This window comes from Ipomoea nil, unplaced genomic scaffold, assembly GCF_001879475.1.
Source record: "Ipomoea nil cultivar Tokyo-kokei standard unplaced genomic scaffold, Asagao_1.1 scaffold3017, whole genome shotgun sequence".
Taxonomy (NCBI): domain Eukaryota; kingdom Viridiplantae; phylum Streptophyta; class Magnoliopsida; order Solanales; family Convolvulaceae; genus Ipomoea; species Ipomoea nil.
Genome location: NW_017619445.1, coordinates 12,095 through 84,183, shown reverse-complemented (window position 1 = coordinate 84,183; position 72,089 = coordinate 12,095). Strand labels below are relative to the sequence as shown.

At 38.3% G+C, this 72,089-nt stretch overlaps 2 protein-coding genes and 4 non-coding genes across 6 annotated transcripts; 4 read left to right on the top strand and 2 right to left on the bottom strand.

Moving 5' to 3' along the window:
• Positions 1-7,881: 7,881 nt before the first annotated feature.
• Positions 7,882-8,655, top strand: LOC109163325. The gene has a single exon (XM_019312076.1). It carries the CDS (start codon positions 7,882-7,884, stop codon positions 8,653-8,655), a length of 774 nt encoding a protein of 257 aa, XP_019167621.1.
• A 16,040-nt stretch (positions 8,656-24,695) lies between these two features.
• Positions 24,696-24,769, top strand: TRNAN-GUU. The gene has a single exon. It is a non-coding gene; the product is annotated as a tRNA-Asn (tRNA).
• Positions 24,770-32,979: 8,210 nt separating this feature from the next.
• TRNAN-AUU lies at positions 32,980-33,053 on the top strand. The gene has a single exon. It is a non-coding gene; the product is annotated as a tRNA-Asn (tRNA).
• A 16,938-nt stretch (positions 33,054-49,991) lies between these two features.
• LOC109163324 lies at positions 49,992-50,768 on the top strand. Its single transcript, XM_019312075.1, has 2 exons — positions 49,992-50,384; positions 50,451-50,768. The coding sequence occupies exons 1-2, from the start codon at positions 49,992-49,994 to the stop codon at positions 50,766-50,768; spliced, it is 711 nt and encodes a 236-aa protein (XP_019167620.1).
• A 19,609-nt stretch (positions 50,769-70,377) lies between these two features.
• TRNAK-UUU lies at positions 70,378-70,450 on the bottom strand. The gene has a single exon. It is a non-coding gene; the product is annotated as a tRNA-Lys (tRNA).
• A 1,242-nt stretch (positions 70,451-71,692) lies between these two features.
• Positions 71,693-71,765, bottom strand: TRNAK-CUU. Its single transcript has one exon. It is a non-coding gene; the product is annotated as a tRNA-Lys (tRNA).
• Between the last annotated feature and the right edge of the window lie 324 nt (positions 71,766-72,089).

Sequence of the window (72,089 nt, the reverse complement as noted above, 5' to 3'; positions counted from 1 at the left end):
CAAGCTCCATCCTACCCCCAGTAAAGCAACACGTGAAGCCACAAATCCTAATCAGGAGGCCAAAATACGTGACGTCCAGTGGTGAAAGAATGGATCCACGCATCGGCTTCAGGGACGAAGCCACTTATAAAGGGGAGGGTGTAACACCCCGTGTTAAGGCCTCTAACCCGAATTGATTATTTAATTACCTACCCTAAAAAGAGAATTAAAATCCATTAATTAATTAGGAAGGATCCACCATAGACCATGGACCCTTATCCCTAAACCAATCCCTTAGTCCTGTAAGAAATAGAATTAGCAAACCCATACCATTAAGACCCTAATTAGGAATCTTAGATATATAAATAGGGTCATAGGATACACCTAGAAGTCACACCACAATAGATATCACCACACAAGAATTCCCAAGAATTCCCCTATCACCAACGTAGGAGAAATCAAGAAGAAGAGATCTTAGAGAAAGAACCTTAATAGCCAAGGAATCTAATTAAGGCTAAGAGGTAACCCATGTCTCAACAAAACCTATTTTCTTTGCTATAATCTTCTTCTTTGGCTCCTTGTCTATGTTTGTGTCTTGATAAATCTTTTATGATGATGATGATATGATCTTGATGATTGATGAGATGATCTTATGTGTTGATCTTTATAATCTTGACGATTATAAGAGGATCTTGATAATTGTGTGATGTTCTTGATAAATCTTGATGTTCTTGATTTTAAAGATAAAACTATGATTTTGATGATTTAAATATGATTAGAGCCTTAAGTTAAAATTGAGAATTTCGTATTGTGATATTCTTGATATATTAGGGTGGGACTTCGCATGTTCGGGTGTTAATTATGTTTAGAAGTCATGTTAGGATGTGTTCAATATGATTCTTGGTTTTGATCCATTATTTAACTACGTGGTGCCGTCGTTTATGTTTAAAAGTGTCTAAACATGGTTTCGGGTTCCACGAAAGATCTTGGGACCATTATATTGAAAAAGAGTCAGTGGGGGTAGGGGAACCCGCCACCTACCCGTTGCCCCTAAGGGCGTTGCCGGCAGCGGGCAGGCGACTGCCGGCCGGGCACCCGCTGCCGGCGTGTCGCCGCTGGCGGGCAGACCACCCGCTGGAATTTCCCAATTTGGGATGGTGGTTTACCTGTTTGATATTTCCCCGACCCTCGTGGTGTCGCAACGGACTCTGTTTATCGTGCCTAAGTCTAGTTTGATGTTTCGGGTGCCGTTCTTAGGATAAAAGGGTCTTGTATATTGCATGCTAGTTGAATTGGTACCCCATTGGCCTATGTGAAAGAAGTATGAACCCCTTAGGATTATTCCTAGTATGTGGATGATCACGCATATGTTTCATTATACGTTTTCTCCCCTTTCCCAATGTGTTAATGTGGGTTGCATGTGCTTGCTATGTGTTATGTGTGCATGATACCCCAATTTGGTTGCGATCAAATTGGCTATACATGAGCTGCGGTTCATAATGTGGTTGCGATCAGAAATACACTTTTGGGCTGCGGTCCACCGTTTGGTTGCGATCAAACGTTTTACATGAGATACGGTTCATAATCTTGTTGCGATCAGAAATACACTTTTGGGCTGCGGTCAAACGTTATGATGACCTGCGGTTCATCGGTTGGCTGCGGTCAACCCCGTCATGCTGCGGTATGAGGCAGGGTGCTGCGGGGCCGTGTTAGCGCTATATGCACTGACCCTCATGTATGGGCATGCGATTGGTCCTGTGGCGCCACCAAAGTGTGCTTATATGATATGATAGTGACTGAATGATGATATGAATAATGTGAAATAAGCTTGTGACCTTAGGATACATGCTAGTGTCTTTACATGCTTGATTATAACTGTTGAATGTGCTTGTCCCTACTTGTCGAGTCTATTCCTGGTTTTAAAGGTAGAGTCTCCTAAGTATATATCTTCCTGCTTCAAAATGGTTTTCCTATATATATATATATATATATATATATATATATATATATATATATATATATATATATATATATATATATATATATATATATATATATATATATATATATATATATATACCTATATTGTATTTTAACGCGATGGAGTGGGTTACCAGCATTATTTGCTGAACAGATATATTTGGCTTTCAGGCACAGATGAGTAGACTCCGTAGCGCGCTAGAGAACCGAAGCTTAGATAGATAGTTTTCCTTTCGGCCTGCGTGCCATGATAATATCTTGACATTGCTTTGAGGATATTTTGTTAGTATATCCTGTGCATATGAGTTTTCCAGCTCAGATCTGGCATAACACCCCAAACTCTGGTGTTTAGTATGCTCTATTTTCGGTATTAATAATAGTATTACCTTTATTATATAAGTTTTAAAAGTTTCAAAAAATCTGGGGTGTTACAGTTATTCTGTGTTGCTTGTCGAAAGCGTACTGATTTATTTTCACTGCACTGCCACTCGCCAAATAACTCTTTTAAGGTAGTGTTATATAACATAGCACAAGCTCCCTTACAGTCATACACCCCTGTTTGTCCTTGATTCATAAAAGGTTGCCAGCCCCGCATTGACGTTGCTTAAATTTTCCAACACCCCCATGGCATTTTCTTTGCGACCTTGAAGGTGTCATGTTTATTGTCGCCATAAAACGAAACCTTCGCCTTCAACAAATCATTCTCTCTGGTACTTGACGTGAGTTTCAAAGGAAGAAGCGCCATGAAAATCTCCGCGTGTACAATCTACACGGTGCTCCCAAATTGTCTGTCTAGTTTTAGGGTAGAGAATAATCGACCGATAGTTGGCGAAGAGGAAGACAGGGAGGCAGTACACAAATGGATAAAAATTATTGTCCAGATGACCGTCGCGCGGTATTTGTTTCCACTGGGTTTAAAAGGTCAACAATAAAAACTAGTCAGCAAAGTTATTTTTATTTAAATTCCATGTCAGCGTTGTAGAAGGATTATGTAACACCCCGTGTTACGACCCCTAAACCCAGATTAATTACTTAATTAATTACATTAAGAATAGTTAAAGAAGGATTTAATTTGGTTAGAATTCCTTTAATTAATTAATGTGGCCCATAATGGATCGTGGACCTTTGCCTAAACTAGAGCCTTTAAGTCTGTTAGGATAAAAGAAAGTGGGCCTTTACTACTCGGATTCTAATTAGGATTTCCCTAGATTGATATATAGGGGATTAGAAATCATTTCGAACCCTTCCCACCCATATCACTCGAAATTCCCCAAGGGACCTAGCCGAGAACTTCCCCATCGCCAAGTTTAGGAAAATATCAATTGGAAGGAAATATTGAGGAATGATCCCAGGAGTTTTTATAGATTTAATTAAGGCTAAGAGGTAACCCATGTCTTACAAAACATATTTTCCTTGCTATCTTTTATGTATTGGCTCCTTTGATAATCGTATGGATGAATTTGTGATTATGCCCTGATAGAACTTGTCTTCAGGATTATGGTGTGGATTCTTGTTATTCTTGATGTTGTTGATGATCTTGTGTATTGGTTTGCATGTTCTTGTATTTACTTACAACTAGAGCTTGTCTTTAGGGTTTTACATTGTGGGTTCTTGAGGTTCTTTGTGCTCTTGAACGATTATGTGTTTGGTCTTGAGTCTTGGCATGTTTAGGGCTTGTGTCTACGGTGTAATTGTGTTGTTTCTTGGCTTATTCTTGGTGTTCAAGTCCTTGTTGTTATTGATGTGTGTTGGGATGTGTTTGGACTTGATTTTTGGTAAGTTTGATGAATTCCCGGGTTGGGAAAATAAGCCAAGAACTTTCGTACCAGCGGGTAGTCGGTGGGGGGATGAACCCCCACCTGACCACCCGCCAGGTACGACCACCGTACAGCGGGTGGATGACCACCCGCTGATGTGCCCGCTAGTATAGTGTCGCCCGCCGGCAGGCAGTCCGACGGGAGGTTGTCCTCACGCCGTACCGCCCGCTGGTACGGGCGGGGCGGTGTGTCGTTGGGTCCCGTTTGTTGTTTCCCCGTATCCCATTGTGTCCCACTTGATGTTTGAGAGTCTAGTTTGACGTCATGGATACCGAATTAGGATTCCTGAGTCTTGGGTATTGTATGTGGTTTAAGTTGGTATCCCGTTGGCCTAGGATGAGGTTTGTATGTTCCCTTAGGAGTCTTGTGGTTGTCTGGTTGTCGTTGGAAGTAGAGTTTAAAGTTGTTCCCCGTGGGTTGTGTGTTGGTATTGTGTCAACCGTTGATAAGAGTTTATGTGTTTGTTGTACCCTTCCCTTTGACTATCCCTTGTTGAAGTATTGTTGAGTGTCGTGTACTATTCTGTTGGAAAGGCACATCTGATGGGGCAGCAGTACTTTTGGATTGTGGTGCTGCGGTACCCTTGCAGTACCTTTGGAGTGTGATGCTGCAGTGCCTTTGGTACTATGGGCTGCAGTCCCTTTGGAGTGTGGTGATGCAGTACCTTGGGTATTTTGGGCTGCAGTACTTTTTGAGTGTGGTGCTGCTGTACCTTTGACATGCAGTGAGTTATAGTACTTTTAGAGTGTGGTGCTACAGTTCCTTTGATACATTATGGGCTGCAGCACTTTTGGAGTGCAGTGCTGTAGTACCCTTGGTGTGATATTGTGCATTGATTTGGCGGAACAGATCTGCGAATTGAGTTTGAGTCTTGTTGTTGTCTTGTCTTGTGGTCTTAGGATGCATGCTAGTACCTTTATGTGTTTTTATATTGTCAAGTCTGTTTGTATGTCTCGAGTCTAGATCTTGGTTTTAGAGCTAGAGTTGTTCAGGACTATATATGTATTTCCGAGTCTCAAAATGGTTTTCTTATATCTACCTATATTATACTCAACGCGTGGGAGTGGGTTACTCAACATTATTCGCTGACAGTTGTTACACCATATGTTTTTCAGGTACTGACCAGTAGCTTCGGAGCGCGCTAGACGGATTTGGACTTAGCTTTTGTTAGTTCTAGCCTTAGTTTAGATGGCATGTGCGTCTTGATTGTATTTGAATATCAATTGTGGATGGTGCTAGTTTAGTTAGTCGTGGCCTGTGTATCTAGGTTCTTAAACTTAGATGTGGCATAGCACCCCGATACTTATGTTGTTAGCTTCCGCTCTGTTGGTATTAATGATAGTTTCATCTTATTGCTTAAGTTTTAAATGTTTTAAAAATCAGGGGTGTTACTGTAACACCCCCCCCCCCCCAAAACATGCTATATAGAAAGCCTTAACACATGCAGATATCACAACAAACACTAGCACAACGGAAGATAAAAAGGTAACTGGTTAGACATAAATCCAACACATGGGGTGTTATGCCACGTTTACCAACAACGATAAACGCTACGGCCAAATCTGCATGGTATACAACTATCCCAAAACTCACAAGTGTAAAACTAAACCGGCTCACAGGCTGTAAGACAAACGAAAGGAGCTACACTATCGGGCACTAGACATCGCGCTCGTCTAGACATCACCTGAAAGAACACAAATAAACATGGGACGACGCCCGGTCAGCGAATAATGCTGGTAACCCACCAATACATGTACACAAGTAAGATATAACTTGTAAAGCCATTTTCGAAACGGAATACATAAGTATATAAGTCAAAACCAAGAGTCAAAGTCAACATAAGACTCAACACTCTCAACAAACAACACGGGAACACATCCCGAAACCACGAGAACAACACAACTCACAAAAGAGTCAAGGCATGATCTATCATCACTCAATAGATCGAAACCCGACAAGTACAACGCAAAAGAATAAGACATACACAACCGGCAACACATGCCAAGGCAACACATGCCTTTGTGACTACACACGTCACAAGAGAAGAACTCACCACAATGGTTACAATAGCCCCTCGTGACATCACCGATCACGAGTTGATATGCTTGCCTTATGCCCGGTTCCAACCTTATGGCTACCCCCAACCTTGTTTCTTCTTTCCAACCATTACATCCAGGACACCTGTACTTCTTAGTCCAACCTTTTCCCTTCGGGACCGTCGTCCCCCACCAACGACCACCGACGAGACCACCAATTTCATAGTACACAAGGTACCGTACACACACACGGCGACACACGCCTTCCCAAGAAAATACGTGAACCTGACACACAGGTCACAACTCCATAATCACGTCACGGCCACCACGAGGACCGCTGCAATACCTTGGTGACTAGTGTCTCATACCACTAATCGTGCAATCCAGGTAAAGCCACACACGCATCACACTTCAACAAGAATCAATCAACGGATTGCAACGAAGGTATGAAACATACTCAATCAAGGAATGGGTCACAGCCCACAACAACAACGATGAATAACACAAGTTATCATCAACCAATAGGAAGGTACAAACAACATACATGCTAGCATTTAGACACCAAACTAGCATGCTCATCAAACGGGTAAACCAAACGTAGTTCCGAAGAACACACAAGACTCATCACGGTTCAACGAAACACAATGTTGAACACTTAGCACGATTCAAGACACCAAAGTCCTACATGGATGCCTACCATATAGTTCTAGACATACGAAACATCAAGAAGACACTCAAATAGTTCCACAAAAGAACATCGGGAAGTCAAAAGACCAAATACCGAGTCAAAGGAATCACGGGGAACAAATCTCATCACAACACCGAAGTGTTCCCCGCGGGTGGACCCACGGGTAGGCCCCTACCCGTGGTTCCGCCGGCGGGTACACTACCCACGAGGCCAATGTACCTACGGGTGGGCGGCGGGTAGGGCTCTGCCCGTCGTTCCGCCCGCGGGTACATCCCTATGTCCAAAACAATCCCTTCGGGGATTTTCAACTCCAAGCTCAAATTCAAGTCCAAAACATGCCAAATCTCACCCAATACAACAAAATGACTTGAATCATAGGAAATACCAAGCAATGGCACACAAGAACCCTAAACACAAGCTCTAGATATGCATTTTCACAAGACAAATGCATAAAAACTCACATTTCATAGCAAAACACATGTAGAATCCAAGAAATCACATATAGGTAAGCAAAATAGGTTTTGTAGAGCATGGGTTACCTCTTGTAGACTAAAAGACTTCACTTCACACCTCAACAAGCTCCTCACAAGGCTCACTTTCCAAACCCACTTCAAGAACAAACCAAAAGATCATAAAGATCCTACCTTTAAGAAAAAGACACCTAAGATAGAACAAAAAACACAAGATAGGCTTAGATCTTACCCTCCTAGATGCCCAAATAGGTGAAAGGTTGAATCTTGGAAGCAACTCTTGAAGTCTTGGCAAGGTCTCAACTTAGCTTGGGGGAAAAGCTACTCACCTTTCTAGAGAGAAGGTAGAGCTAAATTTTAGAAAGTGTAATGGGTAGAATGAAGATGTCTACTAGGTTAGGTTACAATACTAACACTAGGTGAAAGGTCAAGAATGCCCTTACCAACATTAGAAAGTGTAAGGAACAAGGGAACTCTCTTCAAAGCTCAAGGTACAACTTGACTTTGGAGTTGACTAGTCAAATACTAGTCCTCAAGTATTAAATTTCAGGATTTTAGGAAATAATTCCTCAATTGAAATAGGATTAATTACTCAATTAATCCATGAATTGAATTTGGATTTTTGGGGTGTCACAGTTACAGTTGGTATCAGAGCCTAAGTTCGGCCCTAGGACAACGCCTTTAGGATATAACTATAAGATATTAAGCTGGAATCTCTAGGTGTTTAAGTACTTAGGATAAGAAGATTTTAGGACGCGCAGTGAGCTTTTGAGTTTATTTATCGCTTTCTGTTGAAAATTTTCCTATGCATACTCTCTGTCTAGCTTCTATTATTATAATTTAAGACATCAGGTATGTGTGCCTATTCCTAACCCACATCTATAACCGATGTAGACCCTGTAGAATCTAGTATGGCACCACTAAGAAACCGTGCAAGGACCCCTGAGACGCTGACTAACGAACAGTTGGCTCAGAACTTGCATCAGTTAACTCAAATCACCCAGGCACTGAGTGACAACCTCCTTCACAACAACACCCGCCCGCCACCGAACGAAAATCACGATGTAGCTCGCCATGTGTCAAACCACCGTCCCCCTACCTTCGCTGGGGAAGAGGATCCTACAATACTCGAAGAATGGATCCGAACGTTCAATAAGATCTCCGAGGTAGTAGGTTGCCCGGGGGAACGTCGAGTCGAGCTGGCAACGTTCTACTTCGGACATGAGGCTGACTTATGGTGGGTCCACGAAGGCCTGGACCTTAGGCAAGAACTAGGCTTCAACTGGGGAACCTTAAAGGCCCGGTTACGGGAACACTTTCACCCCGCGCATGTAAGAGCGGCTATGTATGAAGAGTTCCTTCACCTGAAAGAAGGAATCGCTACGGTAGTCGAGTACCACAAGAGATTTCTGGAACTCACCCGTTTCGCACACGTGTTGGTGCCCACGGAGGCAACTAAGGTAGAGAAGTTCGTGGCTGGACTAAACTTTAAGGCAAAGAAAGCCCTAACCGTCAGCAAACCAAGGACCCTTAACAAAGCATATGCCAGTGCCGCCGACCTCTATTGGGTCCAGTTGCTGCAAAGAGGAGTCCAAGAACAGGCAAAGAGGAGGAATTACGGGAGCGGGGGCCCCAACTTCAAGAAGACGAGGAGTGACCCCAACGTAAAAACAACTCATACGTAAACCCAAGGTCCGCCTAGGGGAACCAGTGAAAGAGAAGGAAAGCATTATCTGTGTAGGAGGTGTGACAAGGACCACATAGGGAACGATTGCCTGGGAAACCCAGTGATGTGCTTTAACTGTGGGCAGAAGGGACACATGGCTTTCGAGTGTAACCAACCCACACGCACAAGACCACCGGTCGGGGTGCAACAAGGGAACACGAACAACCGAGGAAGCTATGGGCCGCCCGGGAAAGTGTTTATCATGACCCGCACCCTAGCCGAAGGCGAGATCGGAGTCGAAGCCAATGACGACATCGAGGACATAGCCATAGGAGACGAGGACCCTACGAATCAGTCAGAAGGGAACCCGGAAGAGGAATTTTGTCTAGGCTAAGAAGGGTGACCCAGATGACCCACCCCTCGTTACCATAAAATGATCACCTTGTATGATTATTTAGAACCCCCGGATTTTAAATAAAATTAATCAGGTAATTCGATCACTTTAATTCCCGTAGTCCACCCTTCAAACAAATTAGAACGACTGTTCGCGCCCCCTATAAATTATGAGAGCCGCGAAATAATACTTAGTAAACCTAAGAATGCAATTGGAGGTTGGAACTCCACCTTAAGGCAAGTAATAGTAAGACTATCAAAACAAAAAGGACTTGCACCAAGAAACCTCAATGTAGCTTGTAAAAATCAAACCTTAGACCTCTCTTTCCCAAACCAATACCTTAACCATGAACCACAATTGTTTCTTAAAACCTAAGAGATACAAAATCCTCTTAACTCCCACCCTAAATCCCTAAAACCCCAAAAAATCCCCAAATAAAAAACCCTTCTTCTTCTCTTTACTCTCTCTCTCTCTCTCTCTCTCTCTCTCTCTCTCTCTCTCTCTCGGCCACACCACAAACCACCGTCGCCCTACCGCTTAAACCGCTGCCAAACCCCCAGCTGCCCATCGTCGACAAACCCCCGCGACCCAGGCCACCTCCAGCGACCCCCTCACACGGCTGCCACCGTCCGCCATAGCCGACCCCGACGCGATCGCCCCAGCCACTGCAACACGGCCCCCATCGACGACTCGGCCGACCGCCCGCTGTCACGAGAAGCCCTGTCGTCCGACCGCGACCGTTGAGCAACCCATCGCCGTAACCACCGGAAAACTCGCCAGAGCCCCCGCTGGAAAAAAAAAAAACTCCAAAGCACAAACCACTTCCTAATTCGTTCAACAATGCCAAGGAGACCCGCCAATGCCCGAATCCCAGAATGGAACAACGCCGATTACACAGCGTTGGGAGGTAAATCACTTGAAACCGATCAATTCTCTAAAGAATTGATTGACATGCTTAAATTTCAAGGCTTGTTGGGAATGTATTTGGAGATAAAATGCAATACGTATCCAGAGTTGGTAAAGGAGTTCTACCACCACTTGGTAGCCACCAAACATGGGGACAAATTGGAGATCACCTCCAAGGTCCGGGGTAAAGAAATAGTATTGACTGAAACCCAACTGGCCAAACTCCTGAAACTGACCACCACGGGCATGTCAGGGTATGACCGAAAGGCTTGGATTGGTGCCCGAAACCTGGGGTACAAAGACTATTTGAGTTATTTGTTGTGAAGAGGAGACAGGTTCACTTCGGCCACAAGGCCAAACAAGAAGTTGTTGACCGTCGAACAGAAACTCTTGGTCATGATTGTGACGGATAGTCTCTTGCCCAACAACAATAAGAGCAAGGATGTGGGAAGCCTTGAGTGCACATTTGCCTACTTCCTTAAGAACAAGGCTAAATTCAACCTACCCGCTCTTGTGCTATAACACATGGAGTTTTGCAAATTCAGCAATCGGCTCAGCTTACCCTATGGGATGATCCTAAGTTGGATCATGGAGAGAAAAGGAATAGACGTGGGCCAGACCAAAGCCAAACCCATATGTGGGATGATCTTCAACGCCCAAAACATCAGACGCAACGACATTTACCATGTCGGAGAGGGACAATACATCACCCTCGATGAGGTATGCCTGAAGCCCGCGACTGAACAAAGATTCCTAATAGAGCGATTGGGAATTTCAAACAAAAAGATGAAGCAAGGTGCCCAAGAGGATGAGGAACAAGAAAAATAGGATGAAGATGACGATGGACCAGACGACCTGGAACCCCCAAGGAGAGAAAGGAGGAACGAAGAAGAGCATGACGAGAGGTCAACCAATGACCGTATCCTAGAACAACTTGTGAGGAAAAATAGGATCATGGAAGAGGGACTCTCGTCATTGATTTTCATGACAAACTCCTTGGACCGAAGGGTGTCCGCAATTGAGACCATACTGGGCGTACGCGGAGCCTCGAGTTCGGCAGCGGGAAATCCAAGTAATCCTATTACAACCCATGACTACCTCTTAAAAATCACTTACGGATTTATGCCTATTGGGAGACAAAGTGTGTTGAGACTCCCATAGGTTACTTGTAAGCTTGCACCATATCTGGGAACCAAGTAAGTAAACTAACTAGCTCGGAGATGAGCGCCGGATAATTCGGCACGATATAGAAACCACGCGATCAAAAACCCACGAGTTGTTAACAGTGCTGTAATCCCTACCACACAACTCATCTCCGAAATTGCTTGTATTATCTAAGCAGGCTCGTCTAAGCTTCGAGGACGAAGCTTCTCGTTAGGGGGCGAGAGTGTAACACCCCGTGTTACGACCCCTAAACCCAGATTAATTACTTAATTAATTACGTTAAGAATAGTTAAAGAAGGATTTAATTTGGTTATAATTCCTTTAATTAATTAATGTGGCCCACAATGGATCGTGGACCTTTGCCTAAACTAGAGCCTTTAAGTCTGTTAAGATTAAAGAAAGTGGGCCTTTACTACTCAGATTCTAATTAGGATTGATCTATATATAGGGGATTAGAAAGAATTTAGAATCCTTCCCACCCATATCACTCGAAATTCCCCAAGGGAATTAGCCGAGAACTTCCCCATCGCCAAGCTTAGGAAAAGATCAATTGGAAGAAAATCTTGAGGAAGGATCCCAGGAGTTGTGAGAGATTTAATTAAGGCTAAGTGGTAACCCGTGTCTTACAAAACCTATTTTCCTTGCTATCTTTTATGTATTGGTTCCTTTGATAATCGTATAGATGAATTTGTGATTATGCCCTGATAGAGCTTGTCTTTAGGATAATGATGTGGATTCTTGTTATTCTTGATGTTCTTGATGATGTTGTGTGTTGGTTTTCATGTTCTTGTATTTACATACGATTAGAGCTTGTCTTTAGGGTTTTACATTGTAGGTTCTTGATGTTCTTTAGGTTCTTGGTGCTCTTGAACGATTATGTGTTCGGTTTTGAGTCTTGGCATGTTTAGAGCTTGTGTCTATGGGGTAATTGTGTTGTTTCTTGGCTTATCCTTGGTGTTCAAGTCCTTGTTATTATTGATGTGTGTTGGGATGTGTTTGGACTTGATTTTGGGTAAGTTTGATGAATTCCCGGGTTTGGAAAATAAACCAAGAACTTTCGTACCAGCGGGTAGTCGGTGGGGGGATGAACCCCCACCTTACCACCCGCCAGGTATGACCACCGTACCAGCGGGTGGATGACCACCCGCTGGTACAGTGCCTCCCGCCGTACCGCCCTCTTGTACAGGCAGGGCGGTTTGTCGTTGGGTCCCATTTGTTGTTTCCCCGTATCCCATTGTGTCCCATTTGATGTTTGAGAGTCTAGTTTGACGTCATCGATACCGAATTAGGATTCGTGAGTCTTGGGTATTGTATGTGGTTTAAGTTGGTATCCCGTTGGCCTAGGATGAAGTTTGTATGTTCCCTTGGGAGTCTTGTGGTTGTCTGGTTGTCGTTTGAAGTAGAGGCTAAAGTTGTTCCCCGTGGGTTGTGTGTTGGTATTGTGTCAACCGTTGATAAGAGTCTATGTATTTATTGTACCCTTCCCTTTGACTATCCCTTGTTGAAGTATTGTTGAGTGTCTTGTACTATTGTGTTGGAAAGGTAGATCTGATGGGGCTGCAGTACTTTTGGCGTGTGGTGCTGTGGTACCCTTGCAGTACCTTTTGAGTGTTAGTTTAGTTAGTCGTGGCCCGGGAACACGCACAAGACCACGGCCACTGTAACACCCCGTGTTACGGCCTTCAATCCCGGATTAATTATTTAATTAATCCCGTTAATAATAATTAAATATGATTTAAATTGGTTAGGTTTCCCTTTAAATAATTAATAAGGTCCACCATGAATCGTGGAACCTTGCCTAAACTAGAGTTTTAAGCCTATTAGGAATAAAGAAAGTAAACCTTTTACTAGTCAGATTCTAATTAGGAATCCTAGACCTATTTCTCTATTAAGAATAAAGGAAGTAGGCCTTTTACTATTCAGATTATGATTAGGATTCTCTTTAATTAATTAATACGGTCCACTATGGACCATGGACCCTCATCCCTAAAACAAGTCATTAGTCCTATAAGGAATAGGATTAGTAAACCCATACCACTTAGACCCTAATTAGGACTCTTAAATATATAAATAAGGTTATAGGAGGCACCTAGATCTTACACCACAATAATCTCTCACCACACAAGAAGTTCTAAGAATTCCCTTAGAAGAAATCAAGAAAGAAGAAAGCTTAAAGAAAGACCCTTCATAGCCAAGGAATTAATTAAGGCTAAGAGGTAACCCATGTCTCAACAAAACCTATTTTCCTTGCTATAATTATCTTCTTTGGCCTCCTCTTTATACTTGTGTCTTGATGAATCGTTTATGATATTGATGATATGTTCTTGATGATTGTGAGATGATTTTATGGGTGATCTTGATGATCTTGATGATGATAAGAGGTTCTTGATGATTATGTGATGTTCTTGATGAATCTTGATGTTTTGGTAATTAAAAGATGAACTATGGTTTCATTGATTTGAATATGATTAGAGCCCTAGGTTAAAATTGGGAATTTCGTATTGTGTTATTCTTGATATAATTGGGTGGGATTTCGCATGTTCGGGTGTTGATTATGTTTAGAAGTCATGATAGGATATGTGCTATGTGATTCTTGCTTTTGATCCGTTAATTATCTACGTGGTGTCATCAATTGCGTTTAAAAGTGTCTAAGCATGGTTTCGGGTTCCATAACGGATCCCGGGACGTTTATTTTGATAAAGAGTCAGTGGGGGGTAGGTGGGGGTAGGGGGACCCGCCACCTACCCGCTGCCCGAGAAGGGCGTCGCCGGCAGCGGGCAGCCGGCGGACAGGCGACCGCCCGCCGGGCACCTCTGCCCGGAGACTTATCGCCGGCGGGTGGTCCTCCACCCACCAGCTACCCGCTGGAAATTGTCCAACTCGGGACTCCGGCTTCCCCGTTTGATGTTTCCCCGACCCTCGTGGTGTCCCAACGGACTCCGTTTATCGTGCCTAAGTCTTGTTTGATGTTTCGGGTACCGTTCGTAGGATAAATGAGTCTTATATATTACATGCTAGTTGAATTGGTATCCCGTCGGCCTAGGCGAAAGAAGTATGAACCCCTTAGGACTATTCCTAGTTTGTGGATGACCACGCATAGGTTTCTTTATACGTTTTCTCCCCTTTCCCAATGTGCTAATATGAGGTGCATGTACTTGCTATGTGTTATGTGTGCATGATACCCCAATTTGGTTGCGATCAAATTGGTTATTCCTGAGCTGCGGTTCAGAAGCTGGCTGCGGTCCACCGTTTGGTTGCGATCAAACGTATTACATGAGCTGCGGTTCATATTCCTGGCTGTGGTCAGATGATCACTTTTGGGCTGCGGTCCACCGTTTGGTTGCGATCAAACGCTTTACATGAGCTGCGGTTCACATTCCTGGCTGCGGTCAGATGATCACTCTTGGGCTGCGGTCCACTGTTTGGTTGCGATCAAACATTATGATGAGTTGCGGTCCACTGTTTGGTTGAGATTTGACCCTTATTATATAAGCTTTATAAGTTTCGAATATCTAGGGTGTTACAGTTGCTATCAGAGCCTAAGTTTGACCCTAGGATAAGACTCTTAAGACCAGACTTTAGGATAATAGGCTTGAACTCTAGGTATTTAGGAACATTGGACTCTGGAATCCTAGGACGCGCGGTGAGATTGTGAAACATACACATAACCTCCCCTCACTTTATCCCTCACTAATTTAAAAGAACTCCCCCTACGCTTACCACACCAAGGTAAGGGTGCAGCACACTAACTCATCATTACAATAAATATTGGCCCTGAAAACCAGCAGCATGACGCTAACAAGAAGTCAGTCAAGGACCCCACACTCCTCGAAAAATGGATCCGAACCTTCAACGAAATCCTCGGTTTAGTGGAATGCCCAGAGGAACACCGCGTAGAGATAACCTCGTTCCACTTCAGACACAAGGCTGATCTTTGGTAAATCCACGAAGAACCCACTTATGGGCAACAACCGAGAGTTCAACTGGGAATGCCTAGGAGCACGGCTACGAGGGCAATTCCACCCCGCACCCGTAAGGGCAACCATGTACGAGGAAATTCTCCACCTAAAACAAGGGATGGCCACCGTCAGGGAATACCACAAACAATTCCTCCAACTGGCTCGTTTCGCACCTGAATTAGATCCTACAGAGACGACCAAGATAAAGAAGTCTGTGACAGACCACCAATTAAGAAACCCAGAAGGCCCTAATTGTAAGCAAACCCCGAACCCCTAACGAAGCCTACATCAGTGCTGTCGACCTCTATCGAATCCAACTTCTACAAACGGTAAATTCACGAACAAACCCGAAAGAAGAAGTAACAGAAGTGGGAGACCACTGGTAAAGAGGACTAGGAACGCCAATTAAATGCAAGGAAGTAAAGTAGTACATAAACAACATCTTTTCTTAATTGTTAGCACGAATTGTCGAAAAGGGCTCGATATGACAAGAAGCAATAGACGCGTGGAAAGTATCATACAACTAAAGCTTCCCTGCAATAAAGTTCTTACCTTGGAACAAAGACCTTGATGGTTTTAAGGCACCGTAAGAAGTGCATGTGACACACAAAATCGCCAAAACACCATGCGACGTCAAGGGCAGTCAATCAAATGCATTCCAAGGAAGAGAAATGCGTCATCAAGCACTTGGTCACCAAAGGATTGAACAAAGAGCGAGTGACAAGCCAAACTCCAAGAAAAACCAAGAAGTCTTATCATTAATCAAGCAAGGAAAAGACAAAGTTGGCTTATAACCAACTACCCGGTGAAGATGACGAGGTTGCTAAACTGGAAACCGGACCCGACCTACTGAGCGGAAAGAACATACGAGAGTCTTGACTCATCTAGAACTCGTGCTTAAGGATCAATAACACTGTACGATGGGTCATCCTATGTATTCAAATCCCTTTTATTGTGCACATAGGCATGGGGCTTGTCGGGACTTGAATCTGTGCATTCTTGGGATTTTTCCCGAAGGAATTCACTCTTCCTAGTCACCTTCCCGCGGGTCCCCAACGGGACCTTGATGGGACCCTAACGGGACCTTGGCGGGACCTTGACGGGGCCCTGACAGGAGCTTGGCAGGCGGACGACCGCCCACCTCGCGCCCACTGGTACAATGTGCTGATTTCTTAACTCCTCGTTTTATTGATTCATGGCGCACTTGTGTGCCTCGATTGATGAACGCGAGTCTTGGGTAAGGAACCATGGGTTGCCCAAACATGGTGTCCTCGGTAAAAGACCTTGACACGCAAGACACCGTCGGAAAAGCACAACCAATTGCATTACACGTGGAGTTGAAGTTGGACTCTACGATGCAACCGACTAGGGATGATTGGCGTGAAGGATTGTGCAAACCAAGGAGGTGAGTTGGGAACTCATGCTAAGGACTCACAAAGGCCTTAAAAGTCAAAACGCTAAGGATGGACCGGGACCCCCTCAAACCGTGGATATTGTTCAAGCAAATCAGAGGGCTCCTTACAAGTTGTATGAAATCAAGAACGACGTAGTCCGTGGTGCTAGGCAAAAAGTAAAAGAGCAAATTTGTGCCAAGGCCTCAAGGGTTATTAAGGACCCACAAGGAAATGAGATGACTCGTAAAGTCACCGAGTCATCCCACAACGAGATTAGGTAACCAACTGCGCATCAAGAAGAAAAAGAGCATGCAAGGGCACCTTCATCATTAAAAGTAACACAAAAGGGCACAACAAGCCGAACCTCGGGGAAGACATGAAGTCTTACTAAGAATTTCATTCACTAAAAAGGAGATGAAATTCAATAAGAAGAGAAAGTCAACCCAAAGTTTATCGACTCCCAAGAGACTTTGGGAAGAATTTGGGAAGTGTGCCCTAAAAGATTGGCTTGGTTGACCAAACTTAGTCAAGACCTTGGACGCATTAAATAAGTAAGTATTAAATCATCACGGTCGATTCCCTCAAGATAGAAAAGAAGGATGAAACTTAAGCTTGGGAAGCAAGGTCCTACAAGGATCTTAAAGTAAAGCAAGTGCCAACACCAAAGGAGAAGGATCATCAGTTCATCAATACGTCGTGATCAAAGCATCAAACCAGAATAGTCACTTGAATCGAGAACCCTTAACCCATCCTAGCCGAATCCCTTTCCCTCCCTTGGATAACCGAGCCCCTCCTTATTACAAAACCCTTTCTACCCTTCAAACCCCATTCTTGATTCCCTATTTTAACGATTCCATAAAAGGTAGCAACCTCACCTCCTAAAGTTGCAAACCTTGAAAACTTTGATCCTAATTCCTAAATTCACTTTGTCCTCAAGTTTGAAACCCACTCTCTTAATCCATTTAACCCAATCGTTCCCAAAAAAACCAGTACACATAGATATACAATTATATATTCTTCCCATCGAATACATTCTATCAATATGACCACCGTACTACTTTTGACTCGTTATCCCTGTAATGACTTCTAAGCTTCGGGGACGAAGATTCCCGTAAGGGGGGGAGAGTGTAACACCCCGTGTTACGACCTTCAATCCCGGATTAATTATTTAATTAATCCCGTTAATAATAATTAAATATGATTTAAATTGGTTAGGTTTCCCTTTAAATAATTAATAAGGTCCACCATGAATCGTGGACCCTTGCCTAAACTAGAGTTTTAAGCCTATTAGGAATAAAGAAAGTAAACCTTTTACTAGTCAGATTCTAATTAGGAATCCTAGACCTATTTCTCTATTACGAATAAAGGAAGTAGGCCTTTTACTATTCAGATTATGATTAGGATTCTCTTTAATTAATTAATATGGTCCACTATGGACCTTGGACCCTCATCCCTAAAACAAGTCCTTAGTCCTATAAGGAATAGGATTAGTAAACCCATACCACTTAGACCCTAATTAGGACTCTTAAATATATAAATAAGGTTATAGGAGGCACCTAGATCTTACACCACAATAATCTCTCACCACACAAGAAGTTCTAAGAATTCCCTTAGAAGAAATCAAGAAAGAAGAAAGCTTAAAGAAAGACCCTTCATAGCCAAGGAATTAATTAAGGCTAAGAGGTAACCCATGTCTCAACAAAACTTATTTTCCTTGCTATAATTATCTTCTTTGGCCTCCTCTTTATACTTGTGTCTTGATGAATCGTTTATGATATTGATGATATGTTCTTGATGATTGTGAGATGATTTTATGGGTGATCTTGATGATCTTGATGATGATAAGAGGTTCTTGATGATTATGTGATGTTCTTGATGAATCTTGATGTTTTGGTAATTAAAAGATGAACTATGGTTTTATTGATTTGAATATGATTAGAGCCCTAGGTTAAAATTGGGAATTTCGTATTGTGTTATTCTTGATATAATTGGGTGGGATTTCGCATGTTCGGGTGTTGATTATGTTTAGAAGTCATGATAGGATATGTGCTATGTGATTCTTGCTTTTGATCCGTTAATTATCTACGTGGTGTCATCAATTGCGTTTAAAAGTGTCTAAGCATGGTTTCGGGTTCCACAACGGATCCCGGGACGTTTATTTTGATAAAGAGTCAGTGGGGGGTAGGTGGGGGTAGGGGGACCCGCCACCTACCCGCTGCCCGAGAAGGGCGTCACCGGCAGCGGGCAGCCGGCGGGCAGGCAACCGCCCGCCGGGCACCCGCTGCCCGGAGACTTATCGCCGGCGGGTGGTCCTCCACCCACCGGCTACCCGCTGGAAATTATCCAACTCGGGATTCCGGCTTCCCCGTTTGATGTTTCCCCGACCCTCGTGGTGTCCCAACGGACTCCGTTTATCGTGCCTAAGTCTAGTTTGATGTTTCGGGTACCGTTCGTAGGATAAATGAGTCTTATATATCGCATGCTAGTTGAATTGGTATCCCGTCGGCCTAGGCGAAAGAAGTATGAACCCCTTAAGACTATTCCTAGTTTGTGGATGACCACGCATAGGTTTCTTTATACGTTTTCTCCCCTTTCCCAATGTGCTAATATGAGTTGCATGTACTTGCTATGTGTTATGTGTGCATGATACCCCAATTTGGTTGCGATCAAATTGGTTATTCCTGAGCTGCAGTGCAGAAGCTGGCTGCGGTCAGAATTACACTCTCGGGCTGTGGTCCACCATTTGGTTGCGATCAAACGTATTACATGAGCTGCAGTTCATATTCCTGGCTGCGGTCAGATGATCACTTTTGGGCTGCGGTCCACCGTTTGGTTGCGATCAAATGCTTTACATGAGCTGCGGTTCATATTCCTGGCTGCGGTCAGATGATCACTCTTGGGCTGCGGTCCACTGTTTGGTTGCGATCAAACATTATGATGAGCTGCGGTTCATCGGTCGGTTGCGATCGACCCCTTCGTATTGCGATACGAGACAGGGTGCTGCGGGGCCGTGTCAAAGCTATCTGCGCTGACCCTCATGTATGGGCATGGGATTGGTCCTGTGGCGCCACCAAAGTGTGCTTGTGTGTGATGAGATACGAATTGGAATGATGATATGAATGAGATGAAGTGAATCTGTGATCATAGGATATATGCTAGTATCTTTATATGCTTGATTATAACTGTTGAATGTGCTTATCCCTATCTGTCGAGTCTATTCTTGGTTTTAAAACTAGTGTCTCTTAAGTATATATCTTCCTGCTTCAAAATGGTTTTCGTATATATATATATATATATATATATATATATATATATATATATATATATATATATATATATATATATATATATATATATATATATATATATAATGTATTTCAACGCGTTGGAGTGGGTTACCAGCATTATTCGCTGAACAGATATATTTGGATTTCAGGCACAGATAATTAGCTCCAGAGCGCGCTAGAGGACCCGAGGCTTAGATAGATTGTTTCATATTCGGCCTGCGTGCCATAATGATGTAATGATGTTGTTTAAGGATATTTAGATAGTTTAGCCTGTGCATCTGAGTTCTCCAGCTTAGATGTGGCATAACACCCCGTATTCTTATGATTAGTACTGCTCTGTTTGGGGTTTAATGAGATTTGACCCTTATTATATAAGCTTTAAAAGTTTCGAAAATCTGGGGTGTTACAGCCACCGTACCAGTGGGTGGTTAGCGGGTGGACGACCACCGGCCGGTGTACCCGCTGGTACAGTGTCGCCCGCCGGCGAGCAATCCGGCGGGATGTTGTCCTCCCGCCGTGGTACGGGCGGGGCGGTGTGTCGTTGGGTCCCATTTGTTGTTTCTCCGTACCCCGTTGTGCCCCGTTTTATGTTTGAAAGTCTAGTTTGACATCATGGATACCGAATTGGGATTCGTGAGTCTTGGGTATTGTATGTGGTTTAAGTTGGTATCCCGTTGGCCTAGGATGAGGTTTGTATGTTCCCTTGGGAGTCTTGTGGTTGTCTGGTTGTCGTTGGAGGTAGAGTCTAAAGTTGTTCCCCGTGGGTTGAGTTTTTTTTTTTTTTTTTTTTTTTTTTTGTATTGTGTCAACCGTTGATAAGAGTCTATGTGTTTGTTGTACTCTTCCCTTTGACTATCCCTTGTTGAAGTATTGTTGAGTGTTGTGTACTGTTGTGTTGGAAAGGTAGATCTGATGGGGTCGCAGTACTTTTGGAGTTTGGTGCTGCGGTACCCTTGGTGTTATAGGCTGCAGTACCTTTGGAGTGAGGTGCTGTAGTACCTTTGGTGTTATGGGCTGCAGTACCTTTGGAGTGTGGTGCTGCAGTACCTTGGGTATTATGAGCTGCAGTTCTTTTGGAGTGTGGTGCTGTAGTACCTTTGGCATGCAGTGGGTTGTAGTACTTTTGGAGTGTAGTGTTACAATTCCTTTGATACATTATGGGCTGCAGCACTTTTGGAGTGCAGTGCTGCAATACCCTTGGAGTGATATTGTGCCTTGATTGGGCGTAACAGATCTGCGAATGGAGTTTGAGTCTTGTTGTTATCTTGTCTTGTGGTCTTATGATGCATGCTAATACCTTTATGTGTTTTTATATTTTCGAGTATGTTGGTATGTTTCAAGTCCTGATCTTGGTTTTAAAGCTAGAGTTGTTTAGAACTATATATGTATTCCCAAGTCTCAAAATGGTTTTCTTATATCTACCTATATTGTACTCAACGCGTGGGAGTGGGTTACTCCGCATTATTCGCTGACATTATGCTTCAAAGATAGTTACACTTCCTAAATTATAGGAAGCATTTATATTGTACAATGGATGTTTGTTGGTTGAATGAATGAGAATCCTTCGCATTTTCTTTGTGTACTCTCAGTTTACGCTTTTCTTCTCTTCGCATTTTCTCTATGCACTCTCAATTTACGCTTTTCTTCTCTCTCTCTCTTATTCAGACACTCGATAATTAGTACGTAATAGTCTATTGCAATCGACAATCACCGAAGATTAACAACAAAAATAAATCTCAAAACACAACACGTTATCAGCACGAAGCTCTAGATCATCGGTGAATGGTACAGATTCCTTAAATCCTAATTATTTGCTTGTACAATGCTGTCAAATGTATCTGTCGGGCCGGGTGTGGGGGACCCTTGGGTTTGGGGATTCAACGTTTTTGGGAAGAATAAATGTTAATTCTAAAAATCTGTGTTGCTCTATTTTTATTGACCTGCAATTTATATGATTTTGATTAGGGGTTGTATTTGCGTATTCAATGCATGAAATTAAAATTACCCTTGATTTTGTTTGTCCTCCGCACTCTCGTTTTACCTTTTTGTTTTTATTCCTGCGATTGGCCATTGCAACCTCTGTCAAGCACCGTTCCCATAAATGGTGTGAACGGCGGAAATATGTCGACCTCCCGATCGGAGAGCTCCACGTGAGTTCAGCGATCCAAACCGCTCCTGTACATCGGCGTGCTTTGACGAGTGACGCAGTCAACGCGTTCCTTGACCCCTCCGCCATGGAACCAGCCGACGATCCGGACCAGACCAGGCCGGTTGCGTTGCGGCCGGCGATCCAGACGAGACCTGATTGGCCTTCTCTCCGCGACCCGCCTTCTGATTGGCGCATCTTCCTGGGAGTGGAGTCGCTTTTCTGCAATTTGTGATCGGTCTTCATTTAATTGCTACAGTCAATTAATTTGGTTTCATTTTTAATTCTTTATCTGGTTGCCGTGTGTATGTATATATCTGTTTACATGAAATTTTCTTTCTATGCTTCCCTTCATCCCCCAATTTTTCAAATTGATCAAAATGGAAGCATGCCTAAACATTAGTTCTGGTCATGATATATACTGCATACGTATATTAACTATTTTAAATTCTTTTAATGAGTTGATGAGCACTTTCCTGTTGAGTTTGTGAATTCTAATTAGTAAAATAGTACAGAAGTGATAATGTGTTTAATCCTTTAATTCTGCATTGCTAATGTTTTACTCTAAAGATTGGAGGGAATCACCATGAAATTCTTGTGTAGATAACATTTAATATTAAAAATGTATTTTGTAGATAATACCCTCGATCACCAAACGTGAATTTACACAGCTCGCTTTTGACGGAGTACTGTTACCCCATCACAAAGTACTGGTGGGAAGGCACAAACACTTAGTTTGCCCGAAGCAAACACGATATTGAATGATAATGATGATGATCTATTGCAGTACGAGCTTGAATATTATGGTGATCGTGAGCCCTGTGATTGTTTGATATACAATTATAAATTTATTTATCCCTTTTACAAACATTTTATTAGTAATTTTCTAATCCTTTTTGGACATGAATATGTTTTAATTCATGATGGCTATGTACATTTTGTTTATTTTATTTTTATATGACTTTTTTAATATTAATGTAGTTATTACATTATTCATTCATGTGACATGAGTATCATGAATATTTAATTTGATTCTCAAATCATTTTATTAATATGTTCATTTAAATGCTATGATTAAAGCTTGATATTATCTTATTTTGATTGTTTAGAACTCTGCAAATACTATTGTTGTTTGCTCAATGGGGACTGAAATGACCCTTTTCTTGGTGGATAGTGCAACAATGCCACACTATCCTCGCGAATAAGAGGTATTTTCATACTCCATCTAAGAAAAATGGCAATATCCTTCCTAAGGGTACAGAGCTAATAATTGAAGATGTTTTTTTATACCCTCAATCTAAGCATACGTTGCTTAGTTTTAAAGACATTAAGTCTAATGGCTTCTATATCGAAACAAAAACTTCAAATACAACAGAATACCTAATCATGGCGCAGCTTGTAGCTGGGCAAAAACAAGAGGTTGAAGAGTTTGCTTCTCTATCCTCTAGATTATATCATACTTACATAAAACCCAGTAATACATGTAATGCATTATCTATGACTTTCAAGAACCCACATTCCTTCCAATTATGGCATGACCGATTGGGTCATCTAGGGCAACAAATGATAGGCCATATTATTTCTAACTCAGCTAGACATAATTTCTCTAGCTCCAATATTTTTCCTACACAACAATATACGTGTATTGCTTGCACGAAAGGCAAATTAATTGCTCGCCATCACGTACTAAAGTTGGACATGAATCCCCAGTTTTTCTCCAAAGATTAAAGGGTGACATTTGTGGACCGATCCATCCATCATCTGGACCTTTCAGATATTTCATGGTCCTTATTGATGCTTCCACTTAGTGGACTCATGTTAGTCTACTATCCACTAGAAATAAAGCATTCGCTAAATTTGTTGCGAAAATCATTGAATTGAATGCCCAATTTCCTAATTATCCCATTAAATCGGTTAGAATGGATAATGCTGGAGAATTCACATCAAAAACATTAGATGATTATTGTATCACTTTGGGCATCAAAGTGGAGCATCCGGTACCTCATGTCCACACACAAAACGGTCTAGCAGAATCTTTGATTAAGCATATTAAATTGATTGCTAGATCATTGCTTCAAAAGTCAAGTTTACCAACTACTTGTTGGGGGCACGAAATACTACATGCTGCAAGTCTAATACAACTCTGGCCCACTGCATATCATGATTACTCCCCTTTACAGCTAGTACGAGTGTCAGAACCAGACATTTCCCACCTGCGTATATTTGGTTCTGTAGTCTATGTCCCCATACCACCTACACGTCGTTTACCTCTATGGGCCCACAATGAAAGCTTGGTATTTATATTGGTTATGAATCTCCCTCTATCATTAAATACCTAGAGCTCATGACCGGCGACCAATTTACTGCGATGTACGTAGACTACATCTTTGATGAAGATCATTTCCTGGTATTAGTGGGAGAGAAGAGCCCACAGTTGGCGGTGGTTACAGACGCTGGTAAGAAGAGATTAAGATACTAAGAGACTAAAGACAGAAAAAGACTAAATTGCCCATGGCAAATCGTAGCTATCGCTGGCTTATTGACGGACTACGGTCAGAGGGACTGAATCAACGAAAAACAATTATTTTCGGGGACCAAATCGATGAATAAGCGATTGAGGGACTACATTGACAGTTCGCTAATAATAGAGGGACCAAATCATTTATTCCCTCTTAGTATAATTGTCTAATCTTATAATCAAATAAATGTACACTTTCAAATATTAGAATTGTTTATAATTTAATCTTTAATTTTACTATCTAGATAAATATTATTGTGAATACGAAAAAATGATGTATTGTAATGACTAGCTAGAATAGCTCAGTTGGTTAGAGCATGTGGCTGTTAACCACAAGGTCGGAGGTTCAAGCCCTCCTTTTAGCGAAACATATATGTTGGTTTGGAAAATCATCTCAATTTACTTGCTAACCCGACCAATTAATTTAAGATGAGTTCAACATCAAGAGAAATCCATCCTTCTAGCGAGAATGGGCAACATATATGTTTTAGGTTTGGAAAATCATCTCAATATACTTGCTAACCCGACCAATTAATTCAAGTTGAGTCTCCTTCCAGCGAGAATGGGCAACATATATGTTTTAGGTTTGGAATATCATCTCAATATACTTGCTAACCCGACCAATTAATTCAAGTTGAGTCTCCTTCCAGCGAGAATGGGCAACATATATGTTTTAGGTTTGGAAAATCATCTCAATATACTTGCTAACCCGACCAATTAATTCAAGATGAGTTCAGCATCATGTTTGTGATGATAGGATAGAAAGTATTATATTTTAAAACTATCATAGTTTGATAAATAAGATTTTCAAAACACTTTATATTGAAAAAAAATTTGGTAATTTTTTTACTAGAATCACTACATATTGCTCATTTCTGACAATTTAAAAAATGAAAATGCTAAGAATAAGTGTAATTTATAAATTTTGATGATGTTCTTAAAATGCAAATTGAAATTAGATTTTTCAACTTAGATGGATTTTATTTTTCTAGAATAATTGTCTAGGCAAAATATTTAAGGTACAACCTTCGTCAAAATGCGCAAACGCAATAGAAAAGTATACTTTTGATTTTTGAAGCAGATGATTATAGTATGTCATCTTAATTCAAATTTGAGTTAATATTTGTGAAATTTGTGTTTTTAATTTCTCAATATTCATTGTTTATTATTTTAGTTCCTAACATTTTATTGTTACAATATATCACTTTAACTTATCAAATAAGTTTTAGTTTATGCCATGGAGTATGTTATATTCTGTTGGGTTTTTACTAGTATATGAGTATTTTAGTAATTTCATATATTTATTCTTTATAATGCTATTTAATTTAGATACTTCATTTGCAAAATAATGAACTTGATTTTCATAGGTTCGTGTAAGGGTTAAATAGATATGATATATAACAATTGCAATGGAAAAATTTAGAGGATGTAAATTATTTATTTTGCAAATGAAATGCCTTAATTAAAGAGGTTATACTAAAGAAACAAATTACTAAAATAGCAATGTAATAAGTAAAACTGTAATGTAGTTTAATGGTTTTGTTACTTTAGCGATTACAAGTACAACTTATTTAAAAAGTTAAAGAGTCTAATATAGTAAGTGAAGAACTAAAACAAATAATAGATAATAATTTAGGGATTAAAAATGAAAATTTGTCATAATATTTTATAGCAAATAAGGCTATAAAAAGATTATTCTAGATTTTAAACTAGCATGTGATCAACAATTTTTTTTTTTTTTTTGGAATAAGGTTCAAATTTGCCACTGAACGTAACCTGAAAATGCAATTAGGCCACTGAACGAAAAAAAAAAAAGTGCAATTAGGCCATTGAACACTCAAGAAATGTGCAATTAGGCCACTGAAGTCTCCAAACGTATGCAATTTTACCGGATAGCAGGTTACCATCAATTTTAGCAGGTTACCTGCTTACGTGGCAGCTTAGTTAGCATTTTTAATAATTTTTAAATAATTTTTAATAATTAATTTTAATAATAAATTTTATAAAAAATTGGAAAAAATTAAATAAAAAATAAAATAAAGTCGTTTTTATTTTTTATTTTTTTTAACAAAAAATTATTATTAAAATTTATTAAAAATTAATTAGAATTTATTAAAAATGCCAACTCAGCTGCCACGTAAGCAGATAACCTGCTAAAATTGAGGGTAACCTGCTATCAGGTGAAATTGCACATTTTTGGAGTGTTCAGTGGCCTAATTGCACTTTTTTTTCGTTCAGTGGCCTAATTGCATTTTCAGGTTTCGTTCAGTGGCCAATTTGAACCTTATTCCTTTTTTTTTTTTTTTTTAAATAAAGGTTAAATAAGTCATCAAAACTAGACACATAAATGCAAAAAGTTTTTAATGCAATGATCTCCTCAAAGTCTCAAACAAGCAAAAATCTACCAAAATAACTTGTTTTACCTATTAAATATAGTAGATTAGTCGCTCATGTTATCTAGTTTTAAAAAATATTTTTACTTTTTTATTTAAAAAGTTTTATCCATGTCTTCACTGTTGGAAAATTAGTCAGAATATGTCGTAGATCTAGGCTACTATTTATATAGGCTGAGTATAGACGAAATCCTGAATCAATCGGTGACGTGCTCAAGACACTACCTTAAAAGCAAATATTTCCCGGAGACGATAACAGTCTTACCGGTTGCTTTCGACCAGTTAACACCGAAGCTCAGGATTGCAGAAGAGAAGAAGAGAAGAATGTATTGAGTGATTAGAATTGAGGAAGAGCAGAGTATTTATAGTGCTGAAAATACCTGCCCCTCCTCTCTCAGTCATTCATTATTCCGCAAATTAAGGTGAGTTTGTGGTGAACATGCCCACAAAATAGGAAGACAATTTGTGTGGATGGTAGATTTCTATACGAAATTTACCTCTAAAAGGGCAAAAAACTCGGAACAAAAATAAGGACCGAGTAAAATGCTAACCCCACCCCACCCCACCGCGCGTGCGAACTGAGTCGAGCGGGCGGCCACTGCGCGCGCGTGTGGGGTTCCCCTTTTTTTCTCACTCTACAATAGTTTAAGACTCCCAAAAGGTTGGCAATAAAAATGAGGGAAAGAGTCCCTTATTAAATCAATGTGGGACAAGAGTCTCTTCCTTCTACTCACTTGTTAAGCTACCATCTTGAATGTAATCTCCAACAATCCCCCACACAAGCATGGGTACTGATCTTTGATGTCAGTGGTTGTACCTTGAACTGACACGTAGTGACTTGAGTAACTTTCTCCTTTATAGTGACTTAGATCTTGAACTACCGAAAGAAGAGTTAGTTTTGAACTCAGTTCACACACCAGCATTCATCATGTAAGGTAATATATAACTTGTATTTTCACGTAAGGTCAACTCTTTGACCTGAGGCCTATCTCTGAATAGGTGTGTTTAATTTCTAGGTTTCTATGATCTCGTAAGCTTTGCTTACTGCACCGCTACTAAGCCCATCTCCCTCGATGCTTCGAGGATGGCCCTTTTGTTTAGCCCCTCCGTGAGGGGATCTGCAATATTCTTTTCAGATTTCACATACTCTAGTGAAAGTACGCCACTTAGAATCAGTTGTCTCACAGACTCATGTCTGACTCTTATGTGTCTCCTCTTTCCATTATAAGCACTATTCTTTGCTATGCATATGGCAGCTTGCGAGTCACAATGTATGGGTACTGACGGCGTAGAACACCCCACAACGGCACGTCTGCCAGTAGGTTTCTAAGCCACTCAGCTTCTTGCCCTGCTAGATCAAGAGCTATAAATTCAGCTTCCATCGTTGATCTAGCTATGCATGACTGTTTCGTGGATTTCCACGATATAGCTGCTCCTCCCATGGTAAAAATATACCCACTGGGGAGCTTACCTCATCACTGTCATTTACCCAATTTGCATCGCAATACCCCTCTAGGGACGTGGGGAAACCAGAAAAGTGCAATCCCCAGTTGATAGTTCCCCTTAGGTAGCGCAACACCCTCTTTAGTGCATTCCAATGGGTGTCGTTGGGATTATGAGTGTATCAACTCAGTCGATTTACTGCAAGTGCAATGTCAGGTCTGGTATAGTTCATTAAGAACATCATACTCCCAATTATTTTCGCATATTCCTCTTGGGACACACTTACCTCTGTGTTTTTTGAGAGTTTTGCACTTGGGTCATATGGGGTTTGAGCCGGGGTCACTTCAAAACTGTTAAACTTCTTTAGCAGTTTCTCTGTGTAGTGACCCTGTGACAACTTGTAGCCATCTCTCTCTTTGATGACTTTCACTCCAAGTATCACATCAGCTTCGCCCATATGCTTCATATCAAACTTGTCACATAGAGACCTCTTTGTCTCTTTTATTGCATTTATATTTGAGCTAAAGATTAACATATCATCTACATAAATGCAAATTAAGACAATGCTAGACTCAATTTCTTTTGAGTACAAACAAGCATCCGACCGATTTACTGAGTATCCCAGATCTAACAGTGTTTTGTGGAATTTCTCGTACCACTGTTTGGGAGCTTGTTTTAACCCGTACAGGGATTTTACTAGCCTACATACCTTAACTTCTTTCCCGGGATTGGCGCATCCAGGAGGTTGACACATGTAAATTTCTTCTTCCAGGTCTCCATTTAGGAAAGCTGTTTTTACGTCCATTTGATGGACTAGCCACTTGTGGGAAGACGCCAGGGCAAACAATATGCGTATTGTGGCTATTTTGGTTATAGGAGAATAGGTGCAGAAGTAGTCTTCACTGAACTTCTGTTTATATCCCTTAGCCACAAGTCTTGCTTTGAACCTTTCGATCGACCCGTCGGGTCTCATCTTCCTTTTGAAGATCCACTTGCAGCCAATTGGTTTGGCTCCCTTTGGTAGGTCTACAACCTCCCAAGTGTGAATAGACTTGATTGAGTCTAGCTCACTTCGAATTGCTTCTTTCCAAAAGACCGCATCGACTGAGCGCATGGCTGCCTCAAAGGATTTTGGTTCCTCTTCTAGAATTAACTGACACACGAATTGATCAGAAATTTCATTAATGTCATTTATTTTAGAAATGTACGTAATGAAATCAGGCCCAAAACTTGTCTCAGTCCTTTGTCTCTTACTTCTTCTAGGTTCTTCTGTCTCTGTTTCAGAAGTCGAAGGCAGTGAGGACGAGCCTTTTTTCATAGGTAGTTGGTGCAGGTTTTAGTGGGAAGATGTGTTCGAAGAACTCCGCCTCTCGTGCCTTGCACATAGAGTGGCCATCTAGGTACATAAACCTATATGCAGCGCTATTTTCTGCATACCCCACAAATATTGCATCTGAGGTTTTAGGGCCAAGATTAGGTTTCTTGAAGTGAGGAAGACCTACCTTGGCAAGGCACCCCCATACTTTGAAGTATTTTAGATTGGGTGCGTAACCTTTCCATAATTCATATGAAGTTTTCTCATAACGTTTGTGAGGTATCCTGTTGAGGATGTGGTTAGCTGTTAAGGCAGCTTCCCCCCACAGAGAGTTTGGAGCGCTTGCGCTTATCAGAAAGGCGTTGATCATTTCCTTGAGGGTTCTATTTTTCCTTTCAGCCACACCATTTTGTTGTGGTGTATAGGGTGCTGTCACTTCATGGATGATCCCATGTTTTTCAAGAAAGGTCTTTAAGGGAGGTAGACTCATACTCTCCACCTCTGTCAGACCTAAGTCTTTTTATCTTTTTCTCTAACTGATTTTCTACTTCAGTTTTAAAGATTACAAATTTTTGTTCTGCCTCATCCTTAGTTCTAAGCAGATATATCATTGAAAAACGAGTGAAATCATCTATAAAGGATATATAATATCGCTTTCCCCCTTTTGTCTCAGTACTTTTAAAATCAGCTATGTCTGAGTGAATTAACTCTAAAGCACAAGTTGTATGATGCTTTGCAGTAACGAAAGGTTTTCTAGCTAGTTTAGCTTCAACACATACTTCACATTGAGAAAGCGAATCATTTTGCACGTTTGAAAGCATATTCATAGTTTTTAATCTACTCATGCATTTGAGAGCAATATGTCCTAATCTAGCATGCCATACATCAAAAGAAACAGCAATATACGCAGAACCGCCATTACGAGTAGCAAGATTATTCATGAAAGTCTCAATGTTAGCAGAGGTAAACACAATGAAGGGCAAAACAAACAGCCCCCCACGTAAATAAGCTTTCCCTAAATACTCCTCCCTACGAGTCAAGATCATTCGTTCGGATTCAAACACAAGTTTGATCCCGGCCCTAACCAACAAAGGCCCCAACACCAAATTCCTTCGTAGGGAGGGGACGTATAACACATCAGACAAAAAATAGATACTTTGTGGAATTGAGTTTTATCTCTACTGTTCCTACACTTCTTACCTCAGCAGTACTGTCGTTTCCTATAAAGACTTGATCTCCTTGTCCTTGAGTGAAGGCACGGAACTCCTTGAACATGATCCTACTCGCGCAGAAGTGACGAGTTGCTCCAGTTTCAATGATCCACTCATCCGTGCCAGTCACCACATTTGCCTCCAGCGTCACAACCGCTGCTATGACTTCAGTCTCTTCCACCACATTCGCTTGATGCTTGTTTTCTTGTTGAACGGTCATCTGGTCGTTTGCCCCCCATCGGCGGTAGCATTGAGCCGCGCGATGACCGTTCTTCCCACAGACGTAACAGGGTCCTCCTTTCCCTTGCTTCTGGTTCTTGTTGTTTTTGAACTTGTTGTTATTTTTAACTTTGAATCCTTTTTTCCAGCCTTTGCTTTGTCCACCATTCACAGTTTTGGACCTATCACATTTAACATCACTGGATTCAACCATGTTAGCTTTTAACGTACCAAAATTAGAAACAGACCTTTGGTGATAGGCGTCTTCTATGTTGATGTGATTGACCATCTCTTCCCAGGTGTAATCCTTGGACTCATGTTTCACTTTGTTTTGAAACTCTCCCCAGGATTCTGGCAGCTTCTTAAGTAAAGCATAGGTTTGTAGCATTACACTTACCGGAATTAGTTCAGCTTCATGGTCGGACACCAGGTTTTCATATTCGTGCACTTGCTCGATAACTGGTTCCGTATCTACCATGCGATAGTTGAGCCAGCGCCCAACCGTGTACTTTCTCCGGCCAGCATCATCAGCGCCATACTTCCTTTTGAGCATGTCCCAAATCTCCTTTACAGATTTGTATTTAGCATATATGTCTAATAGGTTGTCAGACATATGGTGCAGCAGGATACCGCGACGGTTTTGTTGTCCCGCTCGAACTTAGCCCGGATGTCTTGGGACTTGTCAGCTGCGACAGGTGGTGGAGGGATAGAACCAGGGGTCCTAGGGGAGTCGCCATCTGGTTGAGGATTAGAAGACTCACCAGTTTTGGTTTCAGCAGGTTCAGGGACATACGTGAGCACGTATTCTAGCTCAGCAGATTCGAAGTGTATGAGCATCTTGACTGCCCAACGACGATAGTTTAGGCCGTCAAGAGGTTGAAGCTTGGCAAGGTCAGTTGCAGGCTTAGATCCGAAGGTCGACATGATAACTTAAGCACAGATATTTGCTTTTAACTGTTGGAAAATTGGTCAGAATATGTCATAGATATAGGCTACTGTTTATATAGGCTGAGTATAGAAGAATCTTTGATTAAGCATATTAAATTGATTGCTAGATCATTACTTCAAAAGTCAAGTTTACCAACTACTTGTTGAGGACACACAATACTACATGCTGCAAGTCTAATACAACTCTGTCCCACTGCATATCATGATTACTCCCCTTTACAGCCAGTACGAGTGTCAGAACCAAACATTTCCCACCTGCGTATATTTGGTTCTGTAGTCTATGTCCCCATACCACCTACACGTCGTTTACCTCTATGGGCCCACAATGAAAGCTAGATATTTATATTGGTTATGAATCTCCCTCTATCATTAAATACCTAGAGCCCATGACCGGCGACCAATTTACTGCGATATACGTAAACTGCATCTTTGATGAAGATCATTTCCCGGTATTAGTGGGAGATAAGAGCCCACAGTTGGCGGTGGTTCCTAACGCTGGAAAGAAGAGATTAAGATACTAAGAGACTAAAGACAGGAAATGACTAAATTGCCCATGGCAAATCATAGCTATTGACGGACTACGGTCAGATGGACTGAATCGACGAAAAACAAATATTTTCGGGGACCAAATCGATGAATAAGCGATTGAGGGACTACATTGACAGTTCGCTAATAATTGAGGGACCAAATCGTTGATTCCCTCTTAGTATAATTGTCTAACAATTATTATGGTAATTATGCTAAACATAGGTCATTGGATTTATTTTTATAATAATTACAAATAAATTATTACACCATTTTTTTCATATTTATTTTAGTATAATAATATAATTACATAAATCATATTGCATATTGGTTTTTTTATAATAATTGCAGACAAAAGAGTCATATATTATTCAATTAATTGAGTTATACTTTTGCACTAATCTTATAATCAAATAAATGTACACTTTCAAATATTAGAATTGTTTATAATTTAATCTTTAATTTTACTATCTAGATAAATATTATTGTGAATACGAAAAAATGATATATTGTAATGATTAGCTGGAATAGCTCAGTTGGTTAGAGCGTGTGGCTATTAACCACAAGGTCGGAGGTTCAAGCCCTCCTTCGAGCGAAACATATATGAGTTCAACATCAATAGAAATCCCTCCTTCTAGCGAGAATGGGCAACATATATGTTTTAGGTTTGGAAAATCATCTCAATATACTTGCTAACCCGACCAATTAATTCAAGATGAGTCTCCTTCCAGCGAGAATGGGCAACATATATGTTTTAGGTTTGAAAAATCATCTCAATATACTTGCTAACCCGACCAATTAATTCAAGATGAGTCCAGCATCATGTTTGTGATGATAGGATAGAAAGTATTATATTTTAAAACTATCATAGTTTGATAAATAAGATTTTCAAAACACTTTATATTGAAAAAAAATTTGGTAATTTTTTTACTAGAATCACTACATATTGCTCATTTCTGACAATTTTAAAAATGAAAATGCTAAGAATAAGTGTAATTTATAAATTTTGATGATGTTCTTAAAATGCAAATTGAAATTAGATTTTTCAACTTAGATGGATTTTATTTTTCTAGAATAATTGTCTAGGCAAAATATTTAAGGTACAACATTCGTCAAAATGCGCAAACGCAATAGAAGAGTATACTTTTGATTTTTGAAGCAGAAGATTATAGTATGTCATCTTAATTCAAATTTGTGTTAATATTTTTGAAATTTGTGTTTTTAATTTCTCAATATTCATTGTTTATTATTTTAGTTCCTAACATTTTATTGTTACAATATATCACTTTAACTTATCAAATAAGTTTTAGTTTATGCCATGGAATATGTTATATTCTGTTGGATTTTTACTAGTATATGAGTATTTTAGTAATTTCATATATTTATTCTTTATAGCGCTATTTAATTTAGATATTTCATTTGCAAAATAATGAACTTGATTTTCATAGGTTCGTGTAAGGGTTAAATAGATATGATATATAACAATTGCAATGGAAAAATTTAGAGGATGTAAATTATTTATTTTGCAAATGAAATGCCTTAATTAAAGAGGTTATACTAAAGAAACAAATTACTAAAATAGCAATGTAATAAGTAAAACTGTAATGTAGTTTAATGGTTTTGTTACTTTAGCGATTACAAGTACAACTTATTTAAAAAGTTAAAGAGTCTAATATAGTAAGTGAAGAACTAAAACAAATAATAGATAATAATTGAGGGATTAAAAATGAAAATTTGTCATAATATTTTATAGCAAATAAGGCTATAAAAAGATTCTTCTAGATTTTAAACTAGCATGTGATCAACAATTTTTTTTTTATATTTTGAATAAAGGTTAAATAAGTCATCAAAACTAGACACATAAATGCAAAAAGTTTTTAATGCAATGATCTCCTCAAAGTCTCAAACAAGCAAAAATCTACCAAAATAACTTGTATTACCTATTAAATATAGTAGCTTAGCCGCTCATGTTATCAAGTTTTAAAAAATATTTTTACTTTTTTATTTAAGAACTTTTATCCATGTCTTCACTGTTGGAAAATTGGTCAGAATATGTCATAGATCTAAGCTACTGTTTATATAGGCTGAGTATAGAAGAAATCCTGAATCAATCGGTGACGTGCGCAAGACACTACCTTAAAAGAAAATATTGCCCGGAGACGGTAACAGTCTTATTACCGGTTGCTTTCGACCAGTTAACACCGAAGCTCAGGATTGCAGAAGAGAAGAAGAGAAGAATGTATTGAGTGTGACAGGATAATAGGGCTGGCACCCGACCCGGATCACAAATGAGCATCTGACTCAGCATCACATGGGATCCCAACGGGCAGAACTCCAACGGTTAGAATTCCAACAGGTGTCACCTTTATTGTCATTGAAGCCACCTTTGATGCCACCATTGATGAGAGAGAGTTAAAGCCTCAACGCTTCATTCATAACTCTTCATATTCTTGCCGTTAGCTCATCTCCCCAAGGATGTCTCTTCATGTTGTTACCGTTAGGACCTAGCATAAATAGAACTTCCCTCAGCTGTGCAGGGGACACACTGTACTTTCTATACTGAGACAAAGGCAATACAACTATTGTCACTTTCTTATTCGTTACTCTTATATTATATTTCCGGTAATATATTTACCGTCAGAGTGATTAGAACTGAGGAAGAGCAGGGTATTTATAGTGCTGAAAATACCCGCCCCTCCTCTCTCAGCCATTCATTATTCCGCAAATTAAGGTGAGTTTGTGGTGAACATGCCCACAAAATAGGAAGACAATTGTAACACAATTTGTGTGGATGGTAGATTTCTATACGAAATTTACCTCTCAAAGGGAAAAAAATTCGGAACAAAAACAAGGACCGAGTAAAATACTGACCCCACACCTCGCGTGCGAACTGAGTGAGCGGCGGCACGCGTGTGTGGGATTCCCCTTTCCTTCTCACTCTACAATAGTTTAAGAATCCCAAAAGGGTTGGCAATAAAAAGGAGGAAAAGAGTCCCTTATTAAATCAATGTGGGTCAATGTGGGTCAAGAGTGTCTTCCTTCTACACACTTGTTAAGCTACCATCTTGAATGTAATCTCCAACATTCACCACCGACGACAAAGACCTCCACATTTGCTATTCAACATCCCTCATGTCAATTTCATCATGTATTCTCCGAAGTTTAAACTTTCAAGCACTAATCAACAAATATTTTCTATTCGCAAATTTACATATGTTTTTTAATGAGGCAAAGTAGTTCTTCACCAGAACTTCATCAATTTTTCATCCAAGACAAATGGTTTTCTTTCGTCTCACAGATCTAAGACAAAGGAGTATTTCGTAAATAGTTGTTAGCTGGTTAGTGGGCTTGAATAGTACATAATTAAAATAATTACCAAAACCAATTCATGCAATCCAATATATGCTTTCTTTTAATCTGCTAGGCAATATATGCTTCAACTTAATTTTAATTCCTTTTTACGTACAAAGAAAAATAGAATAATTAGTTTCTATTTTTAACTAGTATTTTCATTCGTGCGATGCACAGAATTAATTTGATGTAATATATTAAGAATATTTGGATCAATATATAATTATTTAAATTAAAATATTAAATATTATATAGTGCAATTAAAGATATATATATATATATATATATATATATATATATATATATATATATATATATATGCATGGTTAGGATCGTTTGTGTTTTTGATGTTATCATTGCTTAAATTTGAGAAAATAATTGCTAAAATTAATAGTTAATATGTAGATGTACCCATGCTGTGCTGTAACTTTAAAGATTTTATTTATCAGTGTTTAGTATTTTTATAAATTAGGCAAACGTGCTAATTCTCTAGCAACTCAGTTATAGGAATGAATTGTTATCCTAATTCATTTGTATGGAAGATATATTTATTGTTTAGATATATAAAAATTTTCCCATTTTTAAAAAACATAATATCACCGATTGTATTTACTTTTATTAATAGTATAGATTAATTTCATTTTGAAATCATTGGTTCACATATTTGAATTATTTATTTACTTTTAATTATTCTCATTGTAAACATAAATGATATTTCAATAATTAATTTATGATATATATCAAATTGTATCCTTTTTAAAATAAAAAATTTTCACATGTTTAGGGGTTAAAAAATATTTTAAAATTATTTTTATTTTTAAAATATTTTCCAGCAACCCAAACACTCCCTTAGTCTTCCATAAAAAACTGATAAAGATCAAGAAAAGTCATTTCATTAAGGAAATTAAAACTAATTAAAATAAATCTAATCATGCTATATTTATTTGTAACTTTATATTAATTTCATTTTGAAATTATTGGTTTACATATTTGAATTAGTTGTTTTTTATTTAATTATTCTCATTGTAAACATATATGATATAGAAATAATTAATTTATGATATTTATCAAAATTGTATCTTTTTTTAAAATATAAAAATTTTGCATGTTTAGGGGTTCAAAATATTTTAAAATTATTTTTTATTAGTAAGTATTTTTATTTTTAAATTATTTTTCATCAACTCAAACACTTCATTAAGAAAATTAAAACTAATTAAAGTAAATCTAAGCATGCTATATTAATTTGTAACTATATATTAATTTCATTTTGAAATCAATGGTTCGCATATTTGAATTATTTATTTTTTCTTTAATTATTATAAACATAAATAATATTGTACTAATTAATTAATAATATTTATCAAATTGTATTTTTTAAAATATAAGATTTACACATGTTATGGGGGGTTAAAAAAATATTTTAACATTTTTTTTAGAAAGTACTTTTATTTTAAAAATATTTTCCAGCAACCCAAACACTCCCTTAGTCAATCATAAAAAACGGATAAAGAAAAGCCAATTCATTAAGGAAATTAAAAATAATTAAAATAAATATAATCATGTTATATTTATTTGTAACTGTATATTTATTTCATTTTAAAATCATTGGTTCACATATTTGAATGATTTGTTTTTATTTAATTATTATAAACAAAAATTATATTGTATTAATTAATTAGTGATATTTATCAAATTGTATTTTTTAAAAATATAAGATTTACACATGTTATGAGGGGTTAAAATAATATTTTAAAATTATTTTCTATTAGTAAGTATTTGTATTTTTAAAATATTTTTTAGCAACCCAAACACTCCCTTAGGGAAAATTATACCGTGGATCGCGGTCTACAAAGCATTGTGGTCCAGACATCAAATATGCACTTCAGTTTCATTTCAACAGAACTACAATATCATTTTGATATAACTACAGTTTCGCTGGACATTATACACTTAAATATGTAAAATTACTCCGTATTATTCAGTTTTATTTTGTATATACACTGCAGTTTCATTTCAACATAACTACAATTTCATTTCAATTGTATTCAATTGCAGTTTCATTTGATAATATAATTTTAAAAAAAAATAGTACGTGAGTAACGTGAGACAGTGCCAGTTTAGATACACTATAATGTCTGTCATTTTGGACCATGATCCACAAAGCTTTGTAGACCACGGTCTACAGTATAATTTATGCTCCCTTAGTCTCCCATCAAAAACTGATAAAGAAAAGTCATTTCATTAAGGAAATTAAAACAAATTAAAGTAAATTTAATCATGCTATATTTATTTGTAACGGTATATTAATTTCTTTTTGAAATCATTGGTTCAAATATTTGAATTATTTTTTTTCTCTTTAATTATTATAAACATAAATGATATTCTACTAATTAATTTATAATATTTATCAAATTGTATTTTTAAAACTATAGTGTTTTATCCGTGTGTTCCACATAAAATTTTTTATTATTGTGAATTTAAAATTTAAAATAGAAAAAAATTAAAAGATGTTAAAATGTAAAATATAGTAATATAGTTGGACTTTTATATATTTGGTCAAGTATCTATTTTCATAACATGCAAAATTAAAATTTAAATTGGAATAAGGGCCAAATTGGCCACTGAACATAACACAATAGTGCAATCAGACCACTGGACCAAAAAAATGTTCAATTACTCCTACATGGACTCTTACATGGCATTTTTTTTCCAGCCCTTCTTTCCGGTTGCCTTGCTGACGTGGACTCTTACATGGCATTTTTTTTTCCTTTACTTTTTCTTTCTTCCTGGTCTTCTTCTTTCAACAGACGCCATTTGCGACATTTTTCCCCACCCGGAGTTTTGTAAATCCCTCCTGCAAAGTAACAATTCCATGAATATAAACAATCTGGGGCGATTTTCCCTCCGCCTTCCAACATTTCCATCGAATTCTCCCCTTCGCTTTAAAACGGCACCCAATTGTAAGTTTCATCGTAAGGGAGGTTATTAGCGGGGTAAAACATACGCCCCCCGGGGAGGCGGAGCAAGTTTCCGGTGTCGGAGAGGGAATCGCCAAATTGGTAGATGCGTTTGAAGGAAGGAAGGGGCGGGGAGTTGGTAGCAAAGGCTAAAGGGAAGAGAAAGAAATCAGTGAGAAACAAGGAAGAAACCATTGCAGGTTGCAGTCTCTCTCCCACGCCTGCACCGGAAAAAAAGGTATATTTTTTTCCTGCAATTAGCTCATTATTTATAGGACAACCTTGTAGTTCCACCGTATAAAGACAAAGTTGAATTCCAGTATTGTGTCACAGGACATTAACATAGCTGCTAGGGTATATAATGTTTCGTTGCTGAAGGCGGTGTACAAGAGGCGGTTGTGCACGGCGAGGGAGCTAACCTAGGCGATGGGGCAGGGATTGAGGGAGGAGATGCAGTGGACAGTTACGACGAAGTTTAAGGTTTTCGGAGAGAGTTTTTGGAGGGAAGGGACCGAGAATAGGAAGAATTAAAGGAGAATAGCATATGAAAGAAAGAAAAAGTAAAAGGAAAAGAAATAAAATGACATGTAAGAATCCACATCAGCAAGGCAACCGAAAAGAAGGGATGGAACCCGCTAATAGGTGAAATTGGAGGGATTTGTGCTGTTAAGTGGAGTAATTGAATGTTTTTTAGGTCTAGTTGTAACACCCCAGATTTTCGAAACTTTTAAAACTTATATAATAAAGGTAATACTATTATTAATACCGAAATAGAGTATAACTAATCATAAGAGTATAACTAATCATTTTGGCTGTGGTCAATAGAGTATAACTAATCATAGGAAAACCATTTTGAAGCCGGAAGATATATACTTAGGAGACTCTAGCTTTAAAACCACGAATAGACTCGACAAGTAGGGACAAGCACATTCAACAGTTATAATCAACCATATAAAGACACTAGCATATATCCTAAGGTCACAAGCTTATTTCACATCACTTATATCATCATTCAATCATTATCTTATCACATAAACACACTTTGGTGGCACCATAGGACCAATCGCATGCCCATACATGAGGGTCAGCGCATATAGCGCTAACACGTCCCCACAGCACCCTGCCTCGTACCGCAGCACGAAGGGGTTGACCACAGCCAAACGATGAACCGCAGCTCATCATAACGTTTGACCGCAGCCCAAAAGTGTATTTCTGATCGCAACCAGATTATGAACCGCAGCTCATGTAAAACATTTGATCGCAACCAAACGGTGGACCGCAGCCCAAAAGTGTATTTCTGATCGCAACCAGATTATGAACTGCAGCTCATGTATAGCCAATTTGATCGCAACCAAATTGGGGTATCATGCACATATAACACATAGCAAGCACATGCAACCCACATTAACACATTGGGAAAGGGGAGAAAATGTATAATGAAACCTATGTGTGGTCATCCACATACTAGGAATAATCCTAAGGGGTTCATACTTCTTTCACTTAGGCCAATGGGATACCAATTCAACTAGCATGCAATATACAAGACCCTTTTATCCTAAGAACGGCACCAGAAACATCAAACTAGACTTAGGCACGATAAACCGAGTCCATTGGGACACCACGACGGTCGGGAAAATATCAAACGGGGAAACCACCATCCCACAAAGGGAAATTCCAGCGGGTGGTGCCCGCCGGCAGCGACATGCTGGGCAGCGGGTGCCCGGCGAGCAGTCGCCTACCTGCCGGCTGCCCGCTGCCTGCAATGCCCTTAGGGGCAGCGGGTAGGTGGCGGGTTCCCCTACCCCCACCTGCCCCCCCCCCCCTCACTGACTCTTTTTCAATATAATGGTCCCGGGATCTTTCGTGAAACCCGAAACCATGTTTAGACACTTTTAAACATAAACGACGACACCACGTAGTCAAATAATGGATCAAAACCAAGAATCATATTGAACATATCCTGACATGACTTCTAAACGTAATTAACACCCGAACATGCGAAGTCCCACCAAAATATATCAAAAATATCACAATACGAAATTCCCAATTTTAACCTAGGGCTCTAATCATATTCAAATCATCAAAATCATAGTTTATCTTTAAAATCAAGAACATCAAGATTTATCAAGAACATCACACAATTATCAAGATCCTCTCATAATCATCAAGATTATCAAGATCAACACATAAGATCATCTCATCAATCATCAAGATCATATCATCATCATCATAAAAGATTTATCAAGACACAAGCATAGAGAAGGAGCCAAAGAAGAAGATTATAGCAAGGGAAATAGGTTTTGTTGAGACATGAATTACCTCTTAGCCTTAATTAGATTCCTTGGCTATAAAGGTTCTTTCTCTAAAATCTCTTCTTCTTGATTTCTCCTATGTCCTTATATATATCTAAGAGTCCTAATTAGGGTCTGAATGATATGGATTTACTAATTCTATTTCTTATAGGATTAAGGGTTTGGTTTAGGGATTAAGGTCCATGGCTTATGGTGGACCCTTCTTAATTAATTAAGGGAATTAAATCCCCTTTTAAGGGTAAGTAATTAAGTAATTAGTTTGGTTTAGAGGCCGTAACACGGGGTGTTACATTAGTGGTCTGATTGCACTATCGCGTTACGTTCAGTGGCTAATTTGGCCCTTTATTCCATTTAAATTTTATATGATTAATATAATCTCTAATCATTTACATATTTAGATAAATTTATAGAAAAAATTCACATAATTAAGTTGATTTATTCCTAATTGTATTTCATATATATTAAAATTCTAGAAATATGAATATTAACTAAGATAATCATACTTAGAAATCAATAAAAAAATATAATTATACTTATGGTCTAATGGCACTTATTTTCAACATTGTCCCCAATGTTGTGAGAGGAAAGAAAAGAAGACAAAGAGAGTCCCCCTTTATTAGATTTTTTATATGTGGAATTCTCATATGGCCCTGCAGTGTGAGAATAACAAAAAGAAACTAATTTAACAACGCCATTCAAAAGATTTTCTTTTTGAAGTTTATCGAAACCCAACTTACCATCATCTGCAAAATTCAACCCCTTAACTGCAAAACACTGGTTAGCTTTATCAAACAAATTCATAGACATAAAAATTGGAAACTGAATAGTTTCATCAATCACATTTTTGGTCAATATATCATTTTGAACATCAATAGGGATTGGGGACACATAAAACTTTGGAAGCATATAAAGATTATCAGATTTATGCAATTGAGACTCATCATTTTCAACAATAATATCATCAACATTATTATGCAATTTTTCAATTATTTCAGCTTGTTTAGAAATGATATTATCTTCTGACTTGTTTTCATTGATATCACCAGCCTTAGCCTCTTCAGGTTGACTAGGTAACTTACCTGGCATATGCTCTTGCACAAATTTAGCAATTTTCTCTAAATGTGCTTCGATTCTTTTAAAGCAAGCCTCATTTTCTTGAAATCGTTGTTCATCTTCTTCTTGTGGCTCATAAGTTTCTTGTTGCATATGCAACCATTGATCATGTGCGTCTTGTTGCCCATTGCAAGTCTGTATAAACTCCTGCAGGGAATCTTCCAATGATTGTTTTTTAGGTTGGAAATCATGGATATTGCAACCCTGCATGAACTCCTGTAAAGTATCCTCCAAAGATGGTTTTTCAGGTTGGGGTGGGTTAATTGGTTGAAAATAATTTTGATTATAATCACAATAAAAATTAGAATGACTTGATTGAAAATCATTTTGATTATAATCACAATAAAAATTATGATGATTGGGTTCAAAATTGTTTTGATTATCATCCCAAGAAATACTAGGATGACTTGATTGAAAATCATTTTGATTATTATTATCCCAATAGGGTGGAGGAAGTGCATTTATGGTTGTAGTTGTTTCTTGCGATTCAAAAATTGGGTTTTCAAAAAGTAATATTTCTTGCGGTTCAAAAATTGGATTTTCAAAAAGTAATATTTCTTTCTTTTTCCTATCAATATGATCGTCTAAAGGAAACAACTTAGGATAGAAAGAACGATGACCCTCCATCAAATAAATAAACTAAATAACAAAAATAAATAAATAAAGAAGTAAATAAAACCAAACAAGTAAAGAAATAAATAAACAGGATAATCAATAAAGAGTAAAAGGAAATGGAGAATATTAAAGAATTATTAAGTACTTCTTTTGTTTTTAAGGTAATATTAAGAAAAAGGGAAAAAAACAAACTTGAGTAGGATCAACTCAAATGCAAATTATTTGGAATTCAGGAAGTGGAAGAATTGAATTGGAAGGAAGAAGAACAAAAATAGCAAACAAAAGTAAGGGAAAAGAAATTAAGATAGGGAAAAATAAACAACGGGAATAGGGAAAGCAAAAACAAATAGTAAGAAATTTTTAAATAGACTAATGACTTGAATAAATAGCAATATTAAAAAGGTTAATCAAACGACAATAATAATAAAGTGATAGAATTAAAGAATCAAGCAGTTAAAAGGGATGGGAAAAATAAAGAGAATAGTGAAAGTAAAAAACAAGTATAAAACAATTTTTAAATGGACGAATGAATTAAATAAAATCCAAGATTAAAAATGAAAGAGAAGGCAATAATGAAGGGATAGGAAAAAAAATCAAGCAATTAAGGGGGAAAAATAACAGAAAATTAAATTGCAAGTTAAACAATTCCCCGGCAACGGCGCCAAAATTGATGGACAATTTTTATTAAGTCCTCACAAGTGCACGAGTCAGCTGTAGTTTTAGCATGCTTTTAGCAAGGGTCGATTCCTCAGGAAATTGTACGATGCAATTTAATAACGACTAAACTTAGAAATAATTGACTTGATAATGTAAGTACTAGAATCAAATGCCAAAGATAAAGATCAATAAAATTCATAAAGCTGAGCAATAGTATTATTAAACCAGAAAGCAGAATTAACAGATAGACTAAAGAGGACGACAATCAAAATGGATTAAACTAAATGGAAACGCAGGCAAAAATAGTGACATGAAAAAAAGTTGACCAGGTTTCAACACAATTAATAGTATAAAATCAAAAGTAAAAGTTAATTTGATGGCAACATAAAAATCAAACTATTGCAAAATTCTCATAGTTACGTTAAATCATTTTGTTTCTAATCATTGCAGTGAAGAAATTGTAATTATCATATAATTAACTCTAAGTACTGTAATTAAGCAATAAGCATTGTCTCTTCTTTCACGTACCAACAAATAAACTCAATGGAATATGATGAATTGCTAATAACAATGTAAACCAAACAAAATGGAATATGAGGAATTGCTAATGAGAACATAAACACGGCAAATTAAAGAAAACTTTAAAAAGGAAAAAAACGAAACCAGAGTGCTGCCAAGAAAAGTCCGAACGCCGCCACCAACCGGAGTCTACTGAACGGAACTGCCACCGGAAATGGTACGAGAATCTCCAAGCTCGCCACCGGAATTGATCCGGAGCCAACTGATGGTTTGTTGAAGCCGACGGCCACGCCTCCGGAATTGGTCCGGGACGATTGATGATCCCCTTCCTCGAACGCGCATGTATTTATATTGTTTGAACCCAACAATTTTCTCAAGTTCTGTGCTATAGTCGGTCAAAGCTCCGCGAGCAGTCACCATGCCTGAAGGAGATGCTCTTCTTCCGTTCGTTGTTTTGACTGGTCGTTGTTGAAAGAGTCTCAACCAAGAAATAATTATTACTAAATAAAATACATCTTATTAAAAGCTTAAATATGTTAGAGTTCATATATAACTAATCTACAATTACTACTAAAACCAATTATTAATATATTATTATTAAATTAGAATCAAAGAATTATTGGACTGACAATTCTTATAACAAAACTAAATTAATAACAAAAACAACCCAAAAATTAAACAATATTAATAAAAACTACTCATAACAATAATAAGTAAAATAACTAAAATAAGATAAAAAAAAATAATCAATTATTTGCAACTTAACTATAAAAAATTATTTAAAGTAACAACAAAAATAATGTTTATCATTTATATTGATAGATTTATAATTTAAAAAAAATTATATTTATGTTGTAAGTGATTAGCCCGTTGGCCCGTTAGCTCCCTAACCGGTGAATTGAGACAATGAGCATGAAAGTAAAGAGCAAAGGAAAATAGAGAGACAAACTAGATTGCACAAAGGAATTTTTGTTCAACCACCTGGAAAATAGAGAGACAAACTAGATTGCACAAAGGAATTCTTATTCAACCACCTCATCCCTGTACAAAAGCTACAACGTATATATAATATACAAATGTAATAATGGGTACAATAATGATAAGCATAATGACAGACCGTTACATCCGTTACACTAATAATGTCCACTTAATATATATATTTATAACACTCCCCCTTGGACATTATTTGTCCACATTCGTGCCTCGTTAAAAACTTGCTAGGAAAACCCTGTGGGGAAAATCCTAGACAAGAAAAGAGTACAAGATTTATGGGCAATTATATTTATGCCTCGTTAAAAACTTCACTGGGAAAACCACGTGGGAAAAACCTAGTTGAAGAAAAGAGTACATGATATTTGGAAACTCCTATATTGTTTTGGTTGCACCATTAAAAACATTAACTTAAGAAAACCATGTGGGAAAAACTTAGTTAAGGGAAAAATAGTACAACCATAAGCCTTCAAGGCATAATCTTCAGGATTTTGGGGTTTGTCTATTTAAGTATTTACTTGCAACCTTCCCCATTGACATTACTATATCATACTCATGCCTCGTTAAAAACCACACTAGAAAAACCCAATGGGAAAAAGGCTAGTGAAGAAAAGAGTATATGGTATGTATATGTTGTAAAAAGTACAACTGTTAGTCTTTTAAGACCCAATCTACAGGATTGATTCGAGTGAATATACTTCCCGTCTCCCCCTGAAGATAACAATCTTCAAGTTCTACATGGCTTTAAAGTGAAATCATTGTTTCAAAAAGTGTAGAGAGGGGATATAGTACAATCTTCAGGATTGTCATTAGAATTTATCATTTTATACTATTATATCGTGACTCTTCTAGAGAATACATGGGTTAAATATTTATATAACTTGTCTACTATCTTTCAAATATATCCACTTAGCGATGAAGTAATGGACTTCTAGTCCCCGAAAATATGCTCATTATCTAGATAGTCTTTTATCTGTTTTGAGATATTTGAACGGCAATTAATGTACTGAAGGATATATTTAGGACATCTTCAAGAGGGACTTATAGATATCCTTCTAGGAAACGATATTTGAGTTTCCCAATCACATATAACATTACTAGGCATGATAATATACTTTCATACTTTCTTCTTTGGAGAAAATACCTTTAGTCAATTTATTGACTATAAGAAAGATCATAGTTAGTAACTTACTAACTTTTATACTTCATATTTTTGTGATTTTCAATCATCACAATTTGAGAAAATCCATTACGGATTTTGAATATAAGTAGTCAGTTACCCATATAAATATGTGATAACTATGTCTATTAGCTACATATCTAATTTATTTACTGGTAGTTTTATTGAATAGAGGAATATAAAGCCATGACTAATATTGGGTCTCTGCGAAAACCCTCAACTCGCTTTTTATTAGCAAGTTTTGAATTGTATGCCTTAATTGTTATTTTCTATCAAAACAGTTAGCACGCTTCGGGCGTTATACTACTGTTTTAATTTCTGGATCCAGATTTATGAGCAATAGAGGCAAAATATGTTGTCGATAACTGTAACAGCTTTGTAAATATCTTTTATACGCATGGCAATTTTGTATCAACCAAATATATGGCATTTCCCAAGAGTATTTGAATTTGGTTGTTCCGCTTCCCCAGTATTTTAGTTATTTGATGCACCTACAATTTAACTAGGGTTTTCGCCTTCTAGACGAATATCTTCAAGATAAAAATTTCTATATTTCAGGAGTGACGAAATTTCTACACTAGCTCTAGTTTTATAAATTCTTAAACCAATAAATTTTATATGCTTCCAGCATAAAGAAAAACGGTAGAGATTGTTAGTCCTAGTTGGGGATTTCAACTTTTAATGTATATGAAATTATTTCTGTGGACTTAGTCACTCCTTGAGATTTCTAGCAGATTATTTGTTCAATGTTTGAACTTCTGATTCTATAAGACTAGTACATGGGTTTGAAGATTTTTCATCGCATGAAATTTTCTCAGGATTTAATTTAGGAACTTCAAATCTCCCCCTAATGCCGAGAAAAAGATCTTATTATGCAACCAGCATTGCTATTGATTTCTCATGATGGGCTATAGGTAGAAGGGTTGCATAAAAATTGAACGCAGATAGGGAAATGCATCATGTACTAGCGTTTGTGATATGTAATGGATCAGCATATTGGTTTTTCAATTTTGAAGGTCCCCAAAAAAAGACATATTTCCTCCAAAATTGCTTAACTTGCCTGTGACACCCCATAATCCAAATTCAATTAAGGGATTAATTAAGGAATTAATCCTAATCCAATTGATAATTTAATTCCTTAAATTCCTGAAAATTCAATAGTCAGGGACTAGTAATTGACTAGTCAACCCAAAGTCAAAAGTTGTACCTAAAGCTTTGTGAGTTGTTCCCTTGTTCCCTTACACATTTCATCTTAGTAAGGGCAAATAAGACATTTCCTTGACAATAGTCTTTCAAGCTAACTTAGAAAGACACATTTCATTTCTTCAAACACACTCCAAGAGAAAAATCATAAGCTCTCTCTCTTCTCTCTAAAAGATAGTTAGCTTTCTTTCCAAGCCACACCTAGGGCTACCAAGATCTTTCAAGTTTGCTTTCAAGATTCTACCTTTTATACTTTCGAGCATCTAGGAGGGTAAGATCTAAGCTCCTCTTGTGTTTTTAGTGTTTTCTAAGGTATCTTTTTATAAAGGTGAAATCTTTATGTTGTTTTGGTGTGTTCTTGAAGTGGGTGTGGAAAGGGAACCTTGTTGAGAGCTTTGGGAAGTGTCTAAAGTGAAAGTTGAGTCTTCAAGAGGTAACCCATGCTCTACAAAATCTATTTTGCTTACCCATTTGATGATTCTTGGATTCTACATGTGATTTTGCTATGAAATGTGAGTGTTTATGCATTGTCTTGTGAAAATGCATATCTAGAGCTTGTGTTTAGGGTTCATGTGTGCCATTGCTTGGCTATTCCTTTGATTCAAGTCATTTTGTTGTATTTGGTGAGATTTGGAATGTTTTGGACTTGAATTTGAGCTTGGTGTTGAAAATCCCCGAAGGGATGTTTTGGTACAGGGTAGTGTACCTGCGGGCGGAACGGCAGTCAGAGCTCCACCCGCCACCCCACCCGCGGGGTACATGGCCGGTGGGTGTTGTACCCGCGGGCGAAACCACGGGTGGGGGTCTATCCGTGGGTCCACCCGCGAGGAACAATGTTGGCTTGTTTGGGGATTTATTCCCCGTGATTCTTTTGACTCGGCATTTGGTCTTTTGACTTCCCGTTGTTCTTTTGTGGAATTATTTGAGCGTCTTCTTGATGTTACGTATGTCTAGAACTATATGGTAGGAATCCATGTAGGTTTTGGTGTCGTGAATCGTGTTAAGTGTTCAACATTGTGATTCGTTGAACCGTGGTGAGTCTTGTGTGTTCTTCGAAACTACGTTTGGTTACCTTTTTGATAAGCATACTAGTTCGGTGTTTAAATGCTAGCATGTGTGTTGTTTGTACTTTCCTATTGGTTGATGATGACTTGTGTTAATCATCATTATTGTGGCTGTACCTGGATTGCACGATTAGTGGTATGGGACACTAGTCACCAAGGTACGGCAATGGTCCTCGTGGTGGCCATGACGTGATTATGGAGTTTGTGACCTGTGTGTCGGGTTCACGTATTTCTTGGGAGGCATGTGTTGCCAAGGCATGTGTTGCCATGTGTGTGATCGGTACCCTCGTGTACTATGAAATTGGTGGTTTTGTTGGTTGTCGTTGGAGGATGGGGACGACGGTCCTCGGAGGGAAAAGGTTGGACTTGGTGTACAGGGGTCCTGGAGGTAATGGTTGGAACTAGACATAAGGTTCGGGGTAGCCATAAGGTTGGAACCGGGCATAAGGAAGGCATATCAATTCGTGATGGGTGATGTCACGAAGGCTTGTGTAGCCGTTGTTGTGTGTTTCTCTATTTTGTGACGTGTGATGTCACAAAGGCATGTGTTGCCAATGGTTGTGTCCTTATCCTTTGTGTTATGCATGTCGGGTGTTAATCTACTGTGTGATGGTAGATTATACCTTGAGCCGTTCTTGTGAGTCGTTACTGCTTCTTATTGTTTTGGGATGTGTTCCCTTATCTTTATTGTGAGTGTATAGAGTCTTGTGTTGATCTCTATCTCGGCTTTTGAAATTGATATATACTATATCCCGTTTCGCAAATGATTTTGTATATATAAACTATCTACTTATGATATTTCACATGTATTGGTGGGTTACCAGCATTATTCGCTGATCGGGCGTCGTCCCATATCTTATGTGTTTCTTTCAGGTGATGTATAGACGAGAGCGCGGTCTAGAAACTGTTAGCTTAGATCCCTTTGTTTTGAGACGTTGTGGCCTGTGTGCCAATGTTAGACATTAGTACTCTTGTTTCTGCATGGATTTAGATTGTGGTTTATGCAGATGTTTCGCCTGTGCGTTCACCTTTGGGTGGGCGTGGCATAACACCCTTTATTTCCTATTTATATAATCCTTGCTTAGTCTTCCGCTGTGTATGATATAATGACTAGTTATCTGCATGTCTAAGGCTTAATTTAGCATGGAAATTCTGGGGTGTTACAGTTGGTATCAGAGCCTAGGTTGATAAAGTCTAGACTTCTAAGTGGCTAAATATGGTTTGAGACCTTAAGGTGACCATAAGAATCTAAGTGTTAGGCTTAGGATTCTTAGGATGCGCGGTGAGCTGAGCGTTGTTTATAGTTGCTTGCTTGTTTGTTGCCTTGTTGGTAATCGTGTTGTTGTTGTAGAAGCTTGCGATGCCTCCTCGTCATCGTGCGCGTACGCCGGAGACCCCGACGAATGAGCAGCTTGCCCAGAACCTCCAGCAGTTGACGCAGACGACGCAGACCCTTAGTGAAGTCTTGTTGCAGAACAACCATCCCGTGCCACCTCCTCAGCCTGCCGGGCATAGGGACGTGGGCGTCTCGTGTCGATTCACAGGCCACCGACCTTTGCAGGTGAGGAAGATATGGTTATCTTGGAAGAGTGGATGAGGACGTTTGACAAGATCTTCTCGCTTGTCGGTTGTCTGGAAGAGCGAAAAGTAGAGCTTGCAACGTTCTACTTCTGTCTTGAGGCCGATCTATGGTGGATGCATGAGGGCCTAGCTTGCCTTAAGGAACCTGAGTTTAGTTGGACTACTCTCAAGGATTGGATGCGCGAGAGGTTTTATCCTGCGCATGTGCAAGCCGTGATGTACGAGGAATTCCTCCATCTCCAGCAAGGATCTCTATCAGTGGTTGAGTACCACAAGAAGTTTCTTGAGCTTGCGCATTTCGCCTGGATGCTTGTGCCTACGGAGCTCGCCAAGGTCGAGAAGTTTGTAGCTGGCTTGAACTACGAGGCACGGAAGGCCCTAACGGTGAGTAGGCCGAGTTCTTTGAAGGAAGCATACCTGAGTGCCGCGGATCTGTTCCGTGTTCAGCAGCTGCAGCGAGGATCTTATGAGCTTGCAAGGAAAAGAACCGAGAGTGGAGGCTCTTCCAGTTTCAAGAAGCCTAGGCCGAGTTTTCAAGCTAAGAATGCACCATCTCCAACCCAAGGACCCAACCGAGCGGAGCATGGAAATCAAGCCAAGACGTTTCCTTGCCGTAGATGTGGAAAGGTGCATGCTGGTCAGGATTACAATGGCCAAGCATTTCGGTGCTACCGTTGCGGGGATAGGGGTCACAAGGTCGCCGAGTGCCCTCAGCAAGTCAACCAAAGGGCGTTGCCACCACCCCCAGGAGCCGGAGGAGCAGCATAAGCTAGTTCGAGCCGTGGAGCAGCTGGGTCTAGGCCGTCAGGAAGGGTGTTCGTGATGGGTCGATCGCAGGCAGAGATCGAGGGCTTGGTGGAGGAAGAGCTAGCAGGTAACCTTTTTCTAGCCTACCCTTGTCTTTAGTACTGTTAGGAATAAAGTGTAATGGTTTTGATATGCCAAAGTTGTATTTGTAGATCCCCCAATTTTGTTTCATAGGTCTAGCGGGAAATTATTTAAATTGGAAAAAAAGAAAAACAGAGGAAGATGCATGAAAATAGAAGAAGAAGAAATAAAGCCTAAAATCAAGAATTTGTCTGGAGAAAATGACAAATTGAAGAAGAAGATGAATGATATGAAATCACGTCAATGCTACTCAAAGAAGATATCCCAGAAGAATTTTCGTGAAGAAAATTAGTATTGGAAGAATGCATGAAATTGACTTGGAGATCAAGCATCTATGGAAAGAAAGGAGTACATCAAATGTGATTGGAGATTTAATCAAAAGTTGTATGGACGAAATGGATGATGCTTGATATATTATGCGAAATGGCTCAGGTTCAAAACTTACCATCAATAATTTTACAAGGTAAAAGGTAAAATTTGAGAAGCCAAATTAAATTAATCTGATGGAGTTGGGCGCTAGTTGCCGATTACAAGTGAAAATTGGGAAGGGAGTGGATTTCATAGCAATTGAAATTGGGAGCTAGTTCGAAACCAATTGAAATTGGGAACAAGTTTCACATGAGAATCAATTCAAGATGGGAGCCAATGTAGAAACCAATTGAAATTGGGAGCAAGTTTCACATGAGAATCAATTCAAGATGGGAGCCAATGTAGAATTGAAATTGGGAACCAATTGAGGTTGTAGTATGGGATGCAATTTCAAAGTTGGGGACCGATTCAATTTCAAAGTTGGGGACCGATTCAAAGAAGACATGGAGATCAAATTGAATTGAGATGAAATGGGAGCGGATTTCATAGCAATTGAAATTGGGAGCTAGTTCGAAACCAATTGAAATTGGGAGCAAGTTTCACATGAGAATCAATTCAAGACGGGAGCAAGTTTCACATGAGAATCAATTCAAGACGGGAGCCAATGTAGAATTGAAATTGGGAACCAATTGAGGTTGTAGTATGGGATGCAATTTCAAAGTTGGGGACCGATTCAAAGAAGACATGGAGATCAAATTGAATTGAGATGAAATGGCAATGCAATTTCAAAGTTGGGGACCGATTCAAAGAAGACATGGAGATCAAATTGAATTGAGATGAAATTCAATACCAGGAGAAGTCTGGGAGCCAATTTCGAAGTCAAAAGTCAACAAATCAAATTGGGAAGCAATTGAAAGCACCAGGAGCAGTTTGGGAGCCAATTGCAAGTCAAAGTCAATTGGGAGCCAATTACAATGGAGAAATTCAAATTGGGTGCCAATTACAAGCCAATTGAAATTGGGTGCCAATTACAAGCCAATTGAAATTGGGGGTCAATTACAAAGGAGAAATTCAAATTGGGTGGAAGTTCAAAGCCAGTTTGAAGTCTGAGAACACCCAGACGTGACGTGAGAATGAAGAAGATGAAGATGAACTTACAGTGAAAATATTCTCACTAGGAAAAATACTAGTTTTAACTAGTATGAGATTAAATTGATGAATATTTTTAAATCCCAAAGATACAAAGACCACTCCAGAGCTGATCAGAGAAGCCATTCTACACCAAAACTGAGATCCAGATATTCCCACTCAACGTTAAACCAGAGGAATATCATATGAAGTTTGGGAGCTCATTTACATAGAGATGAAGCTCTAACAACGGCTAGCTTATCCTTTCTGACATCTTTGCAGAAGATAAGATAAGATCTCTGACAAAAAGATACAAGATTTCAAAAATGAGAGCGTCTCTTTCCAACGGACAGATTCTCATTACCAGCTATAAAATGATGAAGATATGAAGACTTGAAGAAGTGTGAAGAGCAATAGAGCAGTTGAGAAAACTCACGAACAAGAGAGCAGAAAATTCGAATCCATAAAAGGGATCGAATAGAGCAATTAAGCTTGAAAGAGCATAGAGCAAAAATCTCATTTGGTACAGAGCATACCAAAAATCTTCAAGTGAGAAGTGAGAAAAGAAAAAGAACTCAGAGAGCTTCAAAGAAAAATATTCAGAGAGTTCTTAAACAGAGCAAAGCAGAGCAAAAATATCAAGTGTTTTACTTGATATATTCAAAGAGAGAAAACACTCAGAGCTATCAAGAGAAATCATTCCAGAGTGTTTATTTTCATCAAAGAGACCTGCGCATCATTGAAGATCATCTACAGAGTCTCAGAAGTTGGAAGCAAGACAACACTTGTTTTGGAGCAAAACAAGAGAAGGGAGGAAAGTAGCACGGAGCTGTGAAATCCTGGATTGTCACACGGAGCTATGAGATCCGAAGCAGCAGTGTCGGAGGCACGGGCGTGATTGGTGTGGGCTTGGTGATCAAAGCACCAGATCACGGGATACGTTTCTACCGGAGTGTGGAAGACGGGGGGAAAGTAACGCGGAGTCGTGAAATCCTGGGATAGTAGCGCGGCGACGTGAAACCCGAAGCAGCAGTTTTAGTGTCACTGGGCGTGATTAGTGCGGGCTTTGTGATCAAAGCACTAGATCACGGAAATTCATTGTATCTTGGAACCAAGAAGTGGTAGATATAGTGAATTGCTCTTGGAGATAAGAGCAAGTGGAGTAGGAGGATTACACCACCTCGCGAACCACTATAATTGTCTTGTGTTCTTTACTGCTTTCTTTACTTACCGCTCTTTACATATTCGCTCTACACGAGATATACTGCTCACACAATCTCACACACACTTTATGTTTATTTATTTCCACTGTGTACCATACGCTAACAATCTAGTTAAGAGTTTTGGTTTATCTCTGGCTTAGCAATTGTTGTGCTGTGCGAAAAAGTTTGAAAGTCTATTCACCCCCCCCCCCCCCCCTCTAGACTTTAACCTTACCTCTTTTGGGACCAACAATTGGTATCAGAGCCTGTAGCCTATTTGAGTCAGTTTATACCAACCTTTGGTATTAAAACACGTTGCCTAACCGGGTTAACTGTTTTTGACTGCTAGGCTGATCCATTCTACAAAGTGTGTGAATTGGATTAATCTTTCATATCTCTCGTGATGATGATGATGAAAGATTTAGCTCAAAATCTATTATTCTCACTTGATAAATTTGATGATTGGAAAGTTCGTATGCAGGTACACTTATCGGCCTTACACGATGAAATGTGGGAAGTTATTTCCACTGGCCCTATAGAAATATTAAAAATCAATACGGCGTTTGTTATATCCCCGGATGCTCCACAGTACGTACAAAAGCCAAAACCGGAATGGACATCGGACGATAGAACGCGGAATAATCTTGACAATATTGCTAAGGATATTATATTCAAAGCCGTTGATGATACAATATTTCCAAAGATCCGAAAGTGTGCCACTGCCAAAGAAATATGGGAAACTCTCATCAAGATTGGCGAAGGAGATGAACAAGAAAAAGACAATAAGCTCACAATCTCCATGAAGAAGTTTGAAGATTTCAAAATGCTCTCAAATGAAAGTGTTGCAGACATGGAAGCTCGAATGATCAAAGTTCTTGGAGAGATTAGTGATCTTGGCAAAAATATTAGCCAAAAAGAAATTAATCTCAAAATCCTACGAGGCTTACCATCTGCATGGGATATGAATGGTTACGGCTATGCGCGATCACCGAGATCTAAGAATGTTGTCAACAGACAAATTATTTAGTGATCTAAAAGCATATGAGTTCGAAAATGAAGGCCAAAGATGATGATGTTCATGAAGCTCGAAATGCTGCTCTAATGGCCGAACAACCGTCAACCTCCAGGTCAGTAGAAAATAATGTTGATTTTATGACTGACGAACAATTTGCTCTTTTTGTGAAAATATTTAAAAGGTTTATGCGAAAAGGAGACAACAAAAATTCTGCTCGTGGAAAATTCATCTCTCGCATAACACAAGAAGAAAAAGTCGAAGAAAATAAGGATTTGTGCTACAATTGCCGCAAACCCGGACATTTTAAAATAAATTGTCCGTATCCGATCGTTAGCAAGTATCAAGGCAAAAATGTTGAATCTACGTCGAACAAATCCGAAAGCAAAAGGTTCAAGCGCGACAAAAGAAAAGCTCTCGATTAGCAACGAACCGAAACGAAAATGATGATTCGGAGGAATCATCATCAAGCGATGAAAGTTCATGTTCGGATGATGATACGACGCTAATATGCAAGTCAATTGAGTTGAGTACAAGTGAAGATTGTCTTATGGCTCTTGACGCAGAGGAAGAAGAGGTAACATCTAATTATTTCAATTCTGTTAATTCTTCTTTTTCTCGTGAATCTATTGACAATCTAATGCGAGAATGTCAAGAGATTATGCTCACTCATCCTCAACTCAAGGAGCGCAATAATATTCTAATTCTTGAAAAAGAAGAAATGAATAAAAAAATTGCAAGATGCTTTACTTGAAGTGAGTAAATTGAAGAATGAAAATATTCATCTTCAAGAAGAGTGTAAAGCTAAGAGAGGTTAGAGAACATAATCTTAGAGCTACTATTGCTACGTTCACTAATTCGTCTAAAATTATAGATAAAATGGTGAGCATGCAAAAGCCATCAGGAGATAGAACCGGAATCGGTTATGACTCCACATGTTCTCAAACCTCTCAAAATCTGACTAATTCTACTACTACTTTAAATAATAAAGTTCAAGTGGTAAAATTTGTTAAAAGTCAGAATAGCACGATGAGACAAGGACTTGGCTATCAATCAAACGCAAAGTTGAATGTTGAAAGGCCGAAACAAGTTTATGACTACGGCAAAGCAACAAAAATTCTACAAGCAAAGATATGCCAAAGAGTCAAGTGCAAAAAGATTTCATAGAAAAGAGGGAAGCTTTTCTAGAAATAAAGTTGGGAGATTTTATCCCACTCAAAAAGATTGGTTGTGCAATAGATGTAATACTTTTTATAGACCAAAGCAACCATTCTCTTCCCAGGTGCCAAAATATAAAAATAATTTTCAAAACCCGGCGCCAAAAATATTTTCTAATGTGAGTTATGATTATCGTGTCTCTAATGGTTACAAATCGCCTCATCTTAATTCAATAAGATCAAGGTGGGTTTGGTTACCAAAAATTACTAACTGTAAAGGACCCAAGCAAGTATGGGTACCTAAAGTTAATTAATCTTTTTTGTAGGATGTTTGGTACATCGATAGTGGTTGCTCACGCCACATGACTAGAAATAAATCATATCTAGTGAATTTCAAAGAAATCGATGGACCAAAAGTTATATTCGGAGGAAATCAAAATTATGGAATTACAAAAGGAGTTGGCACGATCAAGAAAAATGGTTTGAAGATTGAAGATGTTTCTTTCGTTGAAGGATTAAAATTTAATTTGTTGAGCACTAGTCAATTTTGTGATAAAGGCTATCTTGTAGAATTTTCTAAAGATAATTGCCTAATCAAAAATGAGCTCACAAATGAGATTATTTTATCTGGAAAAACGGCGAAAGAATATGTATATTGTTGATTGGAGCACAAGCAAAGATTCAGTGTGCTTAATGGCCAGAAATTCAAATGAAGCTAATTGGGAATGACACAGAAAGCTCAACCACTTAAACTTCAAGACCATCAATCAGCTTGCAAAGAAGAATCTAGTAGAAGGCTTGCCAGATATTATCTTCAAGAAGGACCAAGTGTGTGATGCATGCCAACGCGGAAAGCAAATCAAATCATCATTCAAATCAAAGACACACGAGTCAAGTCAAGACCGCTAAGCTTACTACATATGGACTTATTTGGACCGGTTGATCCAATAAGTGTAAGTGGTAAGAAATATACTCTCGTTGTTGTTGATGATTTTTCCAGGTACACTTGGACCGTGTTTCTCAAGAAGAAAAATGAAGTTGAGCAAGTTCTACCGAAGCTGTTGAAGCAACTACAAAATGAGAAAGAATTGCAAATATCAAAAATACGAACGGATCGCGGAACCGAGTTCGTGAATGGAGTTATACAAGCTTTTTGCAATTCACATGGAATTTCTCATCAATTATCTGCCGCAAGAACACCGCAACAAAACGGTGTTGCCGAAAGAAGAAACCGGACGCTCAAAGAAGCCGCACGAGTGATGATTAGTGCTGCCGGTCTCCCGAAACGATATTGGGCGGAAGCTATCAACACTGCTTGTTACACGCAAAATCGAAGCATGACCCATAAGCAGTACAAGAAGACGCCATATGAGTTATATAAAGGGTGAAAACCAAATATTGGTTATTTTCATATTTTTGGATGCAAATGTTTTATTCATATTAATGATAAATTGCATCTAAAAGCTTTTGATGAGCGTGCAGATGAAGGAATTTTCTAGGATATTCAGCTACCAGCAAGACATTCAGAATTTTGAATAAAAGATCAATGGTGGTTGAAGAATCCATACACGTGGTATTTTATGAAAAATCACAGATCAAGAATGATGCACTGGACGAAGAAATTGCACAAAATGGTAACAAGTGTCATATTGATTTTTGTGATACTAATGATACGTGTGAAGATGATGTTTTGCAGGGAATGGATGAGTTGGAAATTAATTCTCTAGAAAATCCCATCCCTCATCTAGAAGAAGTTGGAAATTCTTTTAATAATAATTTTGGGAGTGATGCCTCACGTGAGAATGAGGATGCAGTACAAGTTGGTGATCCAATTAGTGATCAAGTTACTGGTGAAGTTGGTGGTCAATTACAAAATGAATTAAATGTGGAAATTCGAACCAACTCTCCCAGTACACAACAAATGGATCCACCCAGTACCATGCACACATTTGAACCAGATTTAAGATGGCTCAAAAATCACCCTCCAGAATTAATTATTGGGAATATTCATGAAGGCGTGAAAACAAGATCATCTACCATGGAAGCATTGTTCACGTGTTATCTATCTCAGATTGAACCAAAAGAAATTGACGAAGCTCTCAATGATCCAGATTGGATAAACGCTATGCAAGAAGAGCTCGATCAATTCAAAAGAAATGATGTTTGGGAACTTGTTCCAAGACCGGCGAACTACAATGTTGTAGGAACCAAATGGGTCTTCCGGAACAAAGCAAACGAAGAAGGCGTGATTGTTAGGAATAAAGCAAGGCTCGTTGCAAAAGGATACTCTCAAGAAGAATGAATAGATTTTGATGAAACTTTTGCACCGGTAGCCCGACTTGAAGCAATCAGAATTTTCCTAGCCTACGCCGCACACAAAGATTTCACTGTTTATCAAATGGACGTGAAAAGCGCATTCTTGAATGGTCTACTCGAAGAAGAAGTTTATGTCGAACAACCCCCAGGTTTTGAGGTAAAAGGCGAAGGTGATAAAGTCTACAAACTTAAAAAGGCATTGTATGGGTTGAAACAAGCACCTAGAGCTTGGTATGATACTTTGTCAATGTTCTTAATAAGCTGTGGATTCACCAAAGGCCTTGTTGACAAAACTCTATTTAGAATTCAAGATGGTGATCATATTTTATTAGTGCAAATATATGTTGATGATATTATTTTTGGAAGCACTAACAATTCTTTGTGTGAGAAATTTTCGAAGCTTATGCAGAATAAATTCGAAATGAGCATCATGGGTGAATTGAATTACTTCTTGGGCTTACAAGTCAAACAACTGAAAGAAGGAGTATTCATCAATCAAGCAAAGTACACCCGCGACTTGATAAAGAAGTTTGGCCTTGATGGAAAATCATCGATCAGAATTCCAATGAGCACATCAATAAGGCTAGACAAAGACGAAGATGGAAAAGATGTCGACCAAACAAAATATAGAGGAATGATTGGTTCACTTCTATATCTTACTGCAAGCAGGCCGGACATTTCTTATGCTGTGGGAGTGTGTGCAAGATTCCAAGCAAATCCAAAATAAAGCCACCTCACCGCAACAAAGAAGATCATACGATATTTGAAAGGCACAATCAATGTTGGATTGTGGTATCCAAAAGGTACAGATTTTACTCTAATGGGTTTTTCAGATGCGGATTTTGCAGGTTGCAAAATAGACAGAAAAAACACTTCCGGGACATGCCAGTTCTTGGGGGGATGTCTTGTTTCTTGGTTTAGCAAAAAGCAAAATTCCATCGCAACTAGTACCGCCGAGGCCGAATATATTGCTGCAGGAAGTTGTTGTGCGCAAATTTTGTGGATGAAGCAACAATTGAAGGATTACGGAGTTAACTGTGATGACGTTAGTATTTATTGTGATAATACTAGTGCAATCTCTATCACTCACAATCCGGTGCTTCACTCAAGAACCAAACATATCGACATTCGACATCATTTTATAAGGGATCACGTTGAAAAGAAAAATCTGAAGATCGAATATATCCCTATGGAAAACCAAGTTGCTGATATTCTCACGAAGCCTTTATGCGAAACGAGATTTTCTACCTTAAGGCACGAGTTGGGAATGATCGAAATGAGCTAAGTATCACTGAACTTAATCTCTCTATTTAAATTGATACTTGTGCTCAAAATAAATCGTTTTATATGAATAAATTGCTTTACATATTTGCATGTATGTTTTTATTCGAAATTTTTATGTGATAAAATTGCAATATTTGTTAGGAATTTATTTGTGTATTTGCATGTGTTATTTAACGTGAGATCATATGCCATGCAAATTAATTTGATAAAATGTGCAATTCGTGATTTATTTGATAAGTTGTTTAAAATTGCATGTTTTAATGTGCTAAATCAGTTTTTGAGTATGTGTTCATGTTTCTGTAAATTAACTAACTTGTTTGCATGAACAATTTGCTCTAAAAATGATTTACCGTGTTTATTTGATAATATATACGTGTTATGTGCAAAATGTGATTTAAAGTGTTAATTGTATATGTGTTTCGTATATATGCAGTATATGTGATATAAATTGCTATAAATTGTTTTAGAAATCTAGAAATTAGTATTTTTGTTAGTTTCTAAAATATTTTGGAATCTGATTAATGTGCTTTTTATATAAAGTTGTTTCTAATTATAATTTAGGAATATGTGTGTTAATTTTGTTAGTTTCCAAAATGTGTTTAATTTTTGATTGGAAATTACCGTGTATGAGTTTAATATAATTGGTATGTGTGATTAATTATTTGTGGAGTAATTTTTGCTACTAACGAGATGTTTGAGTAATATTATGTTTGTGGTACACGAATTTGAGAAGGAAATCAGGAGATAAAAGGAGGAAAATTAGAGTTTAATTGGGCATCAAACCTCCACCCATAAACTCCTACCATTTCTAAACCTCCACCCAACCTAAACCTCCCCCCCATAATCCTCTCCTATATCAGCACCCTTCCCAACCGATTCGTTCTCACTCAAATCGTCACCCTAATCCCTCATTAAATCTCCTAGAAACCGCTACCCATCACATCCACCGCTTTCTTGACCAATGAAGAGTCACGAAAGCATTCATCACACCTTTTGAAACCAAACGTCGGCTATATCCAAAGGAAACCTTTCAACCCTTTCATCATTAGGACACACGGTTCTAGCACCTTCCTAGGCCTATAAATTAGGACCTGAAGCAAACAAATCTGTGTGGAGATTTCTTTTGTTTGTATCTATTTTTTTGTAGGCTTCGGTGACTCCAAAGAATCAAGAAAAGAGAAGATCTTCCAGGAGAGTGGCCGAGCAAGCAAGACAAGCGATGCTGAGGGCTCGACGTGCTGCAAATGGAAGACATGAAGTTGGAGACACACCTAGCGATCCTCTCATCCTATTCTCTGAAGAAGAGGAAGGACAACCACCGACCAAGGATCAAGTTCAAAGAAGTCCGAAGGTCTCAGCAGTGCAGCTACGACGTTCAACGCCATCACCACTGTCCTCTCGTCCTCTAACCCGCAGCTTCAAGCGATCTGCTCAACTCTCAATGGAACCCGGATTAGCCTATACTCTGAAATCAAGCTCTCCGTCTCCACCGCATGCTGATCTTGAGACTAATCACGGCGCTGGTCTCTTTACTGATGAAGCCTGAATATGTGATGTGACCTGATCCAAAAATGTTATCTCTCTTTCTCCCTAAGAAGGAGATAAATAAAATTTTTTTGGATGTTTTTGCTACTGGTTTTGTCTATCTCTATTTTCTCTCTGTCTCTCTCTCCTACAAAATGAAAAATCCCTACGTATATAAAAAGATCAAAAGTTTCGTAGCCAAAAAGACACACAAAAAAATTATATGAATAAAAATAAAATAAAAAGGAATTAAAAAAAATATAATAATAAATTATATATTATGGCTACAAAAGGGATAAAAAGAAGAAAAGATTAAGAGGAGAAGTGTCAGTATGAGAAGAAATAAGAGAACAAGTGTCAGAAGAAAGAAGAAGAGATATACCAGTGGAAGTTGCAGTAGAAGTTGCTACTGAAAATAGACAACCAATCACAGAGGATTTATCTAGTGTATTGCCGGTACACCATACCGAGTCTACCATGCCTACCATGGACCCTGTTCTAGAAAATGAAGACTTATTTGCAGATAACTACACAAGAACAGAAGTCTCAGAAGAACAAGTTGGTGATCTCAATCAAGATGCCGAATCACCTGAAGAAGAAGGAATGCAACTTATTGATACAGTTGTTCTCACAGATCCGGATAGAAGTCCATTCGGATCCCCTCAAAACTTTGTGCAGATGAATGATCAAGATGATGGCATATTTTCATCCTTATTTGCCAAAGTGGCCGAATCCAGTGATGTTGTTTGTCAAACAATTGGAGAAAAGTTGGTTGAACAAAATCAAAAGATGGATCAACAACACACGGATACACGAGTCAATCTGAAGGAATTAATGGAGCATCAAAATATTTTGAAGACCCAGATTGACAAAGCAGAAAGAATTTTGAAAGGAGACTTGACAAAAGGCTTACTTGAAGTGATTCAGCTCATGAAGAAGGAACGAGAAGCAGCTGAAAAGATTAACAACGAACGTCACTTGAGACAGATCAAAGCAATTCAAGACTAAGAAAGCCGAATCAACAAACTTGAAGCTGAACTCGCAGTTACAACAAACAAGCTGGACAACATGCAAACCGTTTCCATTGAAACACACAACAGCGTTGAAACTGTGAAGGCAAACCAAGACCGAGACTTTAAGACCCTTGCATTTTTGGTTGATAACGCCAAAAGGGGGGAAGAAATTCTCAGTCACTTGGCTTTGCAACAACAAGAATTTATTCTTGGAAGCCAACAACAGCCAGTAATGTCCACTCAAGGTATAGGCCGAAGCTGCGGACAATCCTCACAAGGACCATCTCAGATTGGTTTTGCTCAGTTCGCGAATCCTAGTCTTGGTACGAGTACATCGAAGGTTGCTGAACAGCGTGGCTGGTTTGAATGCTCTAAAGGTACCGCCACTCAGACAACAATATGGACTAAGGAAAATCTACCAAGCATGATCAAGAAATGGCCTGCAGCCGATCAAGCCCAATGGATCTCGGAGAAAAATAAAGAAGAAGAAGGCAAAAGGAAAAGAACCGAGATGTGGTATGAACTAAGAGATTTCACCGGAAATATGGGCATGAATCTTGGAGAAGAAAGAAGCTTCGAAGAATGTGTCCTATGGTGGGAAAACGGAGTTCTTCCGGGCAACAATATCAAAGAAGCTTTTGGACACTACATGGTCGGACAGCTTACAAAGAAATTTCAGAATGCAAAGTTCAAAGATGATTTCTTCAAGCTCAGAGAACATGTCAAGGAAATTTTGAAGAAAGACTCTGGTGTGAAGAAACCCAGAAGGTAAATCTGAAAATTCTCTTAAGCTGATATTCTCTATTTTCGAACCTCTGTTGCATTTTTCTCTATAAATTCGAAATATATCAATAATAATTTCCCATGGTCTATTTTGAGTCTTTATTTTTATTTGTTTAATGTAATTAGACTTTTGTGAATTAAAAGACAAGAAATATGTCAAACGCACAACAAAATTAAAAATTGATGATGATCAAAATAAAAATAATTCAAGATGCGTTTAGGAGCTTGTCTAAAAATTTAATTCACAAGTTTCTTTTGATTGTGTCTAGAAAACCATTTGTTAAACTCATCTTGGCTTTGTCAAATAAAATTGAGCAAAAAGATTATTTTTCAAAGACTTAAAGCCAATGACTGAGTATAGGTTTTGGCATTATCAAAAGGGGGGAAATTGTTAGGAATAAAGTGTAATGGTTTTGATATGCCAAATTTGTATTTGTAGATCCCCCAATTTTATTTCTAAGTCTAGTAGAGTCTTAGACCGTGATCGGGAAATTATTTAAATTAGAAAAGAGGAAAACAGAGGAAGATGCATGAAAATAGAAGAAGAAGATATAAAGCCTAAAATCAAGAATTTGTCTGGAGAAAATGACAAATTGAAGAAGAAGATGAAAGATATGAAATCACGTCAATGCTACTCAAAGAAGATATCCCAGAAGAATTTTCTTGAAGAAAATTAATATTGGAAGAATGCATGAAATTGACTTGGAGATCAAGCATCTATGGAAAGAAAGAAGTACATCAAATGTGATTGGAAATTTAATCAAAAGCTGTACGGACGAAGTGGATGATGCTTGATATATTATCCAAAATGGCTCAAGATTGAAACTTACCATCAACAATTTTACAAGGTAAAATTTGAGAAGTCAAATTAAATTCATCTGATGGAGTTGGGCGCTAGTTTAAGCTTTGGGCGCCAATTACAAGTGAAAATTGGGATGCAATTGCACTTGGGAGCCGATTTCATAGGAATTGAAATCGGAAGCTAGTTCGAAGCAATTGAAATTGGAAGCCAATTGAGGTTGTAGTATGGGATGCAATTTCAAGTTGGGGACCGATTCAAAGAAGACATTGGAAGCCAATTGAGGTTGTAGTATGGGATGCAATTTCAAGTTGGGGACCGATTCAAAGAAGACATTGGAAGCCAATTGAGGTTGTAGTATGGGATGCAATTTCAAGTTGGGGACCGATTCTGGGAGCCAATTTCAAAGTCAAAGTCAACAATTCAAATTGGGAAGCAATTGAAAGCACCAGGAGTAGATTGGGAGCCAATTACAAGTCAAAGTCAATTGGGGGCCACAATTGAAAGCACCAGGAGTAGATTGGGAGCCAATTACAAGTCAAAGTCAATTGGGAGCCAATTACAATGGAGAAATTCAAATTGGGTGCCAATTACAAGCCAATTGAAATTGGGTGTCAATTACAAAGGAGAAATTCAAATTGGGTGGAGCCAATTACAATGGAGAAATTCAAATTAGGTGCCAATTACAAGCCAATTGAAATTGGGTGTCAATTACAAAGGAGAAATTCAAATTGGGTGGAAGTTCAAAGCCAGTTTGAAGTCTGAGAACACCCAGACGTGAGAATGAAGAAGATGAAGATGAACTTACAGTGAAAATATTCTCACAAGGAAAAATACTAGTTTTAACTAGTATGGGATTAAATTAATGAATATTTTTAAATCCCAAAGATACAAGGACCACTTCAGAGCTAATCAGAGAAGCCGTTCTATACCCAGATATTTCCACTCAACGTAAAACTAGCGGAAATATCAGATGAAGTTCAAGAACCCATTTACATGGAGATGAAGCTCTAACAACGGCTAGCTTATCCTTTCTGACATCTTTGCAGAAGATAAGATAAGATCTCTGACAAAAAGATACAAGATTTCAAAAATGAGAGCATCTCTTTTCAACGGACAGATTCTCATTACCAGTTATAAAATGATGAAGATATGAAGACTTAGAGGCAGGAGAGCATAACACGAACTTGAAAAGAGATAAGAGCAGTTGAGAAAATTCGAATCCATCAAAGGGATCGAATAGAGCAATTAAGCTTAAAAGAGCATAGAGCAAAAATCTCATTTGGTGCAGAGCATACCAAAAATCTTCAAGTGAGAAGTGAGAAAAGAAAAAGAACTCAGAGAGCTTCAAAAGAGAAATATTCTAAGAGTTATTAAACAGAGCAAAGCAGAGCAAAAATATCAAGTGCTTTACTTGATATATTCAAAGAGAGAAAACACTCAGAGCTATCAGGACAAATCATTCCATAGTGTTTATCTTCATCAAAGAGACCTGCGCATCATTGAAGATCATCTACAGAGTCTCAGAAGTTGGAAGCAAGACAACACTTGTTTTGGAGCAAAACAAGATAAAGGAGGAAAGTAGCACGGAGCTGTGAAATCCTAGATTGTCACACGGAGCTGTGAGATCCGAAGCAGCAGTGTCGGAGGCACTGGGCGTGATTGGTGTGGGCTTGGTGATCAAAGCACCAGATCACGGGATACGTTTCTACCGGAGTGTGGAAGACGGGGGAAAAGTAACACGGAGTCGTGAAATCCTGGGATAGTAGCGCGGCGACGTGAAACCCGAAGCAGCAGTGTGGTGTCACTGGGCGTGATTAGTGTGGGCTTTGTGATCAAAGCACTAGATCATGGAAATTCATTGTATTTTGGAACCAAGAAGTGGTAGATATAGTGAATTGCTCTTGGAGATAAGAGCAAGTGGAGTAGGAGGATTACACCACCTCGCGAACCACTATAATTGTCTTGTGTTCTTTACTGCTTTCTTTACTTACCGCTCTTTACATATTCGCTCTACACGCGATATACTGCTCACACAATCTCACACACACTTTATGTTTATTTATTTCCGATGTGCACCAAACTCTAACAATCTAGTTAAGAGGTTTGATTTATCTCTGGCTTAGCAATTGTTGTGCTGTGCGAAAAAGTTTGAAAGTCTATTCACCCCCCCCCCCCTCTAGACTTTCACCTTACCTCTTTTGGGACAAAAAAAAAGATAATAGTCGAATAACATATTGACCTACTAAATTATCAATGCTTATATTGCGGAGTCATGGATCATGATTACTTAGTAAGATAAACAATTTACAAGTTTTTTTTAGTATTTAAGTTTGTTTGAGAGTGAAAGTCTAGAAATATTTATATCGGAGGAAACCGCCGAACATATAATGCTGGAAAAAATATATAAAAATGACATATTAAGTGGCTATTTTGTGGTAAAAGTATCAGTGTGGTCCAGTTTCGAATTGGGTCGGTTCAAAGTGGATTCGGGTTCTACGTAGTGAGACGAAGAGATTGATATATTGTACGCTCAAAAGGGATAATCGGTGAATGAGATATTGAATCTCAAAGTAGATCAATTTGAGTTGGAAACGTGAAGAGAAAAAGCATGGGAGTAGCTTTTGTCCCACATTAGTTTGGGAAGTGGATTTGCACCACTATTTGTACAAGAGCTCTTCTAAGGCTTCTTGATTTGTATAGCATAGAGGCTCTCTCTCCTGCGTAGGAGGGGTGTGCAAATCAAAACCCAATCCGAGTCTATGAAGGTTTGAACTTGTGTAGGGATACCCTATTATAACCCCATCACTAATCACACACTTCATGTGGTGGTATTCCCATATCACACACTTCATGTGGTGGTATTATTGGATTTTTCCAACAAAATATCTGACAATTGGACAAGTATGGATACTCTATTATAACCCCATCACTAATCAAGCACTTCTTGTGGTGCTATTCCCATATTTTGTAGGATAACCACATCACTAATCACACACTTCTTGTGGTGCTAATCCCTTATTTCGAAGGGGATTATTATTGGGTTTTACCAACGAAATGTCCCACAATTGGACAAGTAATGATACCCTATTATAACCCCATCAATAGAAACACACTTTACATGGTCTATTCCCTTATTTTGTAGGAGCGGCATGCCACCAAAATGGTAGAGTAATTGTGCATTAGCCCACCCTAGGGCTCAAACCCAGGACCACAAGGTTAAAAGCCTTGCGCTTTACCAACTGAGCTAAACGGGCAAGTAGTTGTTCATATTTAATATTGGTATTATAATCGAGGCTAAAATTATTGAAAATTTATTTACAAGTTGCACAAATGAATGAGAGATGGCTTTATGAATATAATGATTAAATTTGTTGATAAACATGTGTTTTAAAATTATACAATATTTTTAAAATACAAAAAGATACATTAAACTGTCGTAAAATTAATAATTTTATTAATGAAAACAATTTATATTGAGTGTTTAAATTGCAATGCATATCTTAAAAGATAATAGTCGAATAACATATTGACCTACTAAATTATCAATGCTTATATTGCAGAGTCATGGATCATGATTACTTAGTACGATAGACAATTTACAAGTTTGTTTTTAGTATTTAAGTTTGTTTGAGAGTGGAAGTCTAGAAATATTTATATCGGAGGAAAACGCCAAACATATAATGCTGGAAAAAATATATTAAAATTGCATATTAAGTGGCTATTTTGTGGTCAAAGTACCAGTGTGGTCCAGTTTCGATTTGGGTCGGTTCAAAGTGGATTCGGATTCTACGTAGTGAGGCGAAGAGATTGATATATTGTACGCTCAAAACGGATAATCGGTGAATGAGATATTGATTCTCAAAGTCTACCAATTTGAGTTGGAAACGTGAAGGGAAAAAGCTTGGGAGTAGATTTTGTCCCACAAAGGGTTGGGAAGTGGATTTGCACCATTATTTGTACATGAGCTCTTCTAAGGCTTATTGATTTGTATAGCATAGAGGCTCTCTCTCTCGCGTAGGAGGGGTGTGCAAATCAAAACCCAATCTGAGTCTATGAAAGTTTGAACTCGTGTAGGGATACCCTATTATAACCCCATCACTAATTACACACTTCATGTGGTGGTATTCCCTTATTTTGTAGGATTATTATTGGTTTTTTCCAATGAAATATCCGACAATTGGACAAGTATGAATACCCTATTACAACCCCATCACTAATCAAGCACTTCTTGTGGTGATATTCCCTTTTTTTGTAGGATAATCACATCACTAATCACACACTTGGACAAGTAGGGATACCCTATTATAACCAACCCCATCACTAGTCACACACATCACGTGGTCTATTCCTTTATTTTGTAGGAGCAGCATGCTACCAAAATGGTGGAGTAATTGTGCATTTGCACTCCCTGGGGCTCAAACCCTAATAACAAGGTTAAGAGCCTTGCGCTCTACCAACTGAGCTAGACGAGCAAGTTTTTCATATTTAATATTGGTATTACAATCGAGGCTACAATTATTGAAAATTTATTTACAGGTTACACAATTGAATGAGAGATGGCTTTATGAGTAATATACTGATTAAATTTGTCGATAAACATGTATTTTAAAATTATACAATATTTTTAAAATACAAAAAGACACATTAAACTGTCGTAAAATTAATAATTTTATTAATGAACACAATTTATATTGAGTGTTTAAATTGCAATGCATATCTTAAAAGATAATAGTCGAATAACATATTGACCTACTAAATTATCAATGCTTATATTGCGGAGTCGTGGATCATGATTACTTAGTAAGATAAACAATTTACAAGTTTGTTTTTAGTATTTAAGTTTTTTTGAGAGTGGAAGTCTAGAAATATTTATATCGGAGGAAACCGCCGAACATATAATGCTGGAAAAAAATATATTAAATGGCATATTAAGTGGCTATTTTGTGGTAAAAGTATCTGTGTGGTCCAGTTTCGATTTGGGTCGGTTCAAAGTGGATTCGGGTTCTACGTAGTAAGACGAAGAGATTGATATATTGTACGCTCAAAACGGATAATCGGTGAATGAGATATTGATTCTCAAAGTAGACCAATTTGAGTTGGAAACGTGACGGGAAAAAGCTTGGGAGTAGCTTTTGTCCCACATTGGATTGGGAAGTGGATTTACACCACTATTTGTAAAAGAGCTCTTCTAAAACTTTATGATTTGTATAGCATAGAGGCTCTCTATCCCGCGTTGGAGGGGTGTGCAAATAAAAACCCAATCTGAGTCTGTGAAGGTTTGAACTCGTGTAGGGATACCCCATCACTAATCACACACTTCATGTGGTGGTATTCCCTTATTTTGTAGGATTATTATTGGATTTTTCCCACGAAATATCCAACAATTGGACAAGTATGGATACCCTATTATAACCCCATCACTAATCAAGCACTTTTTGTGGTGCTATTCCCTTGTTTTGTAGGATAACAACATCACTCATCACACACTTCTTGTGGTGCTATTCCCTTATTTTGTAGGAGATTATTATTGGGTTTTACCAACGAAATGTCCCAGAATTGGACAAGAAGGGATACCCTATTATAACCCCATCAATAGAGACACACTTTATATGGTCTATTCCCTTATTTTTTAGGAGCGGCATGCCACCGAAATGGTGGAATAATTGTGCATTCGCCCACCCTGGGGCTTGAACCCAAGACCACAAGGTTAAACGCCTTGTGCTCTACCAACTGAGCTAGACAGGAAAGTAGTTGTTAATATTTAATATTGGTATTACAATCAAGGCTACAGTTATTGAAAATTTATTTGCAAGTTGCACAATTGAATGAGAGATGGCTTTATTAATAATATACTGATCAAATTTGTTGATAAACATGTGTTTTAAAATTATACAATATTTTTAAAATACAAAAAGACACATTAAACTGTCGCAAAATTAATAATTTTATTACTGAAAACAATTTATATTGAGTGTTTAAATTGCAATGCATATCTTAAAAGATAATAGTCGAATAACATATTGACCTACTAAATTATCAATGCTTATATTGCGGAGTCATGGATCATGATTACCTAGTAAGATAAACAATTTACAAGTTTGTTTTAAGTATTTAAGTTTTTTTGAGAGTGGAAGTCTAGAAATATTTATATCGGAGGAAACCGCCGAACATATAATGCTGGAAAAAAATATATTAAATGGCATATTATGTGGCTATTTTGTGGTAAAAGTATCTGTGTGGTCCAGTTTCGATTTGGGTCGGTTCAAAGTGGATTCGGGTTCTACGTAGTAAGACGAAGAGATTGATATATTGTACGCTCAAAACGGATAATCGGTGAATGAGATATTGATTCTCAAAGTAGACCAATTTGAGTTGGAAACGTGAAGGGAAAAAGCTTGGGAGTAGCTTTTGTCCCACATTGGATTGGGAAGTGGATTTACACCACTATTTGTACAAGAGTTCTTCTAAGACTTTATGATTTGTATAGCATAGAGGCTCTCTCTCCCGCGTTGGAGGGGTGTGCAAATAAAAACCCAATCTGAGTCTATGAAAGTTTGAACTCGTGTAGGGATACCCTATTATAACCTCATCACTTATCACACACTTCATGTGGTGGTATTCCCTTATTTTGTAGGATTATTATTGGATTTTTCCCACGAAATATCCAACAATTGGACAAGTATGGATAACCTATTATAACCCCATCACTAATCAAGCACTTTTTGTGGTGCTATTCCCTTATTTTGTAGGATAACAACATCACTCATCACACACTTCTTGTGGTGCTATTCCCTTATTTTGTAGGAGATTATTATTGGGTTTTACCAACGAAATGTCCCAGAATTGGACAAGAAGGGATACCCTATTATAACCCCATCAATAGAGACACACTTTATATGGTCTATTCCCTTATTTTTTAGGAGCGGCATGCCACCAAAATGGTGGAATAATTGTGCATTCGCCCACCCTGGGGCTTGAACCCAAGACCACAAGGTTAAACGCCTTGTGCTCTACCAACTGAGCTAGACGGGCAAGTAGTTGTTAATATTTAATATTGGTATTACAATCAAGGCTACAGTTATTGAAAATTTATTTACAAGTTGCACAATTGAATGAGAGATGGCTTTATTAATAATATACTGATTAAATTTGTTGATAAACATGTGTTTTAAAATTATACAATATTTTTAAAATACAAAAAGACACATTAAACTGTCGCAAAATTAATAATTTTATTACTGAAAACAATTTATATTGAGTGTTTAAATTGCAATGCATATCTTAAAAGATAATAGTCGAATAACATATTGACCTACTAAATTATCAATGCTTATATTGCGGAGTCATGGATCATGATTACCTAGTAAGATAAACAATTTACAAGTTTGTTTTAAGTCTTTAAGTTTGTTTGAGAGTGGAAGTCTAGAAATATTTATATCGGAGGAAACCGCCGAACATATAATGCTGGAAAAAATATATTAAAATGGCATATTAAGTTGCTATTTTGTTGTAAAAGTATCAGTGTGGTCCAGTCTCGATTTGGGTCGGTTCAAAGTGGATTCGGGTTCTACGTAGTGAGACGAAGAGATTGATATATTGTACGCTCAAAACGGATAATCGGTGAAAGAGATATTGATTCTAAAACTAGACCAATTTGAGTTGGGAGCGTGAAGAGAAAAAGCTTTGGAGTAGCATTTGTCTCACATTGGTTTGGGAAGTGGATTTGCACCACTATTTGTACAAGAGCTCTTCTAAGGCTTTTTGATTTGTATAGCATAGAGGCTCTCTTTGATTTGTATAGCATAGAGCCTCTCTCTCCCGCGTAGGAGGGGTGTGCAAATCAAAACCCAATCTGAGTCTATGAAGGTTTGAACTCATGTAGGGATACTCTATTATAACCCCATCACTAATCACACACTTCATGTGGTGGTATTCCCTTATTTTGTAGGATTATTAATGGGATTTTCCCACGAAATATCCGACAGTAGGACAAGTATGGATACCCTATTATAACCCCATCACTAATCAAGCACTTCTTGTCGTGCTATTCCCTTATTTTGTAGGGATAACCACATCACTAATCACACACTTCTTGTGGTGCTATTCCCTTATTTTGTAGGGGATTATTATTGGGTGTTACCAACGAAATGTCCCACAATTGGACAAGTAGGGATACCCTATTATAACCCCATCACTAGTCACACACTTCACATGGTCTATTCCCTTATTTTGTAGGAGCGGCATGCCACCAAAATGGTGGAGTAATTATGCATTCGCCCACCCTGGGGCTCGAACCCAGGACCACAAGGTTAAGAGCCTTGCGCTCTACCAACTGAGCTAGACGGGCAAGTAATTATTCATATATAATATTGGTATTACAATCGAGGCTACAATTATTGAAAATTTATTTACAAGTTACACAATTGAATGAGAGATAGCTTTATGAATAATATACTGATTAAATTTGTTGATAAACATGTGTTTTAAAATTATACAATATTTTTAAAATACAAAAAGACACATTAAACGGTCGTAAAATTAATAATTTTATTAATGATAACAATTTATATTGAGTGTTTAAATTGCAATGCATATCTTAAAAGATAATAATCGAACAACATATTGACCAACTAAATTATCAATGCTTATATTGCGGAGTCATGGATCATGA

Bases quoted from the DNA above. Each gene is read 5' to 3' on its own strand.
- LOC109163324 (XM_019312075.1), top strand. From the start codon at position 49,992: ATGGTTATCTTGGAAGAGTGGATGAGGACGTTTGACAAGATCTTCTCG. The intron at 50,385-50,450 runs GTGAGTAGGCCG...CGTGTTCAGCAG, and splicing joins AGGCACGGAAGGCCCTAACG to CTGCAGCGAGGATCTTATGA.
- LOC109163325 (XM_019312076.1), top strand. From the start codon at position 7,882: ATGGCACCACTAAGAAACCGTGCAAGGACCCCTGAGACGCTGACTAAC.